This window comes from Metopolophium dirhodum, chromosome 1, assembly GCF_019925205.1.
Source record: "Metopolophium dirhodum isolate CAU chromosome 1, ASM1992520v1, whole genome shotgun sequence".
NCBI classification, from domain to species: Eukaryota; Metazoa; Arthropoda; class Insecta; order Hemiptera; family Aphididae; genus Metopolophium; species Metopolophium dirhodum.
This window is the reverse complement of record NC_083560.1, coordinates 4746482-4818570: the sequence shown is the minus strand read 5'-3', so window position 1 is coordinate 4818570 and position 72089 is coordinate 4746482. Positions and strand designations below refer to the sequence as shown.

The 72089-nt window shown below is 28.5% G+C and overlaps 1 protein-coding gene and 5 pseudogenes across 1 annotated transcript; 1 reads left to right on the top strand and 5 right to left on the bottom strand.

Moving 5' to 3' along the window:
• The first annotated feature begins 102 nt into the window (after nt 1–102).
• Nucleotides 103–5036, top strand: LOC132938179 (uncharacterized; annotated as a pseudogene).
• A 7175-nt stretch (nt 5037–12211) lies between these two features.
• LOC132938098 (G2/M phase-specific E3 ubiquitin-protein ligase-like) lies at nt 12212–20791 on the bottom strand (annotated as a pseudogene).
• Nucleotides 20792–20978: 187 nt separating this feature from the next.
• On the bottom strand, nt 20979–28072 carry LOC132938016 (pineapple eye protein-like; annotated as a pseudogene).
• Nucleotides 28073–28200: 128 nt separating this feature from the next.
• On the bottom strand, nt 28201–35389 carry LOC132937941 (pineapple eye protein-like; annotated as a pseudogene).
• Nucleotides 35390–35576: 187 nt separating this feature from the next.
• Nucleotides 35577–42688, bottom strand: LOC132937874 (pineapple eye protein-like; annotated as a pseudogene).
• A 7476-nt stretch (nt 42689–50164) lies between these two features.
• Nucleotides 50165–50659, bottom strand: LOC132937756 (uncharacterized). The gene is made up of 2 exons (XM_061004402.1): nt 50526–50659; nt 50165–50336 (listed from the first exon to the last, which is right to left on the bottom strand). The coding sequence occupies exons 1-2, from the start codon at nt 50657–50659 to the stop codon at nt 50165–50167; spliced, it is 306 nt and encodes a 101-aa protein (XP_060860385.1).
• Nucleotides 50660–72089: the final 21430 nt, after the last annotated feature.

Genomic DNA, 72089 nt, shown 5'->3' with positions numbered 1-72089 from the left:
AACTCTTGTTTTTAATAGGCTGGCTGAATTGGGGAAAAAACCAGAAAAAGAATATGATTGTGCTATAATAAAAAAATCACTCGCCTACCGCCTACTGCCTAAATTACGCGTTGGATAGCAAAATGTTGTGTTAAGAAAAGTATGTTTTAAAATAATAGCTAAAAAGAATGCAATTTTCTATAACTCACAACCCTCATAGGTATAGTATAACAATATGTATAAGTATATTTTAATTTGGCCATACCGTTTGGTATACTCACCAGTCACGTGTTGTATTCTTGATGCGTAAATATTGTACGCGTCTTACTGCATGTACAATAAAAAACGTAATGACGCTTCTCCCAAGTACATGGCACACAGGACCTGCAAATGACTCAGAAATTTCACCCCCTCCCTCACTTTTGTCTGGGTTGTTTTTGCTGTGTGGATAAAATGCGTCCTACAGGCGGCGCGACGGATGCCGTTTCGTTCGGCTTCGAAATTGTACCTTGTGGAATGTTTATTCCATGGGTAATACTATATTCGTGTGTAGTTAGGTTAGGTTAGGTTATATACGATAATACTATCATTATTCCGTCCTACTTACTAAGACGAATGTCTCTTCGCAGGAAAAATTTTTTGTCGGATCCATATCCGTGATGTCACTGTTATCTATGCACGTCTCTGTGGTACCATTCTGTATTATCAGTGATACAATAATATTGATACTAATATTGAATGTCGTCGTCTTTTTAATAATTTAAATATATTTGTATTAATTAATTATTAAAATGTTTAATTGATACCAATATTGAATGTAGAAATTATACAACCGTTTTAGATTATTGTTATAGCTGTAGCTTACATTTAAAATATAAATGATTATAAGAAATGCTTATTGAATTTGAAAATATAAACTTCTTAGTTATATTTCAAAATAGGAATAAATAAATAATAATAACAATCACTATTCACTATAATACACAAACCTAGTGGTCATTTTGGTTACAATTATAATAATATACAGCTCTGACATAATAAAAAAAAAATAGTAAACAATTATTATATAATGTAATATCAAAAAATTGAACTGTCAATCATAAATGACTTAAGGACGGACATACCTAGTGGTCAAATAATAAATTTTAGTTACAATAAAATTATAATATACAACTCTGACATAATAAAAAAAAAAATAGTAAACAATTATTATATAATGTAATATCAAAAAATTGAATTGTCAATCATAAATCACTTAGTTAAAAAATTAAAATGTAAATAATTTATATATAATGATAATTTATAAATAGGAGTGGTCAAACATTTGTGTATTACTTATAAATAATGTTTCATTGGAAGAATTCCTTAGTGATTCTCTAATATGTTTACTTTCAGTAGATGATAAAGTAGGTGATTCAATTCTTTTTCTTTTGTCGGTAAAAAATCTGGTTTGAGGTTCAATATTTCTCTTCTTTCCTACATTTGAAGTATTTTTAAAATCTGTATTTTTGGCAAATTTCGAAATTATTTTATTACATTGTTTTACTATATATTTTTGATCTATGTCATTTAACTTTGTACGATTGACCATACCAAATATTGACTTGTAGTAACTCAAGTATTAACTTCACAATTAAACATTTTAATAATTAATTAATAAAAATATATTTAAATTATTAAAAAGACGACGAATCTTTATCTTATTACATTCAATATTAGTATCAATATTATTGTATCGCTGATAATACATAATGGTATCACAGAGACGTGCATAGATAACAGTGACGTCACGGATATGGAACCGACAAAAATTTTTTCCTGCGAAGAGACATTCGTCTTATTAAGTCAGTAAAACCAGTCCGTTTTAAAGGAAAATGGTTTGACAAGGGTCAATAGAGGTAAAACGATAATAGGCCATTGACAATATCGCCGTAGTTTCTGTTAAAAACGACTCAAGATTGTGTCTCAACAGTTGCAGTCGACATCTTCGACCGGTACTTTTTGTTATACCAACGGTAATTTAAAAGTCTGAAAAATTAAGTGGTTACTTAGAATATATAATATTATATAGTATTTCAGTGGCGGAAGACTATATTATTATAACAGTGGTGGCCAAATTGTCGATCTTGGAATATTTTGAAACACGATTGTAGACTGCATTATGCTCTATATCTATAAAACCTAAAATATTTTTTTTTCTATCCAAAAAATTACACGATACCAGATGAAATGTAATATTATGTTTTATACTTAAAGAACATTATATTGAAGACATAAAAACACAATTTTTTTTTTAAATTTTAAGTTAATTTGTGTATTATTGTAGTCCAAATTATGAAAAACTATTTGGTAATAATCCAAAGTTAATAAAATTACTGTTGAACGAGATAACGATAGTTGATAAATTACCGTGTGACGTCATAGAGTCGACGATTGAGCAGCCCCATAATCTACGTGCAAAAGTAGTTACTAGTTTGATTTACACTAAGATTTTAATAACTGAAAGATAGAAATTCAGAACTTTTCAAAAACCTAATTATATTTATTTGCTTTAGACGATGGTGTTATTTTCATATATTTTGTTATTCTATTCATATTCTAAGTTGTAATTAAGTAAAATTATTGTGTTCGCGACTAGCGTTGTGTTACCTACCGTATAAGTGACATTTTACGAAATGTACTTTAACAGTTTCATCTACAATTAAAAAACTAGAAACTATATAAAATTTATAATCACACGCCAGTGTCATAAACACAAAATATATATATATATATATTTAAGGTGGAAAATCTTAACGAGGAATCTTATATTACATTTCAAATCTTAGAGGTAAAAGAACAATTTTTTACGTATTTATAAATCAAAATAATGTGCAAATTTTCGCGAGTTTTTCGAGTTTTGTCAAAATTCTAACTTTAAAGGGCTTTTAAAAATAATATCTTGACAATGAATTTTCGATAATTTTTGAATTGTATAATCACGTGATCAATTTATGAGCAACCTTGTATAACATTTTCCAACTTTCTGACCAAGCGAAAATATTGTCATAAAAATAAAAATATAGAAAGCTTTCTATCTACACACAAAAAAAAACCTGTGGAAAGGATTTTGTTAAAAACCTATGGAAGGTAAACATTTTAAAAATATCCGTTTTTCCTTAATTTATATTTCATTATCCCAATTATAATTAAAAAGTCATGAGAATTTTCGATTTTTACCTCTCATAAGTACTAAATTGCTCCACTCAGGATTTTAAATACATTTATTTGTTAAGTTTGGATGTGAAACGTGTATACGATAAATAACTACAAAAGAGATAATATTCGTAGGTATTATTGCCATTCGCCACGTCATGTTTTTAAACACAATTATTTACCAATTACATTGTTGCGCCTAAGCCGCTCCTATACGAGATGGCGGTTAGCGTCAACGCCTTGCGAGGAGTATAGGACGGGAGAAGGTTGCCCTTAGTATTTATATATATTATATATATGAATTTTGTAATATACGTACTATGACACAATATAATATGATTCAATAAATATAATAGTAATATTACTATTAGAGCTCCGAAATAATTACACAAAATCTAATAATTATAAATACATAAAAAAAAGGTCACATCACAGTGACAGCATAATATGGCAATATAAAACATTTCCGTCGTAGACGGATTTATATTCAAGGATATGTGGTCTGACAGTCGGTTAACACAACATGCCACGGACATACTTAATTAATGAATTTTATTTAAACATAATTTGTTTAGCGGAAATGCAAAAATAAATGATTAGGCATTGTATTATATGAGTGCATTGATTTGAGTATCTAATTGTAAAATTGAAAAAGTGGTAGAATGATCAGGGGTGGGGGGGCAGAGTTATATTCATGACATAATGTCAGTATATTTCAAACACTTCAACGCCTATAAAATATAAATACAAAATTCATAAAAAATCCACAAAAATATTTTGAATAAATTTGTACACAAAATTATTAGGCGAGTAACTATTTATTTTCATTTATTATTTTTATTTTTACACAATGTTTGTTTATAATTAAAAAAATAGGTTAAAAACGTAATTCAAAGTGCTTCATACGTTTTTCGATACGTGTAATTCCGTAATTATTTTTCGTAAGGATACTTGAACGTTTTCGCTACTTGTAAATACTTAAATTAATTTTTAGCTATTTACCAATACCAAGAACGGCATGAACCAATTCACACCAGTTAACGCTAAAAACTTCATAAAAACAAAAAAAATATACACAAATTAACACAAATTAAATTTCTAACTTTTAAAATAATAAATTAAATATGTACAATATATAAATTCAATTTAAATTAAGACAATGTAATGTGGCAATGTAATAATGATATTGTTCTGCTGAAATTGAGTAAAAAAATGTTGACTAAAAGAGTATATTATAGTTTATAGAGAAATATTGGGTATTGTTCGGTATGCTGTAACAGTGTGTAATATTGTTTTTTCCTTAACCAATTTTTATTTTTAGTCACAAATTATGATAAACATCCTAAAACTATATTGCTAAAATCATGTGAAGCAAGAAATTCAGCATGTAGCAATCAAGAAATGTTCAATATTGATCAAAGTTCTGCAAACATTTCACAGGAACCCACTGTACAAATGGCTGGCAGCACCTATATGTTATGTAAGTAATATCATTCAAAATTCTTTATAATATGTAACAATTAAAATTAAATAAATAAATTTATCAATTCTAAAACAACAAAATGTATATTTAATGTTCCTATTGTAAAATTTTTTTAGCTGCAATGAACACATTATTAAACATGAATAATCAAAATGTAAAAGTTTATGAGTCTGCATCTCCTTTGTGTTCTGAAAAGATAACACAGATGTCACAGTTTTCGACACCGCCCATTACTATCTGCCTCAGCTATACTAAATAATGATTCTAACAATTTTGCTGTAATCGTGGTAAGTTGTAGTTATGTCTTAACTTTAAAATTTTTTTAATGTAAATATGTCACGTTTAAAAGGTGACAATTTAAAACCATTTAACCATTGCAAAAACATTGATGCACTCATGTAATTTACATACACGTTACATTAAATTATGCTTTGCTAAAAACTAAAAACTGTTAATATTTAGTAAAAAATATACATGAAGATATCTAATATCATGTAACCTATTGTATTTAGTACCTATAGTTGTATAATAACTATTAAAAAAATAATATTTTTCTACTTGAGATGCTGTACAGTCAAATATATTGAATCTTATATATGAACAAGGTATTGAAACAAATGCATATTTAAAACTAATTGATGGAAGAATGGATTGTCTAGAACAAATCATAAAAAATATGTCTGGTACCCAAAATAATAATAATTCTGTAAACAGTGCATTTTTAACCAAGTTTCCTTTAAAAAATATTGATTCACTTAAAGATTTTGATACTCGTAGGTATTATAAATGATCCAGATTTTAAACTAAATGTGGTAAGAATATTAAATTTTTAAAAATTTTTTTTGACCTATTCGTTTCACATGATGTATGTTTGCCCTTATGTTTATGTTTGTTACATTATAAATACCTAACTAATGCATATTCCATTTTAAATAAAGTCCTATTAATGACATATTATAATTTTACGGAGAAATTTTATTACTAGAATAGGAGGTACTGATATCAAGAATTTCATTAAGCGTGTGATACAAAGAATTTTCAATAACGAGCTTTCTTCAAAATGATCATAAGTAATTTAATTGGCCCGTTGAATTAATAATATTATTATTAACTTTTTAACCTTCTCCGTGATAAAATCTTTTATTAAAAAAAAATTAAGACAATCGGTCGAGTTGTTTCCAAGAACATTAGCATCAAAAGTTTAAAAATATTAACTCTCTTAAAACGTTACATTATTATTTAATTGCACTGTTATATTTGCCAAGTTGAGCTTCTACTTAATGTACTATTATTACGAATGATTACCTACTCGTTTATAAATAAATAAATATTTATAAATATACCTACTTATTTGAATTTGTTAATATGTCTACTTGAGGTCGATCAGGCCACTTTTTAAAATGTTGTTCCTAAGCTCATATACATTTTGTTTGAATATTTAAAATGTACGAAATTTAATATTAAATTAAATATTATAAAACGTGGCCTGATCGATCCCAAGGAAATCGTAATAAAATTCACGGAATAAAAATCGCGAAAGCAAATATACTTATATTATAATATAATAATTTTATTGTACATCATAGAAATATAAAATATTCATAAATAGCTTTAAAATTAAAATATGATATAAAGCTTATGATATTACCTGATATATGTTACTTTATCAGAATTATATTATAATAAATATTAAATATGTTTGACTAGTTAAAGTATCAAGCAGATACTTTAATTTTACAGTAGAATCTCGACAAATTTGTTATTTGGAGTCGTATAAGAATAAATTGTTGTATTATTAATTTTTCTCGTTGACAAATTGTATTACTTAAAATTATAAAATTTTAGTATATAGAATATTAATACTATATTTTACTTTAGTTAAAAAATGATTTACGATGTTAGGGTGCATAAACATTAAACAGGTATACGATTAATTATAAAAATATTAACTCATTTAAAAAATCATAGTATTTATTATCACTGTTATTGTTGCGTTATTATCTGGCTATTATCTAGCATTTGGCCGGGCTACTAATAATAATGAAAAACCGTGCTGTTCACTTTAGTATGGATAGGTTAAACCATTAAATATCCCTACCTATGACACCACGGGAGGGACGACGATCACAGCATATCAGGTCCACAAAGGACACGAACATGACTATCAGGGCAGCGGACTCCGGTCGGCCCTCAAAGAGGACCTATGAACGAGTTTTCCAGAGCGGCTGACTCCGGTCGGCTCGAGAACCCGACGGAACATCAAAACAACTATTTAAATGCAAATACGCATCATAAAATGTAAAAGTAAATGTAAGGGGGTAAGTCAGGGGATTGTCCTGGCTACCTCTATTTTGGCCATCGGCTGTATTGTTATTGTCTTGCCAATAGACGATGGCGACGTCGCGGAAGAATGTGAAAACAGATCCCTCGGCGTCGTCGGTTCAAACAGCAAAAAAAATGTAACCAGTAAATATAAATAATAATACGTATTAAATACTTGATAATAATGTATTAAATAACACGACAAGTGTAGGAATGTTGGCTGGTGAAGACGTCTCTTCCCGAGCGCAACTCAAAATAATAATAATTCAGCGTACTGATTAGTATAATAACAGCAATAAATGGACAATGATAATAAATTATCAAAGTTATAAAATCATTATAAGATTATAAAATCAATTAATTATATTCTATTTTATATCAATATAGTATATTATAAGAATGAATCATGATTTTGGGGACGAATTACACTAAAATGTAATAAAAAACCCAAGAGATGCCCTAGATAACAATCTTACCTATATATTTTGTTAGTGGTAAATTCACTCTATTTTTTAAACTAACAGAGTTAGACGTGATCTGCTATGTGCAAAATTTGCTATGTTACGCACTTGCAACGAATATCACGTCACTTGATGGAGACAACAAATGTCGGTGTAACGACCTCATAAATTCAAAGAACACTTGTGTGTCAAACACAACATTACTGTGGAGCTATAAGAGATGACTTTTGATTTAAAACACATAGGTAGTAGGTATATTATGGTTTTATAAATTCTTTAAATTTGTTGAGTGTAAATTAAATGTCCTAATGTATGTAGTAGAAAGTGGAACAAATGAATAGTGTTATGTTGACTGAAGTGTTAAACATTATTTAATATTATTAATTACAAGAAAAATGCATAGTTTTTGAAAAGATTTTTTATCTAATAAGTATTATTAAGAAATTGTAAACTCATCAATAGATGTAATTTGTTACAACACTCTCAAGGTTTTGTAAACAAGTGATTTTTGTTCAGATCCTCCACTAATATTACTCAAATTATTTCTCCAATTTCTATCGACATGCCAGGTACATAACTATATATATGTACTAGTAACGGCTAAACAGACAACAGGGATATAATGTGTTCCAATTTCAATTAAAAGGTAATAATATAATTATTAAAACTTTATAATTAAATACAAATACATCAAATACATTTTATACATTAATTATTAATAATAACTTATATATAGTGATACACATCGAGGAAGTAGTAGGAATTATTATAATTACAAATCCCTACAAAACAAATCCTGTGTGCGCTACTCTATATATTTATGTTTTGTACAGTAAAATAGTGTTAATTTAGTAGATAAGTAACTTATTATTATTTTAATATTAACTGTTAATATTAAAATAAAAATATAACATGAATATTAGTTCCAAATTATATTTTACAGTGTGATTTATCAAGCACCCTCACTCCCATTTTTTTCCTTTAACAATGAAATTATTCAAATTCTTTTTTGAATATTTAAATATACTCAAAGAGTGTATATTTTTTTAAATTCTTGAAATTTTTTTTTAGTGCTTAAGGAGTGTGGTGACTTAAACTTCTGTTTTTCAAATGAGAACCTCACTTTTTGAATGTAATTTATTTACTGAAAATATCAACGCATCAGAATCAAAATTCAAACAAATTGTTTTTGAGTTATTCTTATTTAACTTTGTGTACTAAGGTTAATAGGTTCATGATAATGGGTTTGGAAGATATAGGGCCTACGAGATAATTTAAAAATATTGGTGAAATTTTTTTATAAATTTTTAATATTGGTTAATATTTTAACATTAATAATTTGTAGAAATGGTCAAATATAACAAATACTAGATCCAATATAACCAGTTTTAAGGACTATTATCTTAGAATAAATATTTTAATAATTGAGAATATACTCGTCCAAATTTTGAATTGCATAAATAAAAATTTTCAAAAATAAATAAATATCCACTAAATAGTTAACAGTAAAAAAGAAGGTTAATTTTGAAAAAAAAAAGTTTGTATTGCCAGAGGAAACTCTTCAAGTAGTACAAAAAAAAACAAGAATTTGAAAGAATGTTCTTTAAGTATAATTATTAAAGATTTTAAAAACCTAATTTTGAATAATCGCATTATTAAAGAAAATGGGAGTGAGCTTGCTTGGTGAATCACTCTGTATATAATGGGTGTTAATGCAGAAAAACATTTATTAATAATCTCATTTGTATATTAGTAAATTTAGCGGCATAGACACTTTTTTACTATAACTTATAAGTAAAACTATGTATGTAATATGAAATATTATGCAAGTTAGGAAAATAATATTTAAAAACAGTAATTTTGTTTTAAGTTAATTCAGTCAAAAAATATTTATATTTTAAAAAATTCTAAAAAACAAACTACTTGATTTAGATAAATGTTTTTACCATCAAAATTGTTCTTATAATCAGACTAACAAATTGGCTATTTTAAAATCAATAAGAATTTGAAAGAAATTTTTAAATTTTTAATTTCATTTTCAAGAAATAAAAATGAAAAAATTTATTCTGGAAATAGCAAATGTTTATAAATTATATTATTTAGGTAATATATTTATAAAATAAAGTTAAATCTTGATTATAACAAAAGTTATTTCATTTGACTGGTCTTTCTGTTATACCATGTTTAACGATAAACCCGATAAGGTACATTATATACAAACTGAGGCAATTTATTGTATGTACTATATTATAACTTAGTCGTTTAAACTTTAAGAAATTATCCACAATTACTGACTAATAATATTTCATATATTTGTATAAATTTATAAATTATAAAAAAATTAAATATCACCCACCATTTTCCTAGGATATTAATGAAGTACACGAAGTTCTAATAAATTTGAATATTACGGCTAACAAAAATGAAAACTTTTTAATTAGGAAACAAATATAATTATACGTATTATACCTAAATAAACGATTAACGTATACATAGGTTATCGAATCTATATGTATATAGGAAGCTGTGTATATAGAAGGAATAAAATAAATCGCCGCAATTTGTAAATTGTATCTTATCGGTTTTGTCAAAGATCAATAAGATGTAAAAATTTTTTGTCACAGTTTACATATGAACTTTTAGAAAAAGGTTAATTTTGCCACAGTTTACCCATCTTGTCGTGTTATTTCTACCTGATTACTGGCAAAATATTATTACGGTATTTATATATTTAATTTAAAACAGAAACACCGATACAAGAAAATTGAATACCTTTTACGCGCTGTAAATCTCTGTAGAGATATGCGAATATTAAGATTATAGTTAGAAAACAACTGATTTGATATTTATAATAAATTTTCAAATGTAATACTTTTCTTAAAATTTACGTTTAACATTTAACATTATCTTATTTCAAAATGCTCCATTACATTAATTACAGGGTTACTTTATATTTTCTAAGCACACACATTTCTCTTTAATATTTTCGTAGCAAAATTATATTCCAAATTCTTTTTTTTTTATTTTATACTTATTATTATAGATTAATACTTTCTTTACATATTACATTATATATTTTAATTTTGTCAAAATGTATTAAATTTAAAATATAATAATTATTTTGTATTTAAAATGTATAAAATGTTCTACAGCCCGCATCTATCTCTGTTCTTCATTATTTTACCCTCAAACTTGAAAATATGTCTAAAAAAATACAAGATAAAAAACATTTTTTTTACAAACTTTTTAATACAATTATTTGAATTAAAATACAAAATCAAAGATCGATATGCGGGCTGTAGGAAGTCTTCTTCTTTCAGATAAAAAAATAATCCGATAATTCTACAAAGCTTGAGAGTTCTTCCCCTAAAGTCATTTTTTGCGATATAATTCACCCTATAAACACTCCCCTCCCTAAATAGGTATCGAGTAGTTGATTAGTGGAAAAATGTTACGATTGAGGTGGCAACAAAAATAAAAAATTTAATTTTCAAATTTTATAGAATTGTGAGAATTTAAAAAACCTGGCACCGGGACCCCTAACATGAAGAATTTTTAAGGTTGAATGGTTGGTATGTTAGTTCAATATTTATTATTTAAATAGAATTTAATAACTTTGAATATAAACAAAAGTTATAATATAACCTTTTCTTGTTAAATAAAACATTTAAACATATTTATCAATTATACCTACATAGTTGTGACGTGTTGTCTTGTGTTAAAACTAGGTACGAAGTAGTTCATATAATATCTAAAAAGTAGATACTCATATATAGTAGTTATTAAAGTAGTAATGTTGGAAATAACTCAAACAATAAATAATAAAACATAGGAAAATAGAAAAATCAGTACTTTTAGGAACACGCTTATACCTACACTCAACATTTATGCTAAAGTAAAAGTAAAATTCTTTAATAATAGATAATAGAAAATTTTTAGAATAATAGATATTATAAACTTCTCATTTTATTAACGAGTTCAATATATTAAACAATTAGGAACACAGAAAGTTACCATATTCTATAGTTTAGGAATTTAGAATTTTAAGTGGGTACGTAGTACTTTTTTAGTCGATTTTTATTTATAATGTTGTGCATTAATCACACTAACATTTCGTTACCCGTATTCAGTGTGTCTGAATTAATTGAATTAATGTCTATTAAACTATCTCTTCTCTTCTTCTTTCATCATCACATACAGGAAAGCTCAAGCAAATACTACGCTGAAATAATATTCATTTTTCATTGAGTATACCCCTTGACAATATAATATGTCAAGTCGCTCACGTCCGTGTTATTGTCAACTGTATAAACTCATCATAATTTCGTGACAATTTTATTTTTATACTTTGGCAGTTTTTATTCAAAAAGCTAAAAAACAATCGAGTAAAGATTAAATAACAATAATCAATATATTTCGATGTCTTTTAATTTTGAATTTTCGAGGACACAATTAAACAACTTGGAACATAAACAGTTGCCTTATTTTATAGTTAGGAATTTAAAACTTAAAGTACGTAGTGCAAACACACAAGAGTACATATAGGTATACAAAAAGTTGTATATACAATAAAAAATATGTTAAATATAAGTAAGCAATGTATGTTAGTTTACTGTTTTTAGGCAAAAAAATCATAAAACTAATTAAATAACAATAATATGAAATACTACAGCCAATAAAACATAAAATTATAAACGTAAACTCCTAACAAAATTATCGTCGTCTATAAGGTGGTAAATTTGAACGCATCGTAATTTCCGATAGCTTTGTCTTATTCATTGTGTCTACTCCATTGCTCTTTGTTATCAAAGTATCTACCGCATGTTGAACAGCGATAGACATCTTCCTCTGGTTCAATTCTAGAAAAAAAAATATAGTTATATTAATTAGGAATATTTTAATCATATTATAATTTAAATTCAAATTTTTTGGAGTAGAGGGAAGTTCAAATGCTTGATTAATTGTTTTGCATTCTGAAATAATTAATATTAAATCTATTGATATAGATAGGACGGTAAGATGGTGGTCAGCCCATAGTTCTCTTATAATATTTTTAAATTACAAAAAAGTATCATCCATTATAATCTTTGAATTGCAACAAAATAAGATCGTTATATGAAAACAATATGTCAATTTAAGGGTGAATATCCAATGTCAAACTTCAAACGCTCATTAAAAATAAGTGTTTGAGTTTCCGGTTATACAATTTATTAAAATATTCGAAAATATCCGACTATCTATATATTCACTGTCCCACCAGAAAAGTTACTGAAGTTGAAAATCAGAGCATTATTTCAACAACTTATCGTGCACACAGACACAATAAATACAAAATAAAAAGGAATACACACACATATTAAAATCTCAAACATATAATATCACAGCAAATAAAGCCCTATTTAAAATATATATTTTTTAGCTAATAATGGTACCTACAAAACTAAGACAATTTACCCATAACTATCAAAAAACCACTCATTTCTCAATGGATTTGTTTGAATTATATGCTAAATATATCTAATAACTATCAATTTATACTTACGCAGCCAATAATTGTTTGGTACATTTACGATGATATACTGCCGTCTCTCTCGACAACATGAAATGTTTGCAATTCTTGCACATGAAATAGTCTCCAATCGCGGGGTCGTTCATTTTTATAATGCATGTCCTCATGGCTACTCCGGGCATTTTGGACTAAAGAAAATTGATTTTTAGTTTATTATAATATAAACTTCGTCATAAAGAGAATAATAATGATAATAATAATAGTAATAATAATTCACTGTACTATCGAAATTTGCCAAAACAAAACACACAATCATGTATATTGTAGAAAATTAGGAAGGTTATAAAATAATTTATATTAAATGTTCTATTATAAAATAATTAATTTTTTAATTCAAAACAAAATATCATAAGGTCTTATAAATGTTCTCATGAATATTTTTAAAAATTTATAGGATAGGTAACAGTGTCAAAGTACGAATAAATGCGTGTTAAATAAACGGAAACTATGTTATTCGAAGCTATATAAATAGATATATGATAACATTTTAATAGTATTATCAATTGCGTACCATTAGGGTGACATGACAGGCAATGAGCCACGGGCCATTTGCCCAAAAAATACAATTTTATTGATATTTGTAGAAAAAAAAATAAGAAAATTGAAATTGGAAAGTGGTCATAAACAACTTAAAACGAGTCAAAATATTTTCAAAATGTTATTGTTTATAGAAAATAAAATATAAACATTTTGTGAGATTTTCATGTATTTACAGTTATTTGTTTTTAAATTACAACAAAATAATAAAATCACTATATGAGAAATCAAGTGACTCTCTAATGATGTAAAAATATGGGTAACCGAAAAAAATGAATGAAAATATATCAAAATTGAAGTGTAAATATGTTAAATTGTATTGAAATATACATTAAAGTTACATCAAATATCATATAATATCATTAAAAATAGTAGGGAGTTTTCAAGTTCCTTAATGAAGATTATATTTTTGGCTTTTGCTATAATTTAGTAGTTTACTATTAAGTTTAAGTGAAATGATAATATGGTATATATCAATTTGTATAGATAATAATATAAAATACATACAAAATTACTAGAGATACTTATAATTTGAACTTTGATTAAGAACATTACATAAAAACAAATGCTTAAATAAATAAGCAGTGCAAATTTCATGTATCTACGGTCAAAAAGTTACACCGTAAACCAAAATCGATTTTGCGTAAAAATTACAGTTTTTTCTTAATCATTGTTTAGTTTTTCCTGTTTGTCCCGATTTAAGTATATTAAAATTTGGCAATCAAGCATTTGAAATGTGGTCAATTAAATCATTCTGTATTATATTTAGTGAGTTAGTAATTTTTACCAAAGTATTTTTTTTTTTTTTTTTTTTTATTGAATTTACACCCTCGGCAACATGGGCCATTGGGTTCACAGTGTATAAAATATAATTACATGTTTAGTATTGTATTAAATCTAAGAATTGTTTAAATTAGGTTTTGAAGGTTGGCGGCTACGATGAATTGAATGATGTTGGTGATGGATTGAGGGTGATTGTTTAGTATTTCTGAAAGTGATTCGGGCAGGTTGAGGCTTGATCGGGTGTTGTGATATGTTCGGCATTCGGTGAGTATGTGGCTGATGGTTATTTGGCCACCACAGGTTGAGCATATTGGGGGTTCTTCTTTGGACATTAGGAAACTGTGGGAAATTTTCGTGTGTCCAATTCTGAGTCTAGTTATTATAACTTCAAATTTTCTATGTATTTTCAAGGGGAATGTCCAGTTGTCGGTGTTGTGTTTTACACGGTTTAATTTCGTGTCATAAGATGTCCACTTCTGATGCCATTTATGTTGACATTTCTTTGTTATGAGCATTCGTATGTCGCTGGAAGAAATGATTTGTGTGGACGATGATAGTGGGGAGGTGATTGCCGTTTTGGCAGCGAGATCAGCGAGTTCATTTTCTTTTATGTTAGAATGTCCGGGGATCCAAAAGAGTTTGATTTTGAAGTTATTATGGAATTGTAAGGAGAAAATTTTGTTTTGAATATGTAGGCCAATGTCTGATGGATTATATGTGTTTTTTATATTGTTGATTGCGCTGAGGGAGTCGGAGAAAATAGTAGTGCCGCATGCATGGGATACGGCTTATGACGTCAAGTGTACATTCGTGTTTTACCCATACCCACGAATATAAAAAAATACTAGACAGCCGACTTCGGTATTATTATTACTGTCGCCAATAAATTTACTGCCACCGTTATCTAAGAGGTGGATATTTATGTTGTATATTATACAGATTTCGGTCGGTTGAAAATCGTACGGTATTTTATATTATTATTGTAAATGAGATTAGTTATAATGATTTTTGTTGTATTGTATTTCATTATTTCTATAGCAGTCGTTTAAAAATAAAATAAAATAAAACAATGTTAAGTCTGTAGGTTATAGTATGTATATATTATTTATCCGTGATATGTACAATATAGTATCTGTCAACGTGTCGCATCAGTTTAGTTTGTAAACAGTAACCAATTAGATAACGACTGGCGATTTTTTTGTAGGATCATTATTTAATACGTAGGTGTGGACTACAGCAGAAGCCGGAAATCTAGTATTTTCATATATATGTTCCCGTGCCTAACTTCAACAACAATATTATATTCATTACATTTTTAAATGTAGTATAAAAACCAAGCCTTATCATAAAATGTAAAATGTACAGAGTCCGAGATTCGAACATACGAAAATCGAAATAACATTCGAAAATAAAAACACAAGTGTGTTATTTTTCAATTCCTATCATATTTTTATCTTAATTATTTCACTCTTAACACTTGTGAGATCTGAATGTTTGGTTCATAAGACATGTGACATATATCTTATGTATTTTGTTAAGCAATTTTGAATTGAGTAGGTATATTTAAAACAAACGATAGATATGGAATTTAATTTTCATGAAATATTCGTGACATATTCCTTAGCTCAATTTAAGACAATATCGCAACAAACCATATCTTAATCAAGAATAACCTTATCATTATATTCAACCTTATCAACCATAATAATATGTAGCATTGATATTTAATATTTTTATAAGCTAATAACCTAAGTTATTGAAACTGTATCAAGAATAATATAATAATAAAAAAAACTATAAATTGGTAATCGCATAAAATTATTTAAAATGTATTGAAAATAATGTTATCGTTTAAATGAAACGTAATAAAACACATACAATTAATGTACGAATTAAAAATGTTATGATATAAATAAATACTTGGTCACAAAATATAGGTACTTACAATAAAAAAAAGAAAAATTAAAAAAACAATACACTCAAATATTATTCATAAGTAACAAAATAACATAGGTACTACTTTAGTTACATCATTGTTACATTATATTTTAGTAGTTATTACATTTACTAGAATACTTAACCTATATAATTCTAAATTTAATAGCAAAAACTTGATAACAAAATATACAAGAAAATAATGAAAAAATATGTACACATCCGAATTTGAAGCGTTATTCCCGTCTTTGAACGTATACAGGAATGTACGGCTATAAAAATAATTCAACATTTATAATTACAATAATTATAAATATTACTAATTCATTTAAAATAAATTATTGTTTTGTTATGCATATTACCTATTTAGGAATACAATTTCCTTTTGAATCTGAAATAGGATAATTTAATAATTATTGTATCTTAGCTTCAACACAATTTATTTAATTAATTAGTCTTTGAACCATTATCTTACCAAAATCACCCAGAACTGCTGAAATACCTACAGAATTCCCATCAATAGGAAATTTTAATCGTCTTGCTGGAATTCCTGAAATTCATTATTCAATGTTTTAAACAATTATTTAAATCAAACTAGGTAAAATAATAAAGTAATTAGTGAAACAATGTTTACAATAATAATTAATATTTATGAATTTTGATATCTTTAAAAAAATTGTCTAAAACCCCACGGTAAGGAAAAGACCTACAAATTGTATTGTTACCAACTGTAACTCTGCACACATAAAAAACAAAATATAATAAATGCATGATACAAATATGATATATAATGCGTATGATTATTTAAACAAAAAATAACAATTTTAGTTATTTTATTGTAATTTAAAAATATTATTGTGGACACATGAAACTTTTAAGTACCGATATAAAAAGAATTATATTTCATAGACGCATTGATATTTTTAAATTTAATACAACCTACAATGTATACTCGACCGTGTGTTTAGTATTATTTTGTTTTTAATTTTGTTACACCAATAAAACCACACACCCAGCCACCCACCAAATGTTAAATGTGTTGCTGAAGCATATGCACGTGTAATCAATTGGTTATTAATTTTATTAAGGGTTTGAGAGTTTCATAAAGCAAAGCATTTAAAAAATGAATACTATAATAATGAGAAATCATACTTTTAATCACCGTCTGGCAATCTGCACAGTTCCATTTCTCATCAAATCTAATCGAACTGCAGTATACATGCGTTTGTCTGTACCCACATGTTCTGCAGAGAACTAGCTTCCATCCACTGTTTGGAAAATAAAAAAATATAAATGCCAATTGTATATATAATATAATAACAATAACATAAAAAACATACCTATATACCTAATTATGTCATTTTGGATATATATTAAGATTTAATTAAGTAAGTATTTTTCAATTTGCGGGGAAGGTAATATTATATAAGTATTACATGCCAACAAAGATTAATTTTTGACTTTGATTTATTATTAATTTGATACCAATGGAATGAAACACAATGTGAAATTGAAATTTGGATGATAATTTTATTATTGATTGATGGTTAGAAATATAGAATATAAACAGAGTTAGGGATATTATTCTACACACATAAATTATTTGATAGATAAAACAAGTTTAAAATTTATAGTGAAAATGATTTGAATTAAATTTACTTTAATATTATGTCAAATTCACAGATATTTCAAACAATTTAGGTAGGTTCTTATGATTTAATGAGTATTTTATTAATTTATTGTACCTAATATTTAACTTTGGTGCGTAAAATTAATATTATGTTTATAATTAAAACAAATTACTTACAATTCGTTTTGGAAGTTGCGTTTGCCTTCATGAGGACAGAGACAATGTATAGCATCACATTGCATAGCCCTTTGAGTGAACTCTTCAAAACGGTTCTGTAGAGTATTCAGTAAAATATTCTGTGAATACCTTCTTTTTTCCCAAGTGGCATACCTGTGATTTAAATGTTTAAGTTAACTGTATATAAAATAAAAAGTATTTAAAGCGTATTCATATTGTTCATAATTTAAAACTCCATGTCTTAGAATTTATTAAAATAATTTATTTACAGTAGGTACAATTAGGTATTATAGAATGATAATTTAAAACTAATAGTTAGGTTTTTACTAAATTTTTAATTAATTTCTATGGTTTTAAATTTACTTTTTAAAAATTTAGATAACTAGACTTCATTATTATAAAAATTTAAATTTCTTGAAAACATTTTAAATTTGTTCACAATTTGCAATGGTATTTGTATGTTTTTTTTTTGTTGAATGAAAACATTTGAAATTTCATATACTGAAGCAGAATATATTTTGTATCACTCCAATGTATAAAATTACAATTTTGTACAAATGATATTTGTTCCTTAGCAATGAACTAATATTAAAATATATTCTACTTCTATGAAAATTATATTTTAAATAGTTAATAATTTTTTGCTAAAAAAGTGACTCTTGAATACTTTTATCATTTTTTTATACTAGTATTACTTATATAGTTTTGTACAAACATATTGCATATTAATAATATTAGGATAAATAAAACTCAGTTTTACCGTGATGGTATATATACTCCAAGAATGAGTATTCTGCTCTTAAATTGATCTACATTTTCACATCTTGGGCATTCAATAAAGTAGCCTTTCCGCAATGCCAGATCTTGAACACAGTCTCGGTGGAACCAGCCATTAATTCTGCAACACGGCACCCATATCGAAGTCGGTGAAACTGATGGTACAATATTATCATTACAAATGCCACATTCTACAGTAGGATAAGCGAATGGGGGTAACTCTGTTACATCTATAACTGGCTGAACGCGGTGCTGTTGGCAAAACGACCTAAAGATATTTGTTTCAATAAAAATCATATACAAAATAGGTTAACAAATATAAAATTAACTACGTACATGAATGGCGGAAAATAATGATGCATAGACCCATTTATCAACCCACAAGGAAGATGGAACAGTTTTCGACAGCTTACTTCACCGCACATTAATGTTGCTCCCTTTTTATTGCAATAAACGCAAGTCTAAAATTATGATGTAACTGTATAGTACACGGTACACGGTGCATAATAATATAGAAAGAACATACCACTCTGGATCCTCGAATTATTTCAGCTCTAATATCATTTAATAAATAACCCCAAATCCCCTCCTTGTCTCCACCATTTTTCACGGCCCTAGATGATAACATCTGAAAAAAAGTAAATTATAGTCATATTCTACTATTAACACACTTATATGGCATTTAATATCTGAGGAAATAGGTATAATTACAATGCAGAAATAATGTACTATCACATCATTGAGCATGTACAGTGGACTGTTTAACTGTTGACTTATTTCTTTATGGCCACATAACATACACTTTTTCTTCTGACTCTTATTAAGCTCTACCTTCTGACTATAAGGTTGAAGGGCAGTTGACGTATGTGTCTCTCGATGAACTGTACAATTATAATATATCATTAATTTGCAGTTTTAACAATGAACAATAGTTGTAATATTCAGTTTTGTAACAAATGGTTTTATAAAATTATTTGAGTTGAAGGTCTTTAAAAATAAGTATTTCAAACACTACTAAAATGCATTTCTGGTAAATATTAATTGCTCACTACTATTCCGTATCGTAGTGAAATTGGTTAGGATGCTAGGGCATTTCATCAATGGCTTTTTGTTATATTTCAGACAAGTTTACAACAGTTTAGGTACAGTAATTGGTATAACGGATTAAAATATATCATAATACATAATAATATAATATTTTATAACTTTTAAGCTTTAAATTATATTTGTCATAGTGGCCGCAGTATAAAAGAAATATTTTATTGGTCGACGGTTAGCCGCTTTAGTAAACCACGGCCCGGCAGTGTCAATCGTAGATTCTTGTAATAAGGATTAATAATATATTTGTATCGCCGGTCGGACGGAGGGGACCCGCGAGGAGAATGAACCACGTTTTATAAAGGCACCATCGGCCATAGGTTATATTATTCTAACAATACGCCGGGCGGCGGCGGCGGCGCCGTCGTCGTCAGTCACTGTGCGCCGTTTCTATTAGGTTTGGTTACGGTCGTGGCGCGAGTGAAGTAAACAAAAAACATAACGGCGGCAAGACAGTGTACATTTATTATCTCGAAGCAGGAACAGCCCGTTTAAACGGTGTAACTTTTGATGTATTTTTTAACCAGACCTAACTATAGTTATCTAACTGAATCGATTAATACCTCTGATAAAATGGAAAAAATCAGAAAAATTGTGCAGATGATCCTTTTGCAAAAATCATAGAAATCGTACTGTTGGAAATTAAGTTATCGAATAAAACGTGCTAACAACAATATTATATTCATTACATTTTTAAATGTAGTATAAAAACCAAGCCTTATCATAAAATGTAAAATGTACAGAGTCCGAGATTCGAACATACGAAAATCGAAATAATATTCGAAAATAAAAACACGAATAATAAGGGAAACTGGATACTCACCACTTCTAGTAGTCGGCGCCATGTTTGCGATAAATATCTGTGCGGTGGTTCTCTGTTTTCTCGCAAAATATGTCCTGTGAAAGCAACAGACACGTGCTCCAAGGATAGATGTTCAGCGGCAAATGAATGCGGTAAACAGTGGAGTAGTGACTAATAGTGGTGGATGCGGGCAGCGTTCACCAGGGGCCAGGGAGCGTGTCGGTATTTGGTCATCGGGAAAAGACATCTTCTTCTCCAGTGTTGTCACATGTTGTCCGCAAAGTCGTATTGACCGTCCTGAACCCATAGATAATAAAATAATTGATAGGCCATGATATCAGCTTATCACACGTGCATGAACGTTACAAGGAGTCTTATTATAAAATAACGATAAAACCCCTTGCTAGAGTGAGAAGCACTATATAAAAGCAGTCTGTCTCTCATCCACATTCCGGCACGCAAACCCCTCATACATTAATATAGGAATGGCCTATTCATCATTTTATTATCTATGCCCGAACCGGTCCAGTCGATACACGCACCATGTATATTTTTGACACCCACGATAGTTCTTAAGCGGCGGTATTCCAGGGTATTTTTTAATCATTTTTCTCTGACTGCACAAATGTATTTCCACAATTGGATTACAGTAGGGCAATTTTCTACGCAGACCAAACTCCACGGACTGTTATCCATTGAACTGTTCCGGCTATATAACTGTATACTACTGTACTATCTAAATTTTTTAATTTTACGAGACCGCATATTATTCTCAGAAATGATATGTAAAAACATCTAAATCCAGACTCTACCCATGATATACCGAATAAATAAATCGTTTTATATTAATGCACTATTTTTATTGTAAATAATCATTTTAAAATTCTTTTTGTAAGTAATATATTTTACTAAGTAATATTTACTTGTAATAGGTAATTTGTAATCATAATTGTTTATAAAAATAAAAACAATAAATTTACTATGTAACTTCTTTTTAATTTTAATGGAAACATTTTTTTTTTTTTTTAATTTGAGGTTTTCGCAATATTATTTTTTTATATTATACCTACAATAATTAATATAATCCTGAAATTATTTTTTTAAACAGCAAAATCACATCAATTTTCACTGCACAAAATGTGTGTCTTTGTACACCTGCAGTATTGTAAGAATCCCGACTGTACAAATATAATTTACGTTAAAGTGACTTCCCGGATAGCAATTTGTACAACGATAACAATATTAATATTATTACATCAAACAAATATTATCATAAAAATAATCTTATAGACCAGTGGCGACAGTTGGCGTTGACAACGGCACCAGGTCCTTCCTAATAGGCCGAGGCCTAATAGGACGAGTATTATTCAAATGATATATTTTTGTTATCAAGTCGTAAAATGGTTAGGTGAGGTACTGGTAAAGGTAATAGGTAAAAATACTTTACATACGTCCAATATTTTTTTCAATAAGGCTACAGGACACTTAGGTATCAAGTTTACGTTCAATATATAAAAACTCTTGTTCTATTTTTAAAAATTTCGAGGGGGTGGGGACTACTAATACAAGTAAATTGTATACTTTTATTTATTAAAACTGCCATAATTGAATATTAGTATATTTGGGTAAAAAAGCGTGAAAATTTAATATAAGGCTCCTGATATATCGTTCTAATAGCAGTTGAAAAATATTAAAAATACATTTTTTTGGCACAATTTTTTTTTATAAGCATTTAAAGTTCAAATTTTGACAACATTTTCAAATTTATAATTTATAAATTATTTTGTAGTTAAAAATGTATAAAATGTTTAACTTTTATGGCTAAGGATTGAAAATTTAAAACAAGGCTCCACGTAAATAGGTTATGTATAAATTACTTTATTCACAATAATATCATCAAAATAAATATACTTGGTTATAATATCATAGGCTGACAGACCGTTTTCGCTGAGAATCGTTTTTCTTATACAATGATATTATATCATTGAATTCAAATTTAACACCATCCATTACAGTGACCCACTTGTAACCTACTGTACAGCAGAGTGACATCCACTTATCCACCTTTTTTTAATTAAAAGTATTTGTAATTAAATATTAACAATGTGGTAATTACACTAATTAGGTTTTAAAAAAACATTTGATCAATCAATTTCATGTGATTGTGAGTAATGTTGTAGTCAGGGATAATTTTTTCCTAGAATTCGGGGATTTTTATTTCACAATTCGCTGTCTGTATATAATAGTTCAGTGCATTTATGTAAAATATACTGACTGTTGATGTTGAACACTTGTACAAGTGTGTTATTTTTCAATTCCTATCATATTTTTATCTTAATTATTTCACTCTTAACACTTGTGAGATCTGAATGTTTGGTTCATAAGACATGTGACATATATCTTATGTATTTTGTTAAGCAATTTTGAATTGAGTAGGTATATTTAAAACAAACGATAGATATGGAATTTAATTTTCATGAAATATTCGTGACATATTCCTTAGCTCAATTTAAGACAATATCGCAACAAACCATATCTTAATCAAGAATAACCTTATTATTATATTCAACCTTATCAACCATAATAATATGTAGCATTGATATTTAATATTTTTATAAGCTAATAACCTAAGTTATTGAAACTGTATCAAGAATAATATAATAATAAAAAAAACTATAAATTGGTAATCGCATAAAATTATTTAAAATGTATTGAAAATAATGTTATCGTTTAAATGAAACGTAATAAAACACATACAATTAATGTACGAATTAAAAATGTTATGATATAAATAAATACTTGGTCACAAAATATAGGTACTTACAATAAAAAAAAGAAAAATTAAAAAAACAATACACTCAAATATTATTCATAAGTAACAAAATAACATAGGTACTACTTTAGTTACATCATTGTTACATTATATTTTAGTAGTTATTACATTTACTAGAATACTTAACCTATATAATTCTAAATTTAATAGCAAAAACTTGATAACAAAATATACAAGAAAATAATGAAAAAATATGTACACATCCGAATTTGAAGCGTTATTCCCGTCTTTGAACGTATACAGGAATGTACGGCTATAAAAATAATTCAACATTTATAATTACAATAATTATAAATATTACTAATTCATTTAAAATAAATTATTGTTTTGTTATGCATATTACCTATTTAGGAATACAATTTCCTTTTGAATCTGAAATAGGATAATTTAATAATTATTGTATCTTAGCTTCAACACAATTTATTTAATTAATTAGTCTTTGAACCATTATCTTACCAAAATCACCCAGAACTGCTGAAATACCTACAGAATTCCCATCAATAGGAAATTTTAATCGTCTTGCTGGAATTCCTGAAATTCATTATTCAATGTTTTAAACAATTATTTAAATCAAACTAGGTAAAATAATAAAGTAATTAGTGAAACAATGTTTACAATAATAATTAATATTTATGAATTTTGATATCTTTAAAAAAATTGTCTAAAACCCCACGGTAAGGAAAAGACCTACAAATTGTATTGTTACCAACTGTAACTCTGCACACATAAAAAACAAAATATAATAAATGCATGATACAAATATGATATATAATGCGTATGATTATTTAAACAAAAAATAACAATTTTAGTTATTTTATTGTAATTTAAAAATATTATTGTGGACACATGAAACTTTTAAGTACCGATATAAAAAGAATTATATTTCATAGACGCATTGATATTTTTAAATTTAATACAACCTACAATGTATACTCGACCGTGTGTTTAGTATTATTTTGTTTTTAATTTTGTTACACCAATAAATACCACACACCCAGCCACCCACCAAATGTTAAATGTGTTGCTGAAGCATATGCACGTGTAATCAATTGGTTATTAATTTTATTAAGGGTTTGAGAGTTTCATAAAGCAAAGCATTTAAAAAATGAATACTATAATAATGAGAAATCATACTTTTAATCACCGTCTGGCAATCTGCACAGTTCCATTTCTCATCAAATCTAATCGAACTGCAGTATACATGCGTTTGTCTGTACCCACATGTTCTGCAGAGAACTAGCTTCCATCCACTGTTTGGAAAATAAAAAAATATAAATGCCAATTGTATATATAATATAATAACAATAACATAAAAAACATACCTATATACCTAATTATGTCATTTTGGATATATATTAAGATTTAATTAAGTAAGTATTTTTCAATTTGCGGGGAAGGTAATATTATATAAGTATTACATGCCAACAAAGATTAATTTTTGACTTTGATTTATTATTAATTTGATACCAATGGAATGAAACACAATGTGAAATTGAAATTTGGATGATAATTTTATTATTGATTGATGGTTAGAAATATAGAATATAAACAGAGTTAGGGATATTATTCTACACACATAAATTATTTGATAGATAAAACAAGTTTAAAATTTATAGTGAAAATGATTTGAATTAAATTTACTTTAATATTATGTCAAATTCACAGATATTTCAAACAATTTAGGTAGGTTCTTATGATTTAATGAGTATTTTATTAATTTATTGTACCTAATATTTAACTTTGGTGCGTAAAATTAATATTATGTTTATAATTAAAACAAATTACTTACAATTCGTTTTGGAAGTTGCGTTTGCCTTCATGAGGACAGAGACAATGTATAGCATCACATTGCATAGCCCTTTGAGTGAACTCTTCAAAACGGTTCTGTAGAGTATTCAGTAAAATATTCTGTGAATACCTTCTTTTTTCCCAAGTGGCATACCTGTGATTTAAATGTTTAAGTTAACTGTATATAAAATAAAAAGTATTTAAAGCGTATTCATATTGTTCATAATTTAAAACTCCATGTCTTAGAATTTATTAAAATAATTTATTTACAGTAGGTACAATTAGGTATTATAGAATGATAATTTAAAACTAATAGTTAGGTTTTTACTAAATTTTTAATTAATTTCTATGGTTTTAAATTTACTTTTTAAAAATTTAGATAACTAGACTTCATTATTATAAAAATTTAAATTTCTTGAAAACATTTTAAATTTGTTCACAATTTGCAATGGTATTTGTATGTTTTTTTTTTGTTGAATGAAAACATTTGAAATTTCATATACTGAAGCAGAATATATTTTGTATCACTCCAATGTATAAAATTACAATTTTGTACAAATGATATTTGTTCCTTAGCAATGAACTAATATTAAAATATATTCTACTTCTATGAAAATTATATTTTAAATAGTTAATAATTTTTTGCTAAAAAAGTGACTCTTGAATACTTTTATCATTTTTTTATACTAGTATTACTTATATAGTTTTGTACAAACATATTGCATATTAATAATATTAGGATAAATAAAACTCAGTTTTACCGTGATGGTATATATACTCCAAGAATGAGTATTCTGCTCTTAAATTGATCTACATTTTCACATCTTGGGCATTCAATAAAGTAGCCTTTCCGCAATGCCAGATCTTGAACACAGTCTCGGTGGAACCAGCCATTAATTCTGCAACACGGCACCCATATCGAAGTCGGTGAAACTGATGGTACAATATTATCATTACAAATGCCACATTCTACAGTAGGATAAGCGAATGGGGGTAACTCTGTTACATCTATAACTGGCTGAACGCGGTGCTGTTGGCAAAACGACCTAAAGATATTTGTTTCAATAAAAATCATATACAAAATAGGTTAACAAATATAAAATTAACTACGTACATGAATGGCGGAAAATAATGATGCATAGACCCATTTATCAACCCACAAGGAAGATGGAACAGTTTTCGACAGCTTACTTCACCGCACATTAATGTTGCTCCCTTTTTATTGCAATAAACGCAAGTCTAAAATTATGATGTAACTGTATATAAAGAACATACCACTCTGGATCCTCGAATTATTTCAGCTCTAATATCATTTAATAAATAACCCCAAATCCCCTCCTTGTCTCCACCATTTTTCACGGCCCTAGATGATAACATCTGAAAAAAAAGTAAAATTATAGTCATATTCCTACTATTAACACACTTATATGGCATTTAATATCTGAGGAAATAGGTATAATTACAATGCAGAAATAATGTACTATCACATCATTGAGCATGTACAGTGGACTGTTTAACTGTTGACTTATTTCTTTATGGCCACATAACATACACTTTTTCTTCTGACTCTTATTAAGCTCTACCTTCTGACTATAAGGTTGAAGGGCAGTTGACGTATGTGTCTCTCGATGAACTGTACAATTATAATATATCATTTAATTTGCAGTTTTAACAATGAACAATAGTTGTAATATTCAGTTTTGTAACAAATGGTTTTATAAAATTATTTGAGTTGAAGGTCTTTAAAAATAAGTATTTCAAACACTACTAAAATGCATTTCTGGGTAAATATTAATTGCTCACTACTATTCCGTATCGTAGTGAAATTGGTTAGGATGCTAGGGCATTTCATCAATGGCTTTTTGTTATATTTCAGACAAGTTTACAACAGTTTAGGTACAGTAATTGGTATAACGGATTAAAATATATCATAATACATAATAATATAATATTTTATAACTTTTAAGCTTTAAAATTATATTTGTCATAGTGGCCGCAGTATAAAAGAAATATTTTATTGGTCGACGGTTAGCCGCTTTAGTAAACCACGGCCCGGCAGTGTCAATCGTAGATTCTTGTAATAAGGATTAATAATATATTTGTATCGCCGGTCGGACGGAGGGGACCCGCGAGGAGAATGAACCACGTTTTTATAAAGGCACCATCGGCCATAGGTTATATTATTCTAACAATACGCCGGGCGGCGGCGGCGGCGCCGTCGTCGTCAGTCACTGTGCGCCGTTTTCTATTAGGTTTGGTTACGGTCGTGGCGCGAGTGAAGTAAACAAAAAACATAACGGCGGCAAGACAGTGTACATTTATTATCTCGAAGCAGGAACAGCCCGTTTTAAACGGTGTAACTTTTGATGTATTTTTTTAACCAGACCTAACTATAGTTATCTTACTGAATCGATTAATACCTCTGATAAAATGGAAAAAATCAGAAAAATTGTGCAGATGATCCTTTTGCAAAAATCATAGAAATCGTACTGTTGGAAATTAAGTTATCGAATAAAACGTTGCTAACAACAATATTATATTCATTAAATTTTTAAATGTAGTATAAAAACCAAGCCTTATCATAAAATGTAAAATGTACAGAGTCCGAGATTCGAACATACGAAAATCGAAATAATATTCGAAAATAAAAACACGAATAATAAGGGAAACTGGATACTCACCACTTCTAGTAGTCGGCGCCATGTTTGCGATAAATATCTGTGCGGTGGTTCTCTGTTTTCTCGCAAAATATGTCCTGTGAAAGCAACAGACACGTGCTCCAAGGATAGATGTTCAGCGGCAAATGAATGCGGTAAACAGTGGAGTAGTGACTAATAGTGGTGGATGCGGGCAGCGTTCACCAGGGGCCAGGGAGCGTGTCGGTATTTGGTCATCGGGAAAAAGACATCTTCTTCTCCAGTGTTGTCACATGTTGTCCGCAAAGTCGTATTGACCGTCCTGAAACCCATAGATAATAAAATAATTGATAGGCCATGATATCAGCTTATCACACGTGCATGAACGTTACAAGGAGTCTTATTATAAAATAACGATAAAACCCCTTGCTAGAGTGAGAAGCACTATATAAAAGCAGTCTGTCTCTCATCCACATTCCGGCACGCCAAACCCCTCATACATTAATATAGGAATGGCCTATTCATCATTTTATTATCTATGCCCGAACCGGTCCAGTCGATACACGCACCATGTATATTTTTGACACCCCACGATAGTTCTTAAGCGGCGGTATTCCAGGGTATTTTTTAATCATTTTTCTCTGACTGCACAAATGTATTTCCACAATTGGATTACAGTAGGGCAATTTTCTACGCAGACCAAACTCCACGGACTGTTATCCATTGAACTGTTCCGGCTATATAACTGTATACTACTGTACTATCTAAATTTTTTAATTTTACGAGACCGCATATTATTCTCAGAAATGATATGTAAAAACATCTAAATCCAGACTCTACCCATGATATACCGAATAAATAAATCGTTTTATATTAATGCACTATTTTTATTGTAAATAATCATTTTAAAATTCTTTTTGTAAGTAATATATTTTACTAAGTAATATTTACTTGTAATAGGTAATTTGTAATCATAAATTGTTTTATAAAAATAAAAACAATAAATTTACTATGTAACTTCTTTTTTAATTTTAATGGAAACATTTTTTTTTTTTTTTTAATTTGAGGTTTTCGCAATATTATTTTTTTTATATTATACCTACAATAATTAATATAATCCTGAAATTATTTTTTTTAAACAGCAAAATCACATCAATTTTCACTGCACAAAATGTGTGTCTTTGTACACCTGCGAGTATTGTAAGAATCCCGACTGTACAAATATAATTTACGTTAAAGTGACTTCCCGGATAGCAATTTGTTACAACGATAACAATATTAATATTATTACATCAAACAAATATTATCATAAAAATAATCTTATAGACCAGTGGCGACAGTTGGCGTTGACAACGGCACCAGGTCCTTCCTAATAGGGCCGAGGCCTAATAGGACGAGTATTATTCAAATGATATATTTTTTGTTATCAAGTCGTAAAAATGGTTAGGTGAGGTACTGGTAAAGGTAATAGGTAAAAAATACTTTACATACGTCCAATATTTTTTTCAATAAGGCTACAGGACACTTAGGTATCAAGTTTACGTTCAATATATAAAAACTCTTGTTCTATTTTTAAAAATTTCGAGGGGGGTGGGGACTACTAATACAAGTAAATTGTATACTTTTATTTATTAAAACTGCCATAATTGAATATTAGTATATTTGGGTAAAAAAGCGTGAAAATTTAATATAAGGCTCCTGATATATCGTTCTAATAGCAGTTGAAAAATATTAAAAATACATTTTTTTGGCACAATTTTTTTTTATAAGCATTTAAAGTTCAAATTTTGACAACATTTTCAAATTTATAATTTATAAATTATTTTGTAGTTAAAAATGTATAAAATGTTTAACTTTTATGGCTAAGGATTGAAAATTTAAAACAAGGCTCCACGTAAATAGGTTATGTATAAATTACTTTATTCACAATAATATCATCAAAATAAATATACTTGGTTATAATATCATAGGCTGACAGACCGTTTTCGCTGAGAATCGTTTTTCTTATACAATGATATTATATCATTGAATTCAAATTTAACACCATCCATTACAGTGACCCACTTGTAACCTACTGTACAGCAGAGTGACATCCACTTATCCACCTTTTTTTAATTAAAAGTATTTGTAATTAAATATTAACAATGTGGTAATTACACTATTAGGTTTTAAAAAAACATTTGATCAATCAATTTCATGTGATTGTGAGTAATGTTGTAGTCAGGGATAATTTTTTCCTAGAATTCGGGGATTTTTATTTCACAATTCGCTGTCTGTATATAATAGTTCAGTGCATTTATGTAAAATATACTGACTGTTGATGTTGAACACTTGTACAAGTGTGTTATTTTTCAATTCCTATCATATTTTTATCTTAATTATTTCACTCTTAACACTTGTGAGATCTGAATGTTTGGTTCATAAGACATGTGACATATATCTTATGTATTTTATTAAGCAATTTTGAATTGAGTAGGTATATTTAAAACAAACGATAGATATGGAATTTAATTTTCATGAAATATTCGTGACATATTCCTTAGCTCAATTTAAGACAATATCGCAACAAACCATATCTTAATCAAGAATAACCTTATCATTATATTCAACCTTATCAACCATAATAATATGTAGCATTGATATTTAATATTTTTATAAGCTAATAACCTAAGTTATTGAAACTGTATCAAGAATAATATAATAATAAAAAAAACTATAAATTGGTAATCGCATAAAATTATTTAAAATGTATTGAAAATAATGTTATCGTTTAAATGAAACGTAATAAAACACATACAATTAATGTACGAATTAAAAATGTTATGATATAAATAAATACTTGGTCACAAAATATAGGTACTTACAATAAAAAAAAGAAAAATTAAAAAAACAATACACTCAAATATTATTCATAAGTAACAAAATAACATAGGTACTACTTTAGTTACATCATTGTTACATTATATTTTAGTAGTTATTACATTTACTAGAATACTTAACCTATATAATTCTAAATTTAATAGCAAAAACTTGATAACAAAATATACAAGAAAATAATGAAAAAATATGTACACATCCGAATTTGAAGCGTTATTCCCGTCTTTGAACGTATACAGGAATGTACGGCTATAAAAATAATTCAACATTTATAATTACAATAATTATAAATATTACTAATTCATTTAAAATAAATTATTGTTTTGTTATGCATATTACCTATTTAGGAATACAATTTCCTTTTGAATCTGAAATAGGATAATTTAATAATTATTGTATCTTAGCCTCAACACAATTTATTTAATTAATTAGTCTTTGAACCATTATCTTACCAAAATCACCCAGAACTGCTGAAATACCTACAGAATTCCCATCAATAGGAAATTTTAATCGTCTTGCTGGAATTCCTGAAATTCATTATTCAATGTTTTAAACAATTATTTAAATCAAACTAGGTAAAATAATAAAGTAATTAGTGAAACAATGTTTACAATAATAATTAATATTTATGAATTTTGATATCTTTAAAAAAATTGTCTAAAACCCCACGGTAAGGAAAAGACCTACAAATTGTATTGTTACCAACTGTAACTCTGCACACATAAAAAACAAAATATAATAAATGCATGATACAAATATGATATATAATGCGTATGATTATTTAAACAAAAAATAACAATTTTAGTTATTTTATTGTAATTTAAAAATATTATTGTGGACACATGAAACTTTTAAGTACCGATATAAAAAGAATTATATTTCATACACGCATTGATATTTTTAAATTTAATACAACCTACAATGTATACTCGACCGTGTGTTTAGTATTATTTTGTTTTTAATTTTGTTACACCAATAAAACCACACACCCAGCCACCCACCAAATGTTAAATGTGTTGCTGAAGCATATGCACGTGTAATCAATTGGTTATTAATTTTATTAAGGGTTTGAGAGTTTCATAAAGCAAAGCATTTAAAAAATGAATACTATAATAATGAGAAATCATACTTTTAATCACCGTCTGGCAATCTGCACAGTTCCATTTCTCATCAAATCTAATCGAACTGCAGTATACATGCGTTTGTCTGTACCCACATGTTCTGCAGAGAACTAGCTTCCATCCACTGTTTGGAAAATAAAAAAATATAAATGCCAATTGTATATATAATATAATAACAATAACATAAAAAACATACCTATATACCTAATTATGTCATTTTGGATATATATTAAGATTTAATTAAGTAAGTATTTTTCAATTTGCGGGGAAGGGTAATATTATATAAGTATTACATGCCAACAAAGATTAATTTTTGACTTTGATTTATTATTAATTTGATACCAATGGAATGAAACACAATGTGAAATTGAAATTTGGATGATAATTTTATTATTGATTGATGGTTAGAAATATAGAATATAAACAGAGTTAGGGATATTATTCTACACACATAAATTATTTGATAGATAAAACAAGTTTAAAATTTATAGTGAAAATGATTTGAATTAAATTTACTTTAATATTATGTCAAATTCACAGATATTTCAAACAATTTAGGTAGGTTCTTATGATTTAATGAGTATTTTATTAATTTATTGTACCTAATATTTAACTTTGGTGCGTAAAATTAATATTATGTTTATAATTAAAACAAATTACTTACAATTCGTTTTGGAAGTTGCGTTTGCCTTCATGAGGACAGAGACAATGTATAGCATCACATTGCATAGCCCTTTGAGTGAACTCTTCAAAACGGTTCTGTAGAGTATTCAGTAAAATATTCTGTGAATACCTTCTTTTTTCCCAAGTGGCATACCTGTGATTTAAATGTTTAAGTTAACTGTATATAAAATAAAAAGTATTTAAAGCGTATTCATATTGTTCATAATTTAAAACTCCATGTCTTAGAATTTATTAAAATAATTTATTTACAGTAGGTACAATTAGGTATTATAGAATGATAATTTAAAACTAATAGTTAGGTTTTTACTAAATTTTTAATTAATTTCTATGGTTTTAAATTTACTTTTTAAAAATTTAGATAACTAGACTTCATTATTATAAAAATTTAAATTTCTTGAAAACATTTTAAATTTGTTCACAATTTGCAATGGTATTTGTATGTTTTTTTTTTTGTTGAATGAAAACATTTGAAATTTCATATACTGAAGCAGAATATATTTTGTATCACTCCAATGTATAAAATTACAATTTTGTACAAATGATATTTGTTCCTTAGCAATGAACTAATATTAAAATATATTCTACTTCTATGAAAATTATATTTTAAATAGTTAATAATTTTTTGCTAAAAAAGTGACTCTTGAATACTTTTATCATTTTTTGTATACTAGTATTACTTATATAGTTTTGTACAAACATATTGCATATTAATAATATTAGGATAAATAAAACTCAGTTTTACCGTGATGGTATATATACTCCAAGAATGAGTATTCTGCTCTTAAATTGATCTACATTTTCACATCTTGGGCATTCAATAAAGTAGCCTTTCCGCAATGCCAGATCTTGAACACAGTCTCGGTGGAACCAGCCATTAATTCTGCAACACGGCACCCATATCGAAGTCGGTGAAACTGATGGTACAATATTATCATTACAAATGCCACATTCTACAGTAGGATAAGCGAATGGGGGTAACTCTGTTACATCTATAACTGGCTGAACGCGGTGCTGTTGGCAAAACGACCTAAAGATATTTGTTTCAATAAAAATCATATACAAAATAGGTTAACAAATATAAAATTAACTACGTACATGAATGGCGGAAAATAATGATGCATAGACCCATTTATCAACCCACAAGGAAGATGGAACAGTTTTCGACAGCTTACTTCACCGCACATTAATGTTGCTCCCTTTTTATTGCAATAAACGCAAGTCTAAAATTATGATGTAACTGTATAGTACACGGTACACGGTGCATAATAATATAGAAAGAACATACCACTCTGGATCCTCGAATTATTTCAGCTCTAATATCATTTAATAAATAACCCCAAATCCCCTCCTTGTCTCCACCATTTTTCACGGCCCTAGATGATAACATCTGAAAAAAAGTAAATTATAGTCATATTCTACTATTAACACACTTATATGGCATTTAATATCTGAGGAAATAGGTATAATTACAATGCAGAAATAATGTACTATCACATCATTGAGCATGTACAGTGGACTGTTTAACTGTTGACTTATTTCTTTATGGCCACATAACATACACTTTTTCTTCTGACTCTTATTAAGCTCTACCTTCTGACTATAAGGTTGAAGGGCAGTTGACGTATGTGTCTCTCGATGAACTGTACAATTATAATATATCATTAATTTGCAGTTTTAACAATGAACAATAGTTGTAATATTCAGTTTTGTAACAAATGGTTTTATAAAATTATTTGAGTTGAAGGTCTTTAAAAATAAGTATTTCAAACACTACTAAAATGCATTTCTGGTAAATATTAATTGCTCACTACTATTCCGTATCGTAGTGAAATTGGTTAGGATGCTAGGGCATTTCATCAATGGCTTTTTGTTATATTTCAGACAAGTTTACAACAGTTTAGGTACAGTAATTGGTATAACGGATTAAAATATATCATAATACATAATAATATAATATTTTATAACTTTTAAGCTTTAAATTATATTTGTCATAGTGGCCGCAGTATAAAAGAAATATTTTATTGGTCGACGGTTAGCCGCTTTAGTAAACCACGGCCCGGCAGTGTCAATCGTAGATTCTTGTAATAAGGATTAATAATATATTTGTATCGCCGGTCGGACGGAGGGGACCCGCGAGGAGAATGAACCACGTTTTATAAAGGCACCATCGGCCATAGGTTATATTATTCTAACAATACGCCGGGCGGCGGCGGCGGCGCCGTCGTCGTCAGTCACTGTGCGCCGTTTCTATTAGGTTTGGTTACGGTCGTGGCGCGAGTGAAGTAAACAAAAAACATAACGGCGGCAAGACAGTGTACATTTATTATCTCGAAGCAGGAACAGCCCGTTTAAACGGTGTAACTTTTGATGTATTTTTTAACCAGACCTAACTATAGTTATCTAACTGAATCGATTAATACCTCTGATAAAATGGAAAAAATCAGAAAAATTGTGCAGATGATCCTTTTGCAAAAATCATAGAAATCGTACTGTTGGAAATTAAGTTATCGAATAAAACGTGCTAACAACAATATTATATTCATTAAATTTTTAAATGTAGTATAAAAACCAAGCCTTATCATAAAATGTAAAATGTACAGAGTCCGAGATTCGAACATACGAAAATCGAAATAATATTCGAAAATAAAAACACGAATAATAAGGGAAACTGGATACTCACCACTTCTAGTAGTCGGCGCCATGTTTGCGATAAATATCTGTGCGGTGGTTCTCTGTTTTCTCGCAAAATATGTCCTGTGAAAGCAACAGACACGTGCTCCAAGGATAGATGTTCAGCGGCAAATGAATGCGGTAAACAGTGGAGTAGTGACTAATAGTGGTGGATGCGGGCAGCGTTCACCAGGGGCCAGGGAGCGTGTCGGTATTTGGTCATCGGGAAAAGACATCTTCTTCTCCAGTGTTGTCACATGTTGTCCGCAAAGTCGTATTGACCGTCCTGAACCCATAGATAATAAAATAATTGATAGGCCATGATATCAGCTTATCACACGTGCATGAACGTTACAAGGAGTCTTATTATAAAATAACGATAAAACCCCTTGCTAGAGTGAGAAGCACTATATAAAAGCAGTCTGTCTCTCATCCACATTCCGGCACGCAAACCCCTCATACATTAATATAGGAATGGCCTATTCATCATTTTATTATCTATGCCCGAACCGGTCCAGTCGATACACGCACCATGTATATTTTTGACACCCACGATAGTTCTTAAGCGGCGGTATTCCAGGGTATTTTTTAATCATTTTTCTCTGACTGCACAAATGTATTTCCACAATTGGATTACAGTAGGGCAATTTTCTACGCAGACCAAACTCCACGGACTGTTATCCATTGAACTGTTCCGGCTATATAACTGTATACTACTGTACTATCTAAATTTTTTAATTTTACGAGACCGCATATTATTCTCAGAAATGATATGTAAAAACATCTAAATCCAGACTCTACTCATGATATACCGAATAAATAAATCGTTTTATATTAATGCACTATTTTTATTGTAAATAATCATTTTAAAATTCTTTTTGTAAGTAATATATTTTACTAAGTAATATTTACTTGTAATAGGTAATTTGTAATCATAATTGTTTATAAAAATAAAAACAATAAATTTACTATGTAACTTCTTTTTAATTTTAATGGAAACATTTTTTTTTTTTTTTTAATTTGAGGTTTTCGCAATATTATTTTTTTATATTATACCTACAATAATTAATATAATCCTGAAATTATTTTTTTAAACAGCAAAATCACATCAATTTTCACTGCACAAAATGTGTGTCTTTGTACACCTGCAGTATTGTAAGAATCCCGACTGTACAAATATAATTTACGTTAAAGTGACTTCCCGGATAGCAATTTGTACAACGATAACAATATTAATATTATTACATCAAACAAATATTATCATAAAAATAATCTTATAGACCAGTGGCGACAGTTGGCGTTGACAACGGCACCAGGTCCTTCCTAATAGGCCGAGGCCTAATAGGACGAGTATTATTCAAATGATATATTTTTGTTATCAAGTCGTAAAATGGTTAGGTGAGGTACTGGTAAAGGTAATAGGTAAAAATACTTTACATACGTCCAATATTTTTTTCAATAAGGCTACAGGACACTTAGGTATCAAGTTTACGTTCAATATATAAAAACTCTTGTTCTATTTTTAAAAATTTCGAGGGGGTGGGGACTACTAATACAAGTAAATTGTATACTTTTATTTATTAAAACTGCCATAATTGAATATTAGTATATTTGGGTAAAAAAGCGTGAAAATTTAATATAAGGCTCCTGATATATCGTTCTAATAGCAGTTGAAAAATATTAAAAATACATTTTTTTGGCACAATTTTTTTTTATAAGCATTTAAAGTTCAAATTTTGACAACATTTTCAAATTTATAATTTATAAATTATTTTGTAGTTAAAAATGTATAAAATGTTTAACTTTTATGGCTAAGGATTGAAAATTTAAAACAAGGCTCCACGTAAATAGGTTATGTATAAATTACTTTATTCACAATAATATCATCAAAATAAATATACTTGGTTATAATATCATAGGCTGACAGACCGTTTTCGCTGAGAATCGTTTTTCTTATACAATGATATTATATCATTGAATTCAAATTTAACACCATCCATTACAGTGACCCACTTGTAACCTACTGTACAGCAGAGTGACATCCACTTATCCACCTTTTTTTAATTAAAAGTATTTGTAATTAAATATTAACAATGTGGTAATTACACTAATTAGGTTTTAAAAAAACATTTGATCAATCAATTTCATGTGATTGTGAGTAATGTTGTAGTCAGGGATAATTTTTTCCTAGAATTCGGGGATTTTTATTTCACAATTCGCTGTCTGTATATAATAGTTCAGTGCATTTATGTAAAATATACTGACTGTTGATGTTGAACACTTGTACAAGTGTGTTATTTTTCAATTCCTATCATATTTTTATCTTAATTATTTCACTCTTAACACTTGTGAGATCTGAATGTTTGGTTCATAAGACATGTGACATATATCTTATGTATTTTGTTAAGCAATTTTGAATTGAGTAGGTATATTTAAAACAAACGATAGATATGGAATTTAATTTTCATGAAATATTCGTGACATATTCCTTAGCTCAATTTAAGACAATATCGCAACAAACCATATCTTAATCAAGAATAACCTTATTATTATATTCAACCTTATCAACCATAATAATATGTAGCATTGATATTTAATATTTTTATAAGCTAATAACCTAAGTTATTGAAACTGTATCAAGAATAATATAATAATAAAAAAAACTATAAATTGGTAATCGCATAAAATTATTTAAAATGTATTGAAAATAATGTTATCGTTTAAATGAAACGTAATAAAACACATACAATTAATGTACGAATTAAAAATGTTATGATATAAATAAATACTTGGTCACAAAATATAGGTACTTACAATAAAAAAAAGAAAAATTAAAAAAACAATACACTCAAATATTATTCATAAGTAACAAAATAACATAGGTACTACTTTAGTTACATCATTGTTACATTATATTTTAGTAGTTATTACATTTACTAGAATACTTAACCTATATAATTCTAAATTTAATAGCAAAAACTTGATAACAAAATATACAAGAAAATAATGAAAAAATATGTACACATCCGAATTTGAAGCGTTATTCCCGTCTTTGAACGTATACAGGAATGTACGGCTATAAAAATAATTCAACATTTATAATTACAATAATTATAAATATTACTAATTCATTTAAAATAAATTATTGTTTTGTTATGCATATTACCTATTTAGGAATACAATTTCCTTTTGAATCTGAAATAGGATAATTTAATAATTATTGTATCTTAGCTTCAACACAATTTATTTAATTAATTAGTCTTTGAACCATTATCTTACCAAAATCACCCAGAACTGCTGAAATACCTACAGAATTCCCATCAATAGGAAATTTTAATCGTCTTGCTGGAATTCCTGAAATTCATTATTCAATGTTTTAAACAATTATTTAAATCAAACTAGGTAAAATAATAAAGTAATTAGTGAAACAATGTTTACAATAATAATTAATATTTATGAATTTTGATATCTTTAAAAAAATTGTCTAAAACCCCACGGTAAGGAAAAGACCTACAAATTGTATTGTTACCAACTGTAACTCTGCACACATAAAAAACAAAATATAATAAATGCATGATACAAATATGATATATAATGCGTATGATTATTTAAACAAAAAATAACAATTTTAGTTATTTTATTGTAATTTAAAAATATTATTGTGGACACATGAAACTTTTAAGTACCGATATAAAAAGAATTATATTTCATAGACGCATTGATATTTTTAAATTTAATACAACCTACAATGTATACTCGACCGTGTGTTTAGTATTATTTTGTTTTTAATTTTGTTACACCAATAAAACCACACACCCAGCCACCCACCAAATGTTAAATGTGTTGCTGAAGCATATGCACGTGTAATCAATTGGTTATTAATTTTATTAAGGGTTTGAGAGTTTCATAAAGCAAAGCATTTAAAAAATGAATACTATAATAATGAGAAATCATACTTTTAATCACCGTCTGGCAATCTGCACAGTTCCATTTCTCATCAAATCTAATCGAACTGCAGTATACATGCGTTTGTCTGTACCCACATGTTCTGCAGAGAACTAGCTTCCATCCACTGTTTGGAAAATAAAAAAATATAAATGCCAATTGTATATATAATATAATAACAATAACATAAAAAACATACCTATATACCTAATTATGTCATTTTGGATATATATTAAGATTTAATTAAGTAAGTATTTTTCAATTTGCGGGGAAGGTAATATTATATAAGTATTACATGCCAACAAAGATTAATTTTTGACTTTGATTTATTATTAATTTGATACCAATGGAATGAAACACAATGTGAAATTGAAATTTGGATGATAATTTTATTATTGATTGATGGTTAGAAATATAGAATATAAACAGAGTTAGGGATATTATTCTACACACATAAATTATTTGATAGATAAAACAAGTTTAAAATTTATAGTGAAAATGATTTGAATTAAATTTACTTTAATATTATGTCAAATTCACAGATATTTCAAACAATTTAGGTAGGTTCTTATGATTTAATGAGTATTTTATTAATTTATTGTACCTAATATTTAACTTTGGTGCGTAAAATTAATATTATGTTTATAATTAAAACAAATTACTTACAATTCGTTTTGGAAGTTGCGTTTGCCTTCATGAGGACAGAGACAATGTATAGCATCACATTGCATAGCCCTTTGAGTGAACTCTTCAAAACGGTTCTGTAGAGTATTCAGTAAAATATTCTGTGAATACCTTCTTTTTTCCCAAGTGGCATACCTGTGATTTAAATGTTTAAGTTAACTGTATATAAAATAAAAAGTATTTAAAGCGTATTCATATTGTTCATAATTTAAAACTCCATGTCTTAGAATTTATTAAAATAATTTATTTACAGTAGGTACAATTAGGTATTATAGAATGATAATTTAAAACTAATAGTTAGGTTTTTACTAAATTTTTAATTAATTTCTATGGTTTTAAATTTACTTTTTAAAAATTTAGATAACTAGACTTCATTATTATAAAAATTTAAATTTCTTGAAAACATTTTAAATTTGTTCACAATTTGCAATGGTATTTGTATGTTTTTTTTTTGTTGAATGAAAACATTTGAAATTTCATATACTGAAGCAGAATATATTTTGTATCACTCCAATGTATAAAATTACAATTTTGTACAAATGATATTTGTTCCTTAGCAATGAACTAATATTAAAATATATTCTACTTCTATGAAAATTATATTTTAAATAGTTAATAATTTTTTGCTAAAAAAGTGACTCTTGAATACTTTTATCATTTTTTTATACTAGTATTACTTATATAGTTTTGTACAAACATATTGCATATTAATAATATTAGGATAAATAAAACTCAGTTTTACCGTGATGGTATATATACTCCAAGAATGAGTATTCTGCTCTTAAATTGATCTACATTTTCACATCTTGGGCATTCAATAAAGTAGCCTTTCCGCAATGCCAGATCTTGAACACAGTCTCGGTGGAACCAGCCATTAATTCTGCAACACGGCACCCATATCGAAGTCGGTGAAACTGATGGTACAATATTATCATTACAAATGCCACATTCTACAGTAGGATAAGCGAATGGGGGTAACTCTGTTACATCTATAACTGGCTGAACGCGGTGCTGTTGGCAAAACGACCTAAAGATATTTGTTTCAATAAAAATCATATACAAAATAGGTTAACAAATATAAAATTAACTACGTACATGAATGGCGGAAAATAATGATGCATAGACCCATTTATCAACCCACAAGGAAGATGGAACAGTTTTCGACAGCTTACTTCACCGCACATTAATGTTGCTCCCTTTTTATTGCAATAAACGCAAGTCTAAAATTATGATGTAACTGTATAGTACACGGTACACGGTGCATAATAATATAGAAAGAACATACCACTCTGGATCCTCGAATTATTTCAGCTCTAATATCATTTAATAAATAACCCCAAATCCCCTCCTTGTCTCCACCATTTTTCACGGCCCTAGATGATAACATCTGAAAAAAAGTAAATTATAGTCATATTCTACTATTAACACACTTATATGGCATTTAATATCTGAGGAAATAGGTATAATTACAATGCAGAAATAATGTACTATCACATCATTGAGCATGTACAGTGGACTGTTTAACTGTTGACTTATTTCTTTATGGCCACATAACATACACTTTTTCTTCTGACTCTTATTAAGCTCTACCTTCTGACTATAAGGTTGAAGGGCAGTTGACGTATGTGTCTCTCGATGAACTGTACAATTATAATATATCATTAATTTGCAGTTTTAACAATGAACAATAGTTGTAATATTCAGTTTTGTAACAAATGGTTTTATAAAATTATTTGAGTTGAAGGTCTTTAAAAATAAGTATTTCAAACACTACTAAAATGCATTTCTGGTAAATATTAATTGCTCACTACTATTCCGTATCGTAGTGAAATTGGTTAGGATGCTAGGGCATTTCATCAATGGCTTTTTGTTATATTTCAGACAAGTTTACAACAGTTTAGGTACAGTAATTGGTATAACGGATTAAAATATATCATAATACATAATAATATAATATTTTATAACTTTTAAGCTTTAAATTATATTTGTCATAGTGGCCGCAGTATAAAAGAAATATTTTATTGGTCGACGGTTAGCCGCTTTAGTAAACCACGGCCCGGCAGTGTCAATCGTAGATTCTTGTAATAAGGATTAATAATATATTTGTATCGCCGGTCGGACGGAGGGGACCCGCGAGGAGAATGAACCACGTTTTATAAAGGCACCATCGGCCATAGGTTATATTATTCTAACAATACGCCGGGCGGCGGCGGCGGCGCCGTCGTCGTCAGTCACTGTGCGCCGTTTCTATTAGGTTTGGTTACGGTCGTGGCGCGAGTGAAGTAAACAAAAAACATAACGGCGGCAAGACAGTGTACATTTATTATCTCGAAGCAGGAACAGCCCGTTTAAACGGTGTAACTTTTGATGTATTTTTTAACCAGACCTAACTATAGTTATCTAACTGAATCGATTAATACCTCTGATAAAATGGAAAAAATCAGAAAAATTGTGCAGATGATCCTTTTGCAAAAATCATAGAAATCGTACTGTTGGAAATTAAGTTATCGAATAAAACGTGCTAACAACAATATTATATTCATTAAATTTTTAAATGTAGTATAAAAACCAAGCCTTATCATAAAATGTAAAATGTACAGAGTCCGAGATTCGAACATACGAAAATCGAAATAATATTCGAAAATAAAAACACGAATAATAAGGGAAACTGGATACTCACCACTTCTAGTAGTCGGCGCCATGTTTGCGATAAATATCTGTGCGGTGGTTCTCTGTTTTCTCGCAAAATATGTCCTGTGAAAGCAACAGACACGTGCTCCAAGGATAGATGTTCAGCGGCAAATGAATGCGGTAAACAGTGGAGTAGTGACTAATAGTGGTGGATGCGGGCAGCGTTCACCAGGGGCCAGGGAGCGTGTCGGTATTTGGTCATCGGGAAAAGACATCTTCTTCTCCAGTGTTGTCACATGTTGTCCGCAAAGTCGTATTGACCGTCCTGAACCCATAGATAATAAAATAATTGATAGGCCATGATATCAGCTTATCACACGTGCATGAACGTTACAAGGAGTCTTATTATAAAATAACGATAAAACCCCTTGCTAGAGTGAGAAGCACTATATAAAAGCAGTCTGTCTCTCATCCACATTCCGGCACGCAAACCCCTCATACATTAATATAGGAATGGCCTATTCATCATTTTATTATCTATGCCCGAACCGGTCCAGTCGATACACGCACCATGTATATTTTTGACACCCACGATAGTTCTTAAGCGGCGGTATTCCAGGGTATTTTTTAATCATTTTTCTCTGACTGCACAAATGTATTTCCACAATTGGATTACAGTAGGGCAATTTTCTACGCAGACCAAACTCCACGGACTGTTATCCATTGAACTGTTCCGGCTATATAACTGTATACTACTGTACTATCTAAATTTTTTAATTTTACGAGACCGCATATTATTCTCAGAAATGATATGTAAAAACATCTAAATCCAGACTCTACCCATGATATACCGAATAAATAAATCGTTTTATATTAATGCACTATTTTTATTGTAAATAATCATTTTAAAATTCTTTTTGTAAGTAATATATTTTACTAAGTAATATTTACTTGTAATAGGTAATTTGTAATCATAATTGTTTATAAAAATAAAAACAATAAATTTACTATGTAACTTCTTTTTAATTTTAATGGAAACATTTTTTTTTTTTTTTAATTTGAGGTTTTCGCAAAATTATTTTTAGATTCTGAGTGAAACGATGAATGTATTGATTTTACAATGATGTGTGTTTTTTTTTTTATTTTTTTTTTTTTTTTATTTTTTTTTTTATTTTTTTTTTTATTTTTTTATTTTTGTGTCTGTGTACACGACAAGTAGTCGAAATAATGCTTCGATTTTTGACTTCAGTATCTTGTTCGATGGGAAAGTGAATATCGTTGGTGCATTGGGGAGGTCAAAATTTTAATTTCCCAGTAGTTTTCAAAAGCGATGTGAAAAACAAAAGAAAAATTAAGGAAAAACGGGAATTTTTACGCAAAATCGATTTTTAACAAAATCGATTTTGGTTATTGGTGTAACTCTAAAACAAATGACCGTAGATGCATGAAATTTTCACTGGTTGTTTATATTAGCATTTTCTATACACCATAAAATTTTCCAAATATTTTGACTCTTTTTGAGCTGTTTACAGCCATTGTCAGTTTTCAATTTTTTTAGTTTTTTTTTCTATAAATATCAATAAAATTTTATCTATTGAGTAAAAAAGCTTGAAAATTTAATAGAAGGCTCCTAGTTTATTGTTTCAAAGGCAGATGAAAAAAATTAAAAATCCTTAGTCACAGTTTTTAATTATAAGCATTTAAAGTTCAAATTTTGACAAAATACGGAAAAATCACGAAAAATAGCAAATTATTTTGATGAGAATTCATAAAAATTTTTCTTTTTAAATCTAAGATTTGAAAATGTAATATAAGATTACTCATAAGTTTGTCTACCTTTATCAAAAAAAAAATGTCTAGAAGAAACTTAAATTAAATTTTTATGAGCGTCTGAAATTTATATTTTTACAACATTTGATATTTACTCGATTTCTCATGTAACGATTTTTTTATTTTATTGTAATTAAAAAACGAATGACTGTAGATACTTGAAAATTTCACTGAATGTTTATATTAGCATTTTCTATACACCATACAATTTTGAAAATATTTTGACTCTATTTGAGCTGTTTACGGACATTGTCAGTTTTCAATTTTTTTAGTTTTTTTTTCTATAAATATCAATAAATTTTTATTTGTTGGGTAAAAAAGCGTGAAAATTTAATATTAGACTCCTGATATATCGTTTTAATAGCAGTTGAAAAATATTAAAAATACATTTGCACAATTTTTTTTTATAAGCATTTAAAGTTCAAATTTTGACAACATTTATCAAATTTATAATTTATTAATTATTTTGTGGTTAAAAATTTATAAAATGTTTAACTTTTATGGCTAAGGATTGAAAATTTAAAACAAGGCTCCACGTTAATAGGTTATATATAAATTACTTTATTCACAATAATATCATCAAATATACTTGGTAATATCATAGGGTGACTGACCGTTTTCGCTCAGAATCGTTTTTCTTATACAATGATATTATATCATTGAATTCAAATTTAACACCATCCATTACAGTGACCCACTTGTAACCTACCGTACAGCAGAGCGACATCCACTTATCCACCTTTTTTTATATTATACCTACAATAATTAATATAATCCTGAAATTATTTTTTTAAACAGCAAAATCACATCAATTTTCACTGCACAAAATGTGTGTCTTTGTACACCTGCAGTATTGTAAGAATCCCGACTGTACAAATATAATTTACGTTAAAGTGACTTCCCGGATAGCAATTTGTACAACGATAACAATATTAATATTATTACATCAAACAAATATTATCATAAAAATAATCTTATAGACCAGTGGCGACAGTTGGCGTTGACAACGGCACCAGGTCCTTCCTAATAGGCCGAGGCCTAATAGGACGAGTATTATTCAAATGATATATTTTTGTTATCAAGTCGTAAAATGGTTAGGTGAGGTACTGGTAAAGGTAATAGGTAAAAATACTTTACATACGTCCAATATTTTTTTCAATAAGGCTACAGGACACTTAGGTATCAAGTTTACGTTCAATATATAAAAACTCTTGTTCTAATTTTAAAAATTTCGAGGGGGTGGGGACTACTAATACAAGTAAATTGTATACTTTTATTTATTAAAACTGCCATAATTGAATACTAGTATATTTATAATAATAAAGTTCGACATTTGCGAAAATTCAATTGTTGGTAGTGAATAAATGTACAGATATATGGTGTACAACTGTATATAATGTACCAAGTAGAGTCTGAAAGAGTATATATGAATGTCACTTTTACATACATTTTTACTGCCAAAAAATGGAGCCAACGTATCTGATTGGTGGGCGTGGTCTATCATCTACCGAGGCAACCGTTGAGCATCGCGTATTTCGTAAGTTTGTGGAAAAGCTTTGAAATTTTTTAAATATTATCATTTTTCAGTCATAATATGGTTGATATTTTAATCGTACCTATGCAATACACGTACGTCATGTAATTTTGTAAGCGTTATCACCTAAACTGTGTTTTAAATGTATTTTATCTAAACCATGTACTGGATGTATACTGTACTTTATACTTGAAATCCTATCGTATACAATATAAATGTAAATTTGCAATCGCTATCACCTAAATTGGTGTTTTAAATATATTTTATCCAAACCCTGTACTCAGCTGTGGAACTAATAACAATTGTGGGGGGGGGGGCCGGGGATTGATCAGCAGGATATTAATTTAGTTATCTATTTAGTATATTGAATAAACAGGTAGATTATTATTAATTTATTTTAACAATGTAAGATGTAGACATTGCTATCAAAATAAACTATACCTATTTGGAATTCAAAATGTGTTGCTGAAAATTGGTATTCAAAATGTATTTAAGGCACTTGGAACGCAGTTTTTAAATCGATGGATTGAGCTCATCTACTTAATTTTTCCAAGTCAAGCACTGTTAATAATAATTTATTTAATATTATTAATTATTATCAATTAGGTATATTATTATAATATTAAATACAAAAATACTTTATAGTTAATATTTAATTTTATATTTATATAATTACTAGTAATATTGTTCAAGGATGTCTATTGATACAATTATTAAATACATTAATAATAAATGATTCTGAAATTGGTTGGGCTAAATGATATCATGAAAAAAAAGTTTTTACTGTGCAAACAAACATTACAGACTTAAATTCTGGCTTGAATTATTTAGCTATAGAGCCAAATAGTAACTGGATGGAACATTTTGAATTACATAATCCTCAAAAGTAATTTTCTATATTTATATTTTAAGTTTTTGCTTATTTTTCTTATACAATAAGATCTTAACGTTACATTAAAACATATTAAGTAATATTAAGTAAGATTTCCACATTGTTAAATAAAATAAAAAACAATGAGTATGTAGGCAGGTACCTATACCTAGGTAATAAATATTATATGCTCTTAAGGTATATTAAACCTACTCAAACAGCTTTAATCTTAACAGTTAATTCTTAAGATGGTATGTGTACATATTATTATAGTTCAGGAAAAAAATAATTTTACCTTATACTTAATATTTACTTATTAAAATAGGCAGCATTTCGGAAGGTAATGCGAAGGCAGTAGACCCACCATAGAATAATATGCTAGGTAAAGTATAATTTTTCACCCCTCAAAAAGTGCAAATTAAAATGTTAATAAATATTTTACTTTTTATAGATCTATAATATTTCTATTTTGATTTTGAATATAGTAAAAATCCATTAAATGATATTATTAAACTCAAAAGTAAATTGAGAATAAAATAAATCAAAATTTTTTTAGTCACGTTTAAAAGTTAAATATGAAATAATAATTATCATCTAGTGACTAAATAATAATTATTATTTTTGAATAGATTATAATCAATATTGTAAAAAATAATTTTAAAATTGTATTTAAATATAGATACAAGTACACTCACACCAAAAAGTACTTAAAAACAAATACAAATATTTGTCATGAATTTAAACACTTAAGTTTTAGTAATTTATTATTAAGTACAAGTGGGTATGTAAAATTGATTTTGTAATTAAAAATTAAAAACTGTAATGCCACATATTATTATAAGTGTCATAAGAACTTATCTTTGTACTATCTACATAATTTTAAAGTGAAAAATTAAAATAAATAAAAATGTATTTTATTTTAATTCTGAAATACTTCAACAATTACAAATGAAAAATAATCAGAAAAATGATTTTTTGAACTTTTTAAAGTATTTAAATAAATTAGGTAAGTATTTTATTTTTAATTAGAAATACATTCAATACAGTATTTGAATTACCTAGGTAACTTAAAAAGCGTTCTAAATATAGTTAATGTTGCAATCCTTCAGTGGTTAGCGGTTGTGTTAAATACTTTACTAAATATTAATATAGACATTTTTTTTAACAATGTGTATACAAAAAATAATCACAAATATAAAGATTGTTTGGAGGTGTGGTGTTGAACATTTTTTGTTTATAATTATTCCTCCTTTCCCTTAAAATACAACCAAGTGCCGCCTACACTTATAAGTTATTAATATCTTTATTTAAATACCTCTATTTATAGTAATTTTGAATAATATGTAGTCATGTTTATATATGTTTGTAGCTAAGAAGCGTATAATTCTGTTAAGTAGATAGTATATAATGTTAAAGAAAATAAATGGAGTTTTCTGGTAAAGGTAATATTATATTATAATCAAAAGTCAGATATGTTTTTTTTTGTATAACCTGAATCATTTAAAAGTTTGAGTATGTTTTAAAAAAATAAAACATTAGGTATTATTTTTAATTATAGAATAATAGATACTATTGCATAGTTACATATTACTTATAATTTTTCTCCAAACCATCAGATAAAAGAATATTTTGGATTTGAAGTAAACACTATTTTGTTTTAATAACCAAAATATTTTGTCATTATTAACACCTATTTGACATTTCATGTTATAAGAGTCAGTAAATATTAATAACAATAACATACACTTGGTAGTAGAGTTCACAATATTATTCTGTTCACAAGTACCTATTTATTTTATTGGTAAAAATTTTACCAACATTAAATTATTTTACAATTACAAATTAATTGTACCTATATGATAGGTCGGTATAAAAAAAAATCTATCATTGCATTGTACCAATCTATTGTTTTAAACTTACTACTCAGAATAGAACCATTGATACAACATGGCAAAGTACCTAAAACAAACTATTTTATATTTTAGAGTTATATTTCATAAGTATTAGATTTGTCAACATCCTTCTAAAAATAAAACAAAGCTGAAAGAAAGTACTCTTGATACCGTTTGTAAGGCATCTTAAGAAATTTTTTTTTTAAAAAAAAAACAATAAAAATACCAGGGAAAATGATTCATATTTGAAAAAAGATCCTCCACTATGTGTTGTAATACAACTTAACATTTAAAACAATACAATTTTTTTGGAACCATTTGGGTGTTATCGTTTATAAATAAAAATATGAATGTACCATTACTCATAATATTTACTCATTGTAAATCTAAAATAAAAATAATGCCTATTGTACTCAATTGACAGTTACTGTGTCATATTAAATTATGTTTATGTACCTAGTATAAACCAAATATGGGCTAGCCGCAAGCATTGTTGCTCGGTGCCATTTGAGATCCAGTTAGCAAACAAGAACCGAATCAAATCACGATAAAGTTCTCCAAAAAGTAGATATTAAAGTAGTGATGTTAGAAATAACTCAATAAATAAATAACAAAAGATAGAAAAATAGGAAAACGCTTATACCTACACTCAACATTTAGGCTAAATTAAAAATAAAATTTTGTGAATAATAGATATTATAAACTTCTCATTTTATTAACGAGTTCAATCTATTAAACAATTTGGAACACAGAAAGCAACCATATTCCATAGCTTAGGAATTTAGAATTTTCAGTGGGTATGTAGTACGTTTTTAGTCGATTTTTATTTGTTTTGTTGTGCACTAATCACACTTACATTTCGTTACCCGTATTCAGTGTGTCTGAATTAATTGAATTAATGTCTATTAAACTATCTCTTCTCTTCTTCTTTCATCATCACATACAGGAAAGCTCAAGCAAATACTACACTGAAATAATATTAATTTTTCATTGAGTATACCCCTTGACAATATAATATGTCAAGTCGCTCACGTCCGTGTTATTGTCAACTGTATAAACTCATCATAATTTCGTGACAATTTTATTTTTATACTTTGGCAGTTTCTATTCAAAAAGTTAAAAAACAATCGAGTAAAGATTAAATAACAATAATCATTTAATTTTGAATTTTCAGAGGACACAATTAAACAACTTGGCACATAAACAATTACCTTATTTTATAGTTAGGAATTTAAAACTTAAAGTACGTAGTGCAAAAACACAAGAGTACAAGTAGGTATGCAAAAAGTTGTATATACAATAAAAAAATATGTTAAATATAAGTAAACAATGTATCTTAGTTTACTATGATCAGGCAAAAAAAACATAAAACTAATTAAATAACAATAATACGAAATACTACAACCAATAATACATAAAATTATAAACGTAAACTCCTAACAAAATTATCGTCGTCTATAAGGTATGCAAATTTGAACGGATCGTAATCTCCGATTGCTTTGTGTAAATTATTGTGTCCACTCCATTGCTCTTTGTTATCGAAGTATCTACCACATGTTGAACAGCGATATACATCTTCCTTTGGTTCAAATCTAGAAAAAAAAAATTATAGTTAAATTAATTAGGAATATTTTAATCATATTATAATTTAAATTTAAATTTTTTCTGAGTAGATGGAATTTAAATTGCTTGATGCATTGTTTGCAGTATTAAATAATTAAAATGAAACCATCGATATAGATAGTAAGATGGTTAGACTTATAAGATCAATTTATACTTACGCGGCCAATACTTGTTTGGTACATTTACGATGCAATTCTGCCGTCTCTCTCGACAACATGAAATGTTTGCAATTCTTGCACATGAAATAGTCTCCAACCGCGGGGTCGTTCATTTTTATAATGCATCTCCTCATGGTTACTCTGGGCATTTCGGACTAAAGAAAATTGATTTTTAGTTAATTATAATATAAACTTTATCATAAAGAGAATAATAATAATAAATCATTAAAAATATTTTCAAAATGCTATAGTTCATAGAAAATTAAATATAAACATTTAGTGAGATTTTCATGTATTTTCATGTATTTACAGTTATTTGTTTTTATATTAGAACAAAATAATAAAATCGCTATTATGAGAAATCTAGTGACTATCTAATGATGTAAAAATATGGGTAATCGGAAAAAAAGTCCCGAGAAAAATGAATGGAAATATATCAAAATTGAAGAGTAAATATTTTAAAATTGTATTGAAAAATACATTAAAGTTACATAAAAAATCATATAATATCATTAAAAATAGTGGGGAGTTTTCAAGTTCCTTAACGAAGATCATATTTTTGGCTTTTGCTATAATTTAGTAGTTTACTATTAAGTTTAAGTGAAATGATAAAATGGTATAAATCAAATTGTATAGATAATAATATAAAAAGTTTCATATTATAAATAAAATTATTCATCATAAATTGAAAGGTAATTAGCAGAGGTAATTTTTAAAAACATTTAGTTTGTTATAATAGGAATCCATTCTGGATAGTTTTTCGAATATAGTAGACTAATAAATACATACGAAATTACTATAGATACTTATAATTAGAACTTTGATTAAGAACATTACATAAAAACAAACGTTTTTTGGTATAATAATAGGTTATAATATGTATACCTATAAACAGGCCTTTTTAACAGTCGTAAGTCATAACAAAAATAATAGGTGTACCTAATTATAATATTAAATTATTATAGCATTATTATAATAATTATATAGACACTATATTACTATAATAAATTGTATTAATTAAGACTATTGTATGACATTTTATTATTTTAGACTTGTATAAAATTTAATTTAATTATATTTTAATATGTGATTTAAGTAAGTTATTATATGATATTATATGATTTTTTATGTGACTTTAATTTTTTTATTTTTGGATACAATTTTAACATAATTATACTTCAATTTTGATATTTTTCATTCATTTTTATCGGGATTTTTTTTTCCGTGATTCAAATACGCTATACGCTCATAAAAATGTGTTTTGATTTTCTTATAGACATTTTTATTTTTGATCGAAGAAGACAAACTTATGAGGTATAATCTTGTATCACATTTTAAAAACTTAGATTTAAAAAATAATTTTTTATAAATTTCTAACTCTTAATAATTTGCACGTTTTTGTGATTGTCATTGTAACAATATAAGTATTATAAACCTTGTATTCACTATTCAAGCTTTTTTAGCTAACAAAAAAAAATTTTATTGAAACGTTTAGAAAAAAAAAATTGGAAACTGAAAATGTCCGTAAACAGTTCAAAACAAAACCAATATTTTGAAAATTTTTTCGTGTATAGAAAATGCTAAAATAAATAAGCAGTGCAAATTCTACGGTCAAAGAGTTACACCGAAAACCAAAATTGATTTTGCGTAAAAATTACTGTTTTTTCTTAATCATTGTTTGGTTTTTCCTGTTTGTCCCGATTTAAGTAAAATGAAATTTGGCAATCAAGCATTTGAAATGTGGTCAATTAAATCATTCTGTATTATATTTAGTGAGTTAGTAATTTTTACCAAAGTATTATTGAACGGTATAATGTCTAAAATAAAGCAAAATATACTTACGATAAGTGTATGTTTCTTGAAATCAATTGCAAAACTCTGTACTGCGAGTAACGTCCGCTTCGTTGTCTCTCGATAAATATCAGTTATTCTGCCGATGGTTAATAGCCGGTTTGAATAATGCTGTATGTCATTAAAACTGTAAATTGTACAATAAATATTAGACGACTGTGATAGTTGGTACATAATATTATTAGGTAAATATCCATATAGAAATATTAGATACCGAAACGCGGAATGAGGATATGAATGCGCTATAATAAAAAAAATTCACTCGCGTCCCATTCCGCTTCCTGTCTAAATTAGGTGTTTGGCAGCAAATTTTGTGTTTACAATGTTATGTTTTAAAATAATAACTAAAACTAATGCAATTCCCTACAATTTACAGCCCTTACATAATATAACAATAAGCGTAAAAGTAAATTTTATTTGGCCGTACTCACTAGTCATTCGTTGAAATCTCCAGCTCGTAGGTGCATGTGCGGACGTCTTACAGTTAGCTCAGTGAAAAACGCAATGAGCCGACTGCCCTAACACGTAGGACACTTGAGCTGCCAGTGACTAAGAATTTACCCCCCACCTCTTACTCGTCCTTCGTTAGTCTGTTTTGATAAAATGCGTCCACCCGGCGGCACGGCTGACGCCGTCTCGATCGGCTTTGAAATTGTGCCTTTTAGAACGTTAATTTCACGCACAATACAATGTGTACATACAGGTACGAAATCGTTATACCCAACTAACCCCGAAGCAATAAAACTAGTTTGGTATGTTCCTTTTAAAGGAAAACGGTTTTTTCGTATTCCGCAGTAAGCCAGAGGACACGTAATACCTATATTATATTGTAACGTAATATGGGTCAAAAAAGGTAAAACGAATATCGGTCTTTGTGAATATTTGCTCCGAAGTTTCTATAGGCCGTGTGCCAGCAGCCTGTATCTAAGACGTGTACCTTGGACATTTTAATATAACAATATTGTGATTTTAACGTCCGAAGAAATTAGCCGTTTCTAGGTTAGGTTAGGTTAGGTAACTTAATTGAACGATAGAAATATAATATATTATTGGGATTTTAAATGATTGCAGTTGCGCAAATGACAAAAATATATAGGCTAGGTTAGGTTACAAATCGGTAGAGCTCACCGCATAGGATTGCGGCGGCTACAATATAATATAGACTAATAACACATCGGCGAGTACCTAAAATAGCAAGGGCTGTTATAATATTATTATGATACATTGGCATATGTGTTTACAATATTTTATAACTGAGGCGGGCAAAGGTGTGTCCTTTGAGGGCCATATTAAAAGGCGCTAAATATTTATAAACATGTACACGTCGATAATGTGCTGATCGTCATAAATTTTGGTTATCAGTATATGTATATAGTATATATATATGTTCAACGTATGCGTTATTATATTTAGTTATTTTTTTTATATTATGTCAATTGTTTTCTACAAATGGCGGGTGTCCACCAAACCAGTAAAATTTTCTTATTTATACTTTATTTATGGATACTTGCGTTACAAGCATGAATGTATAATATAATTATGATACGCATTGGCATTTGTGTTTACAATATTTTATTACTGAGACGTGTCCTTAGGTGAGCCATATTAAAAGGCGCTAAACGTATATATTAACTTACACGATTTCGTAGAAATCAGCCGGCTATGGTCCTGATATAATACAATGACGATACATCGCCGGGTATAATAGTGAGGGTTGTTATAATATTATGAGTGTACCTAGGTAATAAATTGTAATATAGCGACGCTATATCGGTTCATTATATTATATAACACAGGCAGGCATGAAATTGTTGTGGATTGAAACAGTTTGAATGCCCCAGCTCGGTAGTTATTATATTATATAGGTGGGTAAGTACCTACATAGTACATAATATATCGTAGCAAATATAAAATATTAGTCCCTCGTTAGTCTGTTTTGATAAATGGCGGCCACCTGGTGACACGGCTGACGCCGTCTCGATCGGCTTTGAAATTGTGCCTTTTAGAACGTTTATTTCACGCAGAATACAATGTGTACATACAGGTACGTAATCGTTAATCCCACCAACCTCCCGAGCAGTAAAACTAGTTTGATATGTTCGTTTTAAAGGAAAATGGTTTTTTGTATTCCGCAGTAAGCCAGAGGACACTAAATACCTATATTATATTGTAATCCGTGGTGATATAACGTAATATGGGTCAAAAAAGTTATAACGAATATCGGTCTTTGTCAATTTTTGCTTCGGAGTTTCTATAGGTGGTGTGCCAGCAGCCTGTATCTAAAACGTGTACCTTGGACATTTTGATATAACAATATTGTGATTTTAACGTCCGAAGAAGTTAGCAGTTTCTTAAAATATAATATTATAGTATTATAGCAGCGCAAGACTATATTTTAACAATAGTGTGCCCAAATTTTCGATGTAGGACTATTTTTGGGCTGCCGGCTATTTACTGGCATTTTGCCGGGCAACTAATAAAATAAAGAGGTGGTGTTTACAACTTTGGATGGGATAGGTGACTCAATATACATATAAAATATATTAAATATTTGACGATAATATATTAAATAACACGACAAGCGTACGAAGGTTGGCCGGCGAAGACGTCTCTTACCGAGCGAAACTCTAAATAATAATAATTCAGCGGAGCCTGGCGTCTCACGGACCGGTTGCCAAATATTATAATAAAAACGGCAGCATGTTCGAAATAGTCTATTGGGAAGTTAATTTAAAAAAAAAACATATTATCGCATACATTTAGTGGGTGGGTATATAATTATATGAAATGCGGTATAAAAATTCCCATGAATAAACACTCGTCTCCGGAAAAAACCCACCCTAGGAAAAAAATCTCAGAATATAATATTACTCACAACCATATGAAAGTGATAGAACAAATATTTTTAAACGATATTATAAGTGTAATATTTTACCACATTATTAATATTTAAAAAACATTGTTCAAGTCAGTATATCAACTATAGCTCAACTAACCTTATAACTTATGTCCCTAGCACTAATTATAGGTTATATATTAAAAAATGTGTTCGCACCCAAGCTATTTATATTTTATGTAATATATTGTAATATAGCAACGCTATATCGGTTCATAATATTATATAACACAGGCAGGCATGAAATTGTTGTGGATTGAAATAGTTTGAATGCCTCAGCTCGGTAGTTATTATATTATATAGGTGGGTAAGTATAGTACATAATATATCGTCGCAAATATAAAATATTAATTTTATTAGAACTCTTCATACTAAATGTATTAATTTATTATTTACTTATACAAATACCTATGATAATAATTATTAATATTAGTTACAAATACTTATTAGTAAAAAAATACATTTTTAGTAGTGAGTATCTAAAACTATAAAGCAGAGACTCGTGTGGCGCTCCTTTTGCGATTTTTTGTACTGGCGTAAGAGACGACCAATGAAAAAATTAGCTGGGCGGTCCCCCAGGTCTCGGCTTTGTAATATTATATATCAGAAAAAAAAGGTATTTTTACGAAGAACTTAGAGATTATAAGTTTGAAGATGTATAGAAAATATTATCAGAAAAAAAAGGTATATTTACGAAGAACTTTGTATTTATATTTAAAGATTAAAGATAAAAACTTTTTATCTATTTATATAAATAATTTAGTTTATGTATGAAGATATCAATTTTATAACAACCTTATCACTATTATACCGGAAAGATGTATTGGTAATCGTAATCATGATATTATATCGTGAACACGGCCGTCCGATTTCTACGAAATCGTGTAACAATACCTTCCAGCAATATATTAATATTATTACACAGTTGTATATTTATGTGAGTATATGTCTGAAAATTCACAAAAAGAATATTTCAAATAATTTAGGTATTTACGTTTCAATATTATTTACTCCAAAAATTTAATTCACATATATTGGCTGATATTTATTTCCAAAACATGTATTTTTTACAAATTAGAAATAAAATTTTGTTGAATTTGAAGAAAACAATTGACATAATTTAATAATAAAATTATTGATACAATTAATAATTTAACTCTTAGAAAAATAACATGTAATATTTTATTACAAATTTCATTGGGTGTGCTGGTTCGTTTTTAGAGAGGGTTGAATTTCTTCCTGGCGAGCCTCTAGCACAGTTGCTTCTTCTGTGTCACGGCTACATCCCTTAGACAAATATTTGCAACGCCCCTTTGACCCGCGACGAACACGTTAAATAATACACCTTTTACCGAGTAATTTATTTGCAAGTGATCATATAGGCATTTTTATGATTAAACCACACTCAAAAGACCGATGGCCGTTTAGGGGGTGTTGCAGTGACAATTGTGCAGCGCCCACCTGTGTGAGCATAGCTCCCACCTAGCGAGTAGCCCAGTATACATCGTACCCGGGGAACTGCTTTTAGAGACGGTAGATTTTGATCACCTCTGTCGGTGTTCTGCGCACGCACTATTTACACTATTTTACGTGTTTGCGAGTGTGTGCGTCATATATTATTAATCCTAGCTATACTCAGCGCTGTATTTAAAACAGCAACGGCTATTGGTAATAGCATTGATTATACATAATATCTGTATATATAAAAAGACTTGTCCTGGGTGATTCATCATCGCCTAGCCGGAACTGCTGAAGCTATGGATATGAAATTTTCAGTAAATGTACTTATTACTATGTATAGGCGCACTAAGAAAGGATTTTTCGAAATTCGCATTTTAAAGGGTAAAAAGAGCATAAAATAGTTAATTTTTAACGGTGGGTGAGGGGTTCGCGGTGCGGCAGCCGTCGACGCGCGGTGGCTAGACGTGGCCGCCCAAATTTCCCCTTCCATGTCACCGCCGCCGACAACGCCAACCGCCGCGCCGCCGACGAGCAGACGATAGAGCAATAGACCGACGAGCAGATATATAGATATGTCTCGGATATTCAAAACTTTATCGATAACACATTATAATATTATTAATTTCGATTTTAAATTAACATGGTGGCATGACGTGTCATTTATGATTCTATTATAACGCTTGCCGCAATAATCGACGACGCACACAGGCTTTCCCAACAGGAGTAGAAGTGGGGGTAGGCATGCTATACTCTATGGCATGCTGTCCTACGCTCGCACCACTCACCAACATACGCGTAGCGTTTATATTTCATTTGTATAACGACACTCACGGCTTGCGAACTGTTTTACTTATTATTGTAGTATTCGGCACATGCTGTGAAGTTCTGATACGTCTTTAGCGTTTTTTTATTTTCAGGTGTTTTACTTATTATTTTTGAATAATAACGCATCTTCGCATACGCACACTTACCTACATACTTCATTAACTGTGTATAGGCGCACTAAGAAAGGATTTTTCAAAATTCGCATTTTAAAGAGTAAAAAGAGCATAAAATAGTTAATTTTTAATTAACGGTGAGTGAGATTCGCGGTACGGCAGCCGTCGATGCGCGGTGGCTAGACGTGGCCGCCCAAATTTTCCCTTCCGTGTCACCGCCACCGACACCGACCGGCTTAATACCGAACCGAATATAAACTGAACGACGAGCAGATATATAGATATGTCTCGGATACTCAACACTTTATCGATAACACATTATATTATTAATTTCGATTTTAAATTAACATGGTGGCATGACGTGTCATTTATGATTCTACTAGCTGATCCCGCTGGCACTTCGTTGCCCGTTAAATGTACCAATTGTATAAGACTCAAACTTTGTTCAATTCGTTATTTAATATTCGGTGTATGGTGTATGGTGTTCACAATTTATCCTAACTTTTCTGTTGCCAGGAATAAAAATTCTGATTCGCAGCAGTATTTTATCAGGTAGGCAATCTACCTGCGGTAGATCGCGGACCCCGTTCTGTTTGTACGTAAGTGTAAGATTTAACTCTAAAGTATAAAAATTGTACCAAGTTTGTCATTTTTACTTAATTCCACCCACGGAGGATTAATATAATCAATTAATACAAAAGCCTAACGCAACCGTTCTAAAATCCGATGAATAAAAAAAAAAACAAATTTAACACTTTTTAAATTAGCCTATCTTCTTTACAGAGGTCTAATCTACACACGACCATTCATTTTTATCTATACTAACAACTCTCAGCATGCCTACCCCCACTACTACTCCTGTTGGAAAAGCCTGTGTGCTTCGCGCGTCGTCGATTATGGCAAGCGTTATAATAGAATCATAAACGGCACATGCCACCGTATTATTTTAAAATCGAATACCGAACCGAAAATAAACCGAACGACGAGCAGATATATAGATATGTCTCGGATACTCAACACTTTATCGATAACACATTATATTATTAATTTCGATTTTAAAATGTATATTTATGTGAGTATATGTCTGAAAATTCACAAAAAGAATATTTCAAATAATTTATTTAGGTATTTACGTTTTAAAATTATTGACTCCAAAACAAATATATTTAGGCTTGAATAAACGTTTTTATCATCGATATTATTCTAAAAATTTAATTTACAAAATATTGGCCGATTATTATTTTCAAAACATTATCTTCATAAAAAATTATATATTTTATTTTTAGTAGGCATTGAAAATTAAAAAAACAACAATTTTATATTGTACTCGTGAAGTAAGTATCCATAAATAAGGTATGAATAAGAAAATTATACTGGTTCAGTTGAATTAGAAAGTATTCTCCCCAGGCATGGATTAACGTATAGGCAAAGTAGGCATTTGCCCAGAGCGCCGAAATTTTAGGGGCGCTCAAGACGAGAAATAATATAGAATATTAGAATGACATATTTATGGATAACATAGAAACTAACTACACACAAAAAACAAAAAAAAAAGGTCAATATGTACCTAATTGGAAAAATATAATAATATTATGAAATTACGCAGACATAATACTATTAATAAAATATAATATATTAGTTATAAAAATACGTAATTCTCTTCCAATTATTAAAAAAAAAATGAAAAGATGTGGCCTGTGTAGCATTTGAGGCAGCAGTATGTTGCTTAACAGGATAGTGGTTATATAATGGTAATATCACATAATAGATGTAATATCTTGTGATAAATAGTAATAATAATATTGTTCCGTACGCACCACAGAAATACAGAATATCGGTAATCGGTATTAAGTGATAATTCCACAGATGTTCTGTGATAATACCACAGAATAGATAAATACTTTTGAGTTATCATTTTGTATGTTATCGTCACTGATTAAATTTTAATTTCAAACAAATTTTTGTTCTTTTCTAATTTCTTGTCTTATTTAATGTGTGGTGTATTGTTGTTGTTTTGTTCGGTTATTATAAATACCAAATTAAAATATTATGTGAAAACTGTTGAGGCTGTCATAAGTGTAAATATATTAATAGTTGAATATTGTGTTGATATTGTTATTACAATGAAAGATGACCGTTTAAATGCACTTTCTCGATTAAGTATTGAGTCAGATTTACTAAAAATACTAAATTTAGATGAAATTATAAATGATTTTGCCACCTCAAAATCAAGAAAAAAACAGTTTCTCTTATAAGTTATGTATAATTATTAAATATAATATACATTTCATAAATGTATATTCATAGTTCATACCTTCAAAAAATATATTTTAATATTTGTAAGTTTGTAACATTTCTTTTGTGTATAAATATTTATAAGTTGTATTAAAGAAATACATATAACATACATAATATAAAATATGAGTAATGAATGATGAATAATACCATAAAATTATTGAGATATCAAAGACCTGCTAACCTATGAATTATGAAGTGAAACAATTAGATACCTAGTATTAAGAATAGAAAAAAAATTAAGTGTATAGAGTAACATGAATCTTTTAAGGGCGCCTAAATTGTTTTGCCTAGTGTATAATTTTGGCTTAATCCGGCCCTGATTCTCCCCGACTCACATTTTGATGATGCCCTTCACAAATATCACTTATGATTATATTTATAATTACTTTAATAGACACGTTAAACATTTATTATATTTTTTACAAATTACAAAATAAATTTTGTTGAATTTGTAGAAAACAATTGACAAAATTTAAAAATAATAATTATTGATACAATTACTAATTTAACTCTTAGAAAAATAACATGTGACATTTTGTTACAAATTTCAATGGGTGTGCTGGTTAGTTTTTAGAGAGGGTTAAATTTCTTCCTGGCCAGCTTCTTAGCACAGTAGTTTCGTCTGTGTCACGGCTCCCTCCCGCAGACAAATATTCGCAACGCCCCTTGGATCCGCGACACACACGTTGAACAATATACATAAACCGATAACCAAAATATTATGGCAATACAACACATTGTCGTCGTGTACATGTTTATAAACATTTAGCACCTTTTAATATGGTCACGTCTAGTTTGCCCGCCTCAGTTATAAAACATATTTTAAGCAGATATGACACCACTGTATCATAATTCATAATAATAATATTTTATATTATACATTTGCAATACAGTTGCGGTTTTGGCATATATTTTTACATGAGGCAACCATAATATATTAAATACCTACACTTTTACTCCAACACAGTTACAAAATATATATAATTTGTTGATGTATTTATAAAATTTTAAATGTATAGATAATGATTGGTGGATCATTGATGAAACATTAGCCAGTTGCCTATTGGGAACTGTGCTTAGAGACGGTAGGTTTTGTATAATATTGTATTATTATGGTATAATAATAAATAAGGCACCTACCTATAAATAATTGTTTTAACACTGTTGGAGTTCTTGCGTTTAATAGAACTACATTTTTATTATTCGAGAGCAGTCAATGGATTTTGAGTTGTGGCAGTATTGTTCTAGAGGTACCTACTATTTATTACCGGGCTACCAACGCGAATTATTCGCATTGTTAAATTTAATTCGTTTAATTATTTCATGATATTATACCTATATTTGTATCATAAAAACCATGTATGCTAATATTGTATATGAAATATGAAGTATTTCACAAAAAAGTGAAACTTTGAAATTGCTGTTAATACAAATATTAATGATGGTTGTTTTATTATTTATCAATTATTAATTATATATAGTTAAAGAGTACTAGGTACAATCATTGATATTAATGAATGGAATATGATGAGTGCCCTGGTTGACATATTATTACCATATAGTATATAATATTCGTATCATTTAAACATTTTTGTATGTTTTTCGTCAATATAAAAATGTCTGGTACCATTTTAAATGTTTAATACCAAAATAAAGTATTCGAATGCAAGTATTTTTAAAGTATTTTTTAAGTATTTTGAATACTTTTTAAAAGTATTTTCAACAAAATTTGTCTGCCACTGGTACGCGCGACATGCTTTTACACCGTGCAGATATCACCGTGGACGCCGAAAAACGGAGTTCACCACTCACGGTACCTGCAGGTCGTCTGCCGAGTCGTTGTCGGTGCAATAAGTGTGGGTGGGAGACGAGTGGTGACGGTAGCTGCAACTGGTTTAATGGAAAACACGATCTCGGCATAAGTTCCTGTTACTTATAATTATTGGACAAACCGCCGCGAAAGCGCCTTTTGTACTGAATCTACTGATGGTTAGGCGGTTTCCCCCCCTACGCGGAGTCGGGATACTATTACCTAGGTGGCTATAGGTACTGGTCTGTATGTATTTTCCCGACATTTCGTATACGGTTTGCTTTAAGTGAAGTGCTTTATTTGATAATATTAGTAGAAATTGTACTTACCAGCGTATTAAGTTGCAATAACAAAATTAATTTATTAGAAAAAGTAAAATAACCGATATAATACTATATCTATATACCCCGCCGAATCGGAAGGTACAAATTGTCTCCATCAGAGCGCGTTTTGTTAATTTGTTTTCCCAATAGTCCACGACACTATACGCACCTATTCAAGCTTTTCTTTTATAGAATTGGTTTATTAAGTAGTTATCCATACAAAGTTGAGAACATTTTGAAATAAACCATCAACGATGTCACATTGTCAACGGTACTTAATAGTCAATTATTGAAATTTTAAAGACCTTTTAATTTAAATGTTAAGCTCTGTAGTTTATTCTTAAAATAATTTAATTTCATAAAATCATAAACATAATATTAATAATGTCGTAGATGGTGAAGGGAAATAAAGATAACTGATATCGTGGAGGAGTATCATTTTCAATTTTTGTCGACAGTCGCTGCGCCTTGCTGCGACGCGAATGCTAAATTAACAGTTACACGAAAACATCATCTACTTTTACTATCGATCGCCTGAGCAGTCTAATGAGCTCAATATTATCTTAGATAATATTATTATATTCCGTATGATATAATATAATATAATATTATATATTTATATTGGATTAATACAAAACAATATTTATTTCAATCAAATTTAAAAAATTTTCCGCCTAAAACTGGCTTTCATACGACTGTGCGACGGCGGTGACGGAAATATTACTCAGTAGAAATAATAATAAATACAAATAATAATGATAATATTTCCGTCATCACGGTGATAATATTAGTAATAATAATATTATTTGATATTATTATTGCCAACCGCCGCGACCGTTGCGGAAATAATATTACTGCCGAAAATGTAACTGTAAACAGGTTTACTTCCCGTCCAGTTAATTGTGTCGATTGTCAAAATAATTAATATACAAAATACGAATTTAATTTCTTTCAATTATATTTCTCATCGCCGTCGACCTGGACAAAATAAGTTGACAACACTCAGAGTATTGTCTATTGCAGTGGACATTCTATGATTTATATTTCTATCGTATTTATATTTATGGGTGGTGCCTGTGGCGGTGACGTCCGGTGCACGTGAATAATTTGCAATGTAAGTAGGTACGTTCGTACTCACATGCGCGTTGCGCGGATTATCATCATCGGTCGGGTCGTGCGGGACGGGGGGAACTCGGCGGTGTCATAAGATATAGTGGGGTAGACGACCGCGGCGCGTTGTTTCGCGCGCCGTTCTCGGATGGTAGGTGCGGCGCGCATTGAAGTCGGCGGCAAGCCCGCGTGCATGTCGTCGTTGTAGGCGGCGGCACTCAGTAGGTGGACCGTGCAACGTCGACCCCACCCCCCCCCCCCCCATAAATCCACAGGCCAGTAAGGTGGAACGTGTCGTAGTGTCGTACTACTGTCGTCTTTCGCAGTTATGCCGGCGTCAGCGTTCGGTATTATATTTTGAGGGCAATAACAAAAGTCTCGTTGCAATACGGCCGTGTCACAGTTACATTGGTATTATAAAATATTATAGTATTATTATTATTTATTTAATATTATTTTAACAAGTAGCAATGTTTTTTGGAGTCGACCAACGGCTTTACTCATCTTTAGTCGTACCAGGCGGCAGGCGGCGTACGTTAGCCGCCGGCGATGACGTTCCGACGTATAAAATTGTGTCAATAGTTATAAATAGGGCTGGGATTTATATGTAATAAAAAACCAAAAATATGTACATATATATGTAATTAAAATTGCCAAAATATGTTGTATAAAATAAAAAATATGTAGTATAAAATAAAAATTTTGTACAAAGAAAAATTTAAAAAAATACAATAAATTGATGTTTAATCAATTGTAAGGGATAATTTTTTCTAAGAGTACTACGGTCTGGCATAGATTTACCTATGTTTTTTTCTAAAAATTCTTTGAAATGTGGATTATCTAATTTAGCAAGAGGTATATCTGCCTTAATCATTGCACGACATATTAAAATTACATTTACTTGAAGATGATGTAAGAAATTGCTGCATTGATTGTACTTGTTTTTTTACTAATCGTTCTTTGTTAGATTTATGTTTTGATGTTGAGATATGTTGAGTTATCTGAAATTTTTGAGTAGTTGAAACACTTATATCACACGTATTGCAGTAAAGTACATTATTATCACTCGAAAAAGTTTCGTCAGGAAAATCACGGATAACATTTGAAATTTTAGTTGAAATAGATCGAGCTACTTTAGGCATTATATTTACTAATTTATTATTAAGTCTTTAGTTTTAAATTATAATTTATAACTCGAAATGCAAAGATGTTTTCACTACCACGCGAACACAAGAACTGATAGTCTGTTAGGTACTGTTGTAAATTCGTAAATATATTTAAATATACTTATTTGACGCAGTATATCTGGCATAATACACTAATAATTATTATTTTATAAGATATGTTTTAATTCTTATATTTTTAACACAAAAAATAATATATATTTAGAAATTATGTTTAAATGTTTTTGAAGGGGTTGTTACGGATTTTTATATAAAATTAGATCTCCTCTACAACTTTTAACCAAGATATTTTGCTCTAAAACCATTCAGTAAGCCGTATTATTGGAACGAAATTGGTATATTTTTGTACAGTATTTTCTCCCGTGGGGTCCTCTTAAGTTCACCGTGCATCACTTTATCGCGTTAATCGTCGTCGTATACTTGTATTATAATGTATCTACTATGTTGTTAGGGTGACAAGTGTTGTTTATGTGATGCACCTATCTTAATTACCAAATTGCGAGTGCGATAGTTCCTACGTCAATAAAAGTCTAAAATAAGGTTTCAGAATCATACGATATGTCATTCCATATAATATAATATAATTATCTTTTTTTTTTTCCTAATTATCTATAATAACTGATGACAACTCGATATCATACTGGAAAATTAGCTAGGTAAATTACAATTCATTACTTTGGTAGGTAAAGATCATGGTACCTACTGACTTTATTCGAACTTGCCGCCGTTTTCATTACGCCGTGTGGCAACCGATCCGCGAGACCGCGCATCGCGCGGCCCGTGGACGTCGGGCTCCGGCCAAGTCGCCGCCGGCGACACTAAATTGTCTTTCTGTTGCGCCCGAGTCGAGCGACCGTTCACCTCGTGTCGCGTACTCGTGTACCTATTAAGTTTCAAGTGCGTTGTTGGTTTTCGACGAACGTGTCCACCCTGCTGGTTTTTCGCGGTTGTTATTGTCGCCGACGTTGTGCCGACTCTCATCAATCCGTCACCAATTGCGTCGAGTATTATGATTGGGTCTCGCGTGTTCGCCTCGCAATACACGTCTGTGGTTGTTCGCTGTGGTTTTGGTCAGTTTATCGACAGACCTGAGCCCGACGCGCTGCAATCCACGGCAAATTAGGCGAGTAGGTATTGTGTGTGTAGTTCGTCGCCCACCGTCGAAGTTAGCGTTTCCGCGTATCTCGTGCGACGCCGTTCATATCGCTAGGATTACGTAACATGGCGCGTTACGTAATCCGGTCCTTCGCCGTCGTCCAGCGCCGCCGCCGCCGATAGTCACCGCCGCTCCCGTTCACCAGCGTATCGATATCGTCGCTGCAGCTGTTGCAGTCACCGCCGCCGCTGATACACCACCCCACCACCCACCGCGGCTCATGTGCCGACAGGTAATTTATTATTATTATCATTGTAATTACTAATTATTAATTATTATTATTTGGAGTTGCGCTCGGGAAGAAACGTCTTCACCGGCCATCATTCGCACACTTGTCGTGTTACTTAGTATATTATTGTCATTCATTTAATGCGTATTATTATTTATATATATATTGGTTACCCAGGAGCCCATTAAGGGTTCATATATGGGGGGGGGGGGGGCAAAATGTGTATTTTATGAATAATATGAAAGTATAAAAACTTAAAAAAATGTCATCGCTGCGCATGGAATTTAAGTTAGTAATTTACATTTCATACAGTTATTATACCTACATAGAAGTCTTATCAAATTAGTAAATATCTATTTGGAACTTTGAACAATAAACCTTTCTTTTTAATAGTACTGGAATTTGGAATATTTATTATGTAAAATGTTTATATTTCATTAGGTAACTAATAAATACCTAGTAAGTAACTCCTATATTTTTAGTTATTTATGGAATGCTTATGTATTAAGCATTGACTTGAAATAATAAATGTACCTTTATTAACAATAAAATATGATTACACATTAAAAAACTATTTAAATGACAAATATTGAACAATAGTAATTTAAATATTTTTTTGTTCACCATTTGGTTTTATGTACCGAATCACAACAGTTAATTGATCTTGTTAACTAATATCTGGAGTAGAATCTACTAAGATTGAAAAGTACTTAGCTTCAATAATTTTGGTAACAATTTTTCTTAGAACCAAATTGTTTATTAAACTTAAAAACTCATCACATATTATCGAAGATAGATACGAAACATTGCCTTTCCCTTGGTTGCCGTATTTAGAAATATGTTCCGACCAAAAAGGATCAAATTTAGCTACATGTTCTAAACATCCCATATAATTGCCTTTATGTACTGAGCCAAATTCATTATTTTTACCACGGAATGGTAGTCTTCTTTCAGCCAAAAAAGTAATTGTTGCAATAACTCGATGGAGAACATTAGTCCAATAATCCAGTTTTCATTTAATTTCTACGTGTAACGCGTTATTAATTGTAGTAGAATTTTTTTGTGTTCTTGAAAACCAAATTCTAATTGATTCACGTTGTTGGCCTTCTTTGTGATATTTTACTTTTGCTTCACATTTACCCCAGTTTTTAATCCAAATTTTAAATTTTCAAGATAACATTTTTCGTTAGAAAAAAGAAGTCACTGAAAACAAAATAATGCATTAGCTGATAAAGAGTATAAGAGCCACTCTCTGGTAATTTGCCCATTATGCAATGGCCTTATGAAGATACTACAAGACAGTTTCCGGAAATATTTTACACACATTCGTCCAGTTTTATTAAAATGTATTTTTTTAACATCTTGAATTGGTTGATTCAAAATAAAATAGTCTATTAAATTTGAATTAATTTTCCATTTGGCAGGGTCCAAGTTAGGCACAGCAGCAGATTCTTTCTGAAATCACATTGTAAGAGAATTTAATAAAAATCATTTATGTTAGTTACTTATCAGTAATCACTAACTTATATCAATCTTAAAGCGGACAATCAATTGATTTCCATGATGAAAACTTACATTGTCCAAAAATTTAAAATACTAACACAATGAAAATTGAAAACTCACCAAACTATCTTCAATGTAGCAAGATCTTTCATAATTTTTTTTATACAACCGCCAGTTAGTGAAATATGTATTTAGTGAATAGTTTGCCGTATCAGTAATTGTTTCATTGATCTGGATTTTCTGTCAATGTAATCAAAATTACTAATAATACAACAAATTAATATATAAAAAGTAAATTGTTTTAATTATTATATTGATTAACTTATTAGACACAAGTTAGGTATTTATTTACACTGTCTCTGCTAAGTTGTGTTTTATTCAATAACTTCTTCTTATCATATATTTAAAATATGTTTTATATAAATTTAAATTTATTTGTAGACTAGTAGTTAAATTGTTGGATGATTATAATTATAAATTAGGTAAATATTAATTTAGTGAATGTTGTTCCTTGTTCAGAATTTATTTTCTAAATAGTACCAAATTAACAGGTTAAAAATTTGATGGCAAAAAAATGTGTATTCTCTATATTTCTTAGAAAATTAAAAAACTGAGATTCCAGTTGAGACATTATTTTTTTAAGCAAAACATATTTTATCATTAAATAGGCTTAAAAGTAAAAAATTAAACATGGAACTATAGAAGTCTTGACTATTTAGTATTTACTTACCAAATTATTAACTGTATTCGTGCTAAGAGGTTCACAACCAGGCAGCAACAAGTTTTTTTCATTTTCCTCGTTTTCCAAGTTTGTGGAAGGAAGATTAAACATTTGAGTTTCCTGTTCAACATTTTTTATTTTATTTCAAAATATTAAAAATAATTTTAAATACTATTGGAATACTTAGTTTAATATTATCAAAGTACTAATATGATTAATAATAAAATATATATTTAAAATATATTTATCATTAAATAAGTATAACTCTAAAATAAGAGGTCTGTGATAACCAAGATGTGTTTTAGAATGAACCTGTACACATATTTCCTAATTCCTTACCATGTTGATGTTATAGTATAAAGGTAAGTAAACATGTTTTTTTTATTAAACATTGAATAAAATTATAATTAAAATAAAATTTTTAATTTAATTAAAACAATTGAATTATTATTTTATTTTTATCATTCTTAAATCAATTTAATATTTTACCCGATATTTTATGCCGTGAAAAAATGGTTGCTAGAAAAAATCACAACTCAAGAAATTAATATCATATACGATTTTTTATGAACGATACTAGAATATATTCTAAAATATGAAAAATAGGCTAAATATTCTTTAATGTCCAAAATATGCTTTAATAATATGCTAAATTAATTAATTTATGACTGATAGGAGTAGTATATAAATGTATGTTCTGGGACACTTCATATTATATCAATAAAAGATCACAAAGAAAACAATGTGCAAAAAGATCAGAAAATCTAAATGCAATAATAATTAAAATATTTTTTAATATAATTGTTCTATTTAAAATAAAAATCTAAATGCAAAAATGTATAAAAAACTTATATATTTAAACGCGGCCGGAAATTCCGACCACGTTAAAAATCTAAATACAATAATAATTAAAATATTTTTTAATATAATTGTTCTATTAAAAATAAAAATGTATTAAAAAGAAATTGATATTTAACACGCACCCAAACAGGGTGCGCGTTATTATTATCTATTTTTCTAATCTTTTTGATTTTGATTTCTAATTAGTGTATTGAGATGGTTTACAAAATCATTTCTATCTATATTTATTTTATAATGTCACCAAGCTAATGTATCAATACAATTTTCCAAAATAAATCTTTTATCATCATAAACACTTAAAGCTTTTTTGTTTTGTTCTACAGTAAAAATATCATGTTTCTTAGTTCTAAATAAATTTTGTTTAATATATTTTGATTTTTTTGTTAGTAAACAATTTTCAAAATCATTAAAACATATTTTATTTTCTACAACATTTTTTTTAACACCTTTAGCTTTTTTAATTTCTTTTTCAGTATCTAAGATTCGATGTGAATATAATTTAGATCTTAAACCTATAAATTCAGTCATAATTTTTCCATTCAATTCATCTTTGAACTTGCCTAAGACTTTTTTGTTAACTAAAGGTAAACCATAAATATTATCTTTTGGATAATCTGAAGTGTCAAAATGATCTAACATAATTTTCATATCTTGATAAAAATCATTAGTTTTTATTTCTAATATAAGTGAATCTGTATCTGTATATAACAATCTAACTCTATTTCCATATTTTTTCTTTATAATATTATAATAAAATTCATACATTAACATTTTAGATAAATCTAAAATACACATTCCTACATATATTGGTTGTTCGAAAGTTATTTTACATCTTTTCATATGTACTGCAGCTAAATTTTCTGTAAAAATTGTTCTTCGATCAAAATTTGGTTTTGCAATTAATTTTTCTAGTTGGACTGCATTAGAACATAATCTTATATCAACATGATTTCGAACATTCATCATAGTACGTCCATAAACACTGTTGTTCATTAATTTGAAATATTCTTTTTCAAACTCATTCTTAGCTTCTGATCTGAGATTAGTATTAAAATTAATATACACTTTTAACCAAGGGGATTGACTAAATTCTAAAACTCTGTGAATTTTCTCTATTTTTAAACCTAAATTAATATATAATTTTAGTGTTTCATAATGTATTATATATTTTTTCTTGTCATACAAAGTTGTTAATAATTTTGGGAGTTTTTTGTCATCAAAACGTCTTTCCGGTGCTAAAGGGAAATCTGAATGTAGATCATGAAGATCTTTAGGGTAAATTAAATCGACTTCTAAAATATAACCTTTACATGATTCATCAGAAATATTCATTACATTAAAATCATTCAGATTATCAACCCATTTGAAATCTCCAGTAGGTAAATATTTACTCATTGCCCACCCATAAAGATTATTTGCATCCAAGTATTCTAAAAATATTGATTCCTCTTTTTTTTTAAATATATCTCCCATGTATTTATTGTTTGCTTTTGAATACCTTTGACTACATTGAGATAAACCACCTCTTATTCCATTTTCAAACATCAACAATTGATCGACATCTGTTAATAAATCTAATTTTACTTTTGTCATTCTTAACATACTATTCCACGCAAATCTTGGTGTTGTAAAATACCACATAGGATCTAATTTATAATTTTTTAAAGAAATATCTCTAAAATTTTCTATTATATCTGTTAACAATAAAACATCAATCATATTATATAAACTTGTGAATTCACGCATATTTTGTATATTAAACACTTTCCAAATTTTTTGTGAGTTTTCATATTCCTTTTTAGTTATATTTTTATCGGTGAGAGAACTATAAAATTTTTCAATAGGAGGTAAACATGTTTCATTAAATTTTTCTTTACTATCCATATACTCATAGGGATAAGCTAACTTTCTAGTAACTAAATCTAAATGTTCTTCAGGAAAATATTTACTAAGTTCTTTAAATTTATTTTTTAAATTTAATTTCGAATCATTTCTTAAATTATTTGTTAATTTGTCTAAAGAACTAGGTAAAAATTTGAATGAATCTATAAATCTTAATTTTGTAGATAATTTTATGTCTTTACCATTCCTAGTTACTACACGTGATATCACTTTTGAAAAAGAAATATATTTTTCCTCATTATTTGCGAGCAATTTTATTTTTTCAGTATCGTTCCCAAATTCTTTTATAAATAGATGGGCATCATAACCTGAAAGATTATGAAAAACAATTGGAATAAAACGAGGATTTTGGTAATTAAGATTACATATAGAATGTGCTGCTCCTCTATATTCTCCAGTTAAGTGGTCATGATCCCGAACTTTTCTCATATTTTTATTTTTATTTTCTATTTCGCTTTTAAGTTTATCTTCATACAATTTAAATTTTTTAACATCATCAGTATTTTTATAAGATTCAATATCGTCTTTAATTATTTTAAGTTTATCTTCATACAATTTAAATTTTTTAACATCATCAGTATTTTTATAATAATCAATAGTGTCTTTAATTATTTTAAGTTTATCTTCATACAATTTAACCGTTTGAGGACAAAGAACTTGTTTTATAAGATTTTTTATTTTACTTTTTTGTTTCAAAATAAATTTGTTAAATTTACAATATTTTATAATATTTAATAATTTATAATATTCAATAGCGTCTTTAATTATTTTAAGTTTATCTTCATACAATTTAAAATTTTTAACATCATCAGTATTTTTATAATATTCAATAGTGTCTTTAATTATTTTAAATTTTTTCTCTAACATTGGAGGTAAATCTGATAAATATCTTTCACAAATATGACATTTATTAGATTTATTATAATTATTTAATTGTTCTACATTCAATGATTTCATAGGAACTATTTTATCATATATTTCAGAAATAAGTATTTCTTCATTTTTCATACATTCATAAAATTCTTTAGCTACGTTTGGACCAGAATATTTTACAGGTGGTTTATAATCACCATTACTATATTTAATATAATAACAAAAATTATTAGGTATATGTTTCTGATAACATTTTGTAAAAGACTCTGTATCATTTGGTTGACAAGTATATATTGGTTGAAGTGTACATTCAAAGTCAGCATAAATCACAAAAGGGACTCTTAATGAATGATTATAATTTTCAAATTCTAAAGTTTTATTATAGGGTTCTGGTAGAATTATTTTAGCTGCTTTATTATTAGTACAATAATGTTTATGTTCATTTAAC

What these genes read in the sequence shown, in the direction of transcription:
- LOC132937756 (XM_061004402.1), bottom strand. Translation starts at nt 50,659, where the DNA reads ATGAGGAGATGCATTATAAAAATGAACGACCCCGCGGTTGGAGACTAT. An exon ending in ACCAAACAAGTATTGGCCGC is followed by an intron (nt 50,337 to 50,525) that starts GTAAGTATAAAT and finishes TTTTTTTTCTAG; the next exon opens with ATTTGAACCAAAGGAAGATG.